General features: G+C 41.6%; 2 protein-coding genes across 2 annotated transcripts; one reads left to right on the top strand and one right to left on the bottom strand.

Annotated features, from left to right (window-relative positions):
* The first annotated feature begins 3,382 nt into the window (after window positions 1–3,382).
* COPB2 (COPI coat complex subunit beta 2) lies at window positions 3,383–21,766 on the top strand. The gene is made up of 22 exons (XM_048505275.1): window positions 3,383–3,483; window positions 5,942–6,079; window positions 7,657–7,743; window positions 8,438–8,564; window positions 9,200–9,348; window positions 9,989–10,135; window positions 10,384–10,483; window positions 11,256–11,398; window positions 11,589–11,788; window positions 11,955–12,065; window positions 12,655–12,743; window positions 12,828–12,934; window positions 13,119–13,262; window positions 14,612–14,742; window positions 16,258–16,465; window positions 16,758–16,868; window positions 17,313–17,527; window positions 18,550–18,642; window positions 18,725–18,905; window positions 19,035–19,103; window positions 20,209–20,304; window positions 21,483–21,766. The coding sequence occupies exons 1-22, from the start codon at window positions 3,481–3,483 to the stop codon at window positions 21,573–21,575; spliced, it is 2,742 nt and encodes a 913-aa protein (XP_048361232.1). The 5' UTR covers window positions 3,383–3,480; the 3' UTR covers window positions 21,576–21,766.
* Window positions 21,767–21,875: 109 nt separating this feature from the next.
* MRPS22 (mitochondrial ribosomal protein S22) lies at window positions 21,876–34,911 on the bottom strand. Its single transcript, XM_048505276.1, has 8 exons — window positions 34,752–34,911; window positions 33,070–33,233; window positions 31,870–32,034; window positions 30,252–30,395; window positions 26,318–26,401; window positions 26,069–26,214; window positions 24,141–24,249; window positions 21,876–22,060 (listed from the first exon to the last, which is right to left on the bottom strand). Exons 1-8 carry the CDS (start codon window positions 34,879–34,881, stop codon window positions 21,968–21,970), a joined length of 1,035 nt encoding a protein of 344 aa, XP_048361233.1. The 5' UTR covers window positions 34,882–34,911; the 3' UTR covers window positions 21,876–21,967.
* Window positions 34,912–56,146: the final 21,235 nt, after the last annotated feature.

Raw genomic sequence — 56,146 nt, 5'->3', positions numbered from 1 at the left:
AAATAAAAAAGTTTGAATTTCCAAAATTAAGAAGTAGCATTGAAACTCATATCATTACAACATGCTAAAAATAGCTAAATTTGCCTATGACGAGCTTGTATCCATTATTTCCCAAGGCAATAAAAGACAGCTAAACTGTTTCAAAATAACTTGTTTTATCTTTTTTTGCTTTCCCCCCTTGACTGAGCAATTGCAGTAAAGTGCCATTTCAGTGACTTTCCAGGTTTATGCAACAATTGTTTAAGAATATAGCAGAGCTTTGCCAGCTGGAGGCATTTAAAACAGCTTTTAACAAGTTCTAAACTAGAATGTGTGGGTTTTTAAAAAAACACACACACAACAGAACTTATAATTTCAATCAAATGTTGTTTAGATTGAAAAGAATATCACAGCTAGCCTTTTAGCATTATCATTTTTTGTAAATGTAGTATAATATTCTGTACTGGATAGAATATCAGCAATGCATACCTTTATAATGATTGCATGAAGGCACGGTAAAAGAGAAGACTGGTTGTCCTTTGTGGGGGGAAAACCTTTTTTTTTCAGGATTATTAGCAACAGTTATATTTTCCCATTTTATTATCCTTTTATTTCCAGTATGTTTTTCTACAGCTCCAACAACAGACAATAAATGTTAGGTGCTGTTGCTGCCAAAGTATTTCCTGCCCTGACCTCATGCATTTTTCAGACCTAGTTTGTGATGATATTTTTTACTTTGAATTGAATGGCTAGACTTTGCTGCTTGGATTGGCAAAAATGCTATTGATGCTCCTGGCAAATGTTGTGAGGATAGTAAAGAGGTTGGTAATGCCTTACCTTTTCTTGGTTGCACTGTCATTTTAAAATGTCTTACACTCAATTTACTTCAAACAGCGTACTATTGAAAAGAGGGACAAGATGAGAATATGATAAAATAGCATTTTAGGCATGAGATAGGTCAGCACGAGTGCTTCTTTTTTTGGAAAGTGATTGCTTGTGATTTTCAGTTGAGGGGGGTGCAATTGAAAAGCCCATTAAATATAATAAAGGGTTCCATGAAGCTGCTTCAAATTAACGAAAATGCCACGGGAGCAAACAGCATGGGGCAAAGCAGTGTGAAACTAACTAGAATCATGACATTTTTGTGCCTGAAAAAAGAAGTAGCATGAGGAGTTTGGGCAGCTTGACCAAGGCTTAACATATGCAAAAACATCAGAAATCTCCCCTATGCTGACATGCATTAGGAAGTGAAGAGGGGCAGGGAGAGGCAGCCAAACAGGCACACTTCCCTGCCTTGTTTTCAGTTAATAAATCTGAGCGGGATCAGTAATGTATCACTACAGTTGGGTGCTGTGTGGTTTCCGGGCTGTATGGCCGTGTTCTAGCAGCATTCTCTCCTGACGTTTTGCCTGCATCTGTGGCTGGCATCTTCAGAGGATCCTCTGAAGATGCCAGCCACAGATGCAGGCAAAACGTCAGGAGAGAATGCTGCTAGAACACGGCCATACAGCCCGGAAACCACACAGCACCCAAGTGATTCCGGCTGTGAAAGCCTTCGACAATACATATCACTACAGTGTTTGTTTTTATTTCGGGGATGACCACTGCAGCATTATAATACAGTGATAAGTGTTGTGTGGAACTAGTTCCAACTCTGCCTCTATCTGGTAACAAAAAAAAGCAGTAGCAGTTGTAAGTCTTGGAAAGCACCTTAGTATCGTCAATATTTTTTCAAGGGTAGTTTTTAAAAACATTCTTAAAATGGTTCTGGTGGTTTTTCCGGGCTGTGTGGCCGTGGTCTGATGGATCTTGTTCCCAACATTTTGCCTGCATCTGTGGTTGGCATCTTCAGAGGTGTATCACAGAGGGAAGTCTGTTACACACTGTGTCCCTATTATGAGAGCAGAACCTTATTGATATATTATATTATGTGAGGGGAAAAATATTTTCCAAACAGATTCAGGATCTTGGGGACCTTTTTCTTCTGCATTTCAAGCTCACAAAAGGAGGCTGACAATCCACAAATGTGAAGTGGAATTGTATTTGTGAATGTTACTACAGACATTATTTTGTATGGTTTTCTAGAGGAACCTTGTTGAGTAGACTAACCCTTCTACATTAAAAAAACTATTAATTAAAAAAAACCAACCAAATGCACAATCGATCCCCCAGAAAAACCTGCGAAGTTGGTAGAACTGCTCCTGCATAGGAAGGTGCAAAACCTGAAGCTAGCCAAACGGATGCCTGGGCTACTTTGCTTTTCCTGTGCAGGCAGAAAAAACATTGTTTTGCCACTCTTGTAAACCATGGGGCTTGTTGGCTTGGCAGAACAGTGAATTTGGGAAGGGGGAAAATGTGTCAGTAAGAGAAACCCTGGCCTGAAGGAAACGTATGTGACATTCCCGAGGAGACTCCTGCCACTGCCAACCAGCACCACACCCCTGGCTATGAAAGTTGAGGGGTGGCACCAGGCAGGGTGCCCCACCCCAGGCCCAGCCCCCTTCAGCTAACATCCACTGATGGGGACACATTCTTTTGGCCACCGTGGGGAAGACACCACCACTGTGCACGTCCAAAAAAATCCAGTTAGCAGGTGGGTAAACGGGAGGGCCACTAAAGAAGGCAGGCAGGGCACGGTGCTCAGGGCCTGTTCCACGAGCCACCAGCAGGCAGAGGGGCTGGGTGCACCAGGAGTGTGCCTGGAGCTTTGGAGCAGAGAGCCTGGCTGGCTAGCTGTGGCTCCAGCCCCTCCTCCCTAGCAGCTGGGCCATGATTGCCAGAGCCTTCAATCCCACAATTTCAATACTTGCCCTGAGCACCATTTTTATGGGTATCCCACTAATCAACATCCACATCAGCCGAAGAGAACAGCCAGTTCCAATGGTGACAAAACAGAGGAATCCTTGAAGGGTAGCTACTGGGCAGCAGCATAAGACAACCGAAAAGAAAAGATACGTTTTGGAAGTCCTTGATGCATAGTCGTCATAGCTAACAGAGACTTGAGGGCACTTATACACACACACACGTATATCTATATCGATATATGTATATATGTGTTTTAATCCGCCTATAAAACTTTAAATAAATAAAATGTCTAAAGCAAAAATCTGCGTGTGCGTTTCCCGTTGAATTAAGACCCGCGTTAGAGCTTGAATTCGGGGAGGGAGACGGACAACATGCAAATGCCCAGTTACAGCAACAAGAAAGGCGGCAGGAAGAATCCGAAAATCCTCCATTGCGCCCAGCACGTAACATTTCATTCCGTTGACGGAAGAAGGGGGATGACGTAACTGGGAACTTTCGCTTCGTCCTTCTCCGGCTGGCGACGTCTATGGTTCCTCCGTGGTCTTGGAGGAGGAAGTAGCTTTGCTCGAGATTCTTGTTTGTCCCTTTGAACTCTCGCGAGAACTGTAGAGCCGGAAGCTCCACGTCGGTGAATTGGTGCTGGGAAGGGAACCTGGGATCCTCCGGTGGCTTCAGCCCTGCGAGGGAGCCAAGACCATGGTGAGATGGGAGGCATCAAAGGCCGGGGAGAGGATGTTTCTCGACGGGAGGAGAAGGACGAGACCCTTTTCCATGGCTAACGGGGATAGAGCAGGCATTGAGGAAAGTCGGAGGCCTGTCATGGGAGGTGGGGGAGTCCTCCACCGTTTCTTCTCTCCCACAATGCAGGGGGGGGGGGTCTCGTTCCTTCTTACTGTCGCTGTTCCAAGTCGTTTTTATTCCTTTTTAAGGAGAGAAGTTGTTTTGAGAGAGATAGAAGCCGTGTTAATCTGATGTCAACAAAATAGAACGATTTGGGGCAAATGCAAACACATGTGCTGTGGCAGATGCTTTCATGAGCTGTAGTCCAGGTTGTCAGATGCACCAAGTGTTACATTTATTCTGCAGGGGGATATAGCTTCTAAATAATCTCTCCTTCCCACCTGCGGCTCTATTGTTTCATGCTTGTATATAAGGGCATTACAATCTTTGCAGTTTTATTATCAATTCCTTTCCTAATTATCCCCAGCATAGAGTTTGCCTTTTTCACAGCTGCCATGCATTGAGTTGACAATCCCATGGAACTATCAACTAAGACGCCCAAATCCCTTTCCTTTGACTGATAGCACTGACCCTTGTAGTGTGTATGTGAAGTTTGGATTTTTTGCCCCTATATGCATCACTTTGCATTTTGCTAGATTGAACTGCATTTGCCAGTTCTTAGCCCACTCCCCTAATTTATAAAGGGCTGCTTGGAGCCCTTCACAATCCTTTGCTGTTAGTGGGAGATAGATCTCTGTTCCCACTAAGAAAGTATTCCTTTCCTTCCAGAAATTTCACAGAGTTTCTGGCACTTCAGACTGTATTATATTGTATAATTAGAAAAGAGATCGGGGTCATGATGAGTAACTCAACGTAACAATGGAAGCGACAAATTCCATTATCTCCAGATCTTATTTCCTGGCCAGTTACTTGCTTTTCTCTGCTACTGGGCATGCACAAATGTTCAAAAGTGGTGCTGCTGTCACATCATGTTCTCTGTGGAGATGGTAATCTGGTATCCATTGGTTTGCACAAAATGAACAAACTGCATGATAATAGTGATGTAACAGAATAATTTATTTGGAGGGGAGATACCACCACTGATGTATATTCCTTAAAATAGGATTGTGCCCCTGGCATACCTGATCTTTATTAAGCCTGGTGTTTTATTATGAGCTGGTTGTTGCACTCTTGTAGTTCTTGTTCTCTGTCTGTGTTCAGAGACTTTGTGTCTCCAGGCTTCTCTCTCTATTAAACTCTTTTGCTGTCCTATGAGCACGTCTGAGGATTGTTGTGTTTGCTGCGACTAAGCGACATTACAGGGGATTCTCCCAACCAGACTTCTTCCATTTTTCCAAGGGCAAATTGAGAAATTTTGTTTGTACAGGAGAACAATCTCCTATGAAGCATTTTGTCTTTTGGAGTGAATGAAATACTTTTTAAGGCAAGGCTTCACTCTCATAAAATAGGTGACATGTCTTTTATGTAATATATTTTATTATAACATTTGATCATAAGTACAATGTGTACTGTAGATGAACACAATATATCTTCAAGGATATGTTTATTGCTTAAAAATGAATAATTTGGCAACAATTATGTACTACAGTTTGCCTGCTAATACATTGTTTTAAGAGCTCACTATTTTCAGTGCTATGAAATTAAATTTGATATCCAGATCCAGAGGTGACATGATAGCCATGTTTAGATATTTGAAGGAATGTCATGTTGGTGAGGGAGCAAGCTGTTTTCTGCTGCTCCAAGGACTAGGACCAGGAATAATAGGTTCAAGGTGAAGGAAAAGAGATTCCACCTAAACATCATGAAAAACATCCTGAGAGTAAGAGGTGTTTGACAGTGGAATGCAATACCTAGGAATGTGATGGAGTCTCCTTCTTTGGAGGTTTTTAGCCATCTGTCAGGAGTGCTTTGATTGTGTGTTCCTGCATTGCAGTACGTTGGACGGTGGCCCTTGTGGTCTCTTCCAACTCTATGATTTTGTTCACTCTATTCTTGCATGCCTGCCATAGCTTTGGTTGAGTACAAGGCATGCCATGGGAGATTAAATTGCTGTTCTCAGGAGAAATTAAAATAAATACCAGTCGGAACCCCTTAAACCATCTGTAGGATATTTTTAAAGCTTCTATATCTAAAAATATGTCACATCCAAGATCTTGCTCTATCCATTGATTATATAGGACCTATAAGAATGCATTTTGTCATGCATAAAAAATAATATTCCATTAGTGATAGATTGGTGCTGTTCTTAGTGTGAGCTGGACTAGATCTGTGAACCATTTTAGACAGTGCCTCTAAGAGTGTAAGCAAATGTGCAGATAGAGACAGATGAGTGTAGTGTATCTGGACATTACATTTCTTAAAGCATAAAGCAAGTCGTGCAATTAAATTACATTCTTCATCTCTTTTGTGATTATAGCCTCTTCGACTTGATATAAAGCGTAAGCTGACAGCTCGATCTGACCGAGTGAAGAGTGTGGACTTGCATCCCACAGAGCCATGGATGTTGGCTAGTCTTTACAATGGAAGTGTCTGTGTCTGGAACCACGAAACACAGGTAAGCGTGTGATATAAAGAATGGGGAGAGACTGTGGGTGGCTCAGTGGAAGAGCCTCTGCTTTACATGCAGAAGGTCCCAGCTTCAATTTGTGGCATTTCCAAAAAGGAAGGACCAGACACTAGGTGATGTGAAAAACCTTTGTCTGAGTCCCTAGAGAGCTGTTGCCAGTTTGAGTAGATGGTACTAATGTTGATGGACCAATTGTCTGATTCAGTGTGAAGCAAATTTGTTTCCTTTTATGTTCAGTTTAAATGTATGGGAGCATGATTGCCGTTAGTCTCTTGTGAAAGAAGTCATTAAAAATTTCCATCCATATGCTGGTAATAATTCTTGATGTACTAACATGGTTTTGCTGCTTTTAAATCTGCTTTTTATAAAGAATGGTTGCTGAATTCCATAGGTTAGTCCAGGCTTCAATACATTTCCCTGCTTCACTAAAACACAAACAAAGCACGAAGGCATAACACGCAGTTGCAGGTATCATAAGAAGTTTACTTAATCTGAATGTCTTGTTTCTAATCCAAATAAGTTTGCATGAACAGAACAATTATGGGAGAGTTGTGGGAGTAATAACCCAATCCAGGCAGCCAGGGATAGCGCGGCCATCATGCTGCCTCCCAAGGATATTCAGGTGGCGTGGGAAGACAGGGAAGAAAGAAAGAACCCATCCACCCCTAGCATTAGATGGGCCTGAAAGACTGCTTAAGTCTGGCTTCTCCAGTGGTGGTGTACCCAGAGAAGGTCTGGTGGAAGCCCACTAAGGTCAGCTCCACCCCTGGGAACACCCTGAAATGCCCCCAGCCATGCTGGAGTATTGTCCTATGCTGGTGGGGCTGGGAAATGGTGGCTGCTTCTGTGGTTGGACGCCACAGAGCTGCACGGCTCCTGGCCTTCATGTCTGCCTACTTTCCTGATGCATTTGCCACTTGCGCTCGCAAGGTGGGCACCTTCGTTGGCTCAAGGCTGTGCTAGCTCTTAGAGTGAGTTTGCCTCCCCCATTTGGATTGGGCTGCCCATTAAGTAAATAAATTAATAGAATGAGTCTGAAGGTTATTTGTGAGCTGCACTTCTGTCGCACCCTCCCTTCTTTCTTATTTGGAAGAAACCATAGTTCCACAATTGGCAACCATGGATTGACCATTTCCAGTTGGTTTCATGGGAAATGACCTCTCCTTCAGTCCTTTTAATTTTTCCTAGGTACGTCTTGAAATAGAAAAGGAATGTCAGTGTATGAAGAAGGAGAGAAAGGAGTGTCTAAGCCCGGCTGAGTCCAGCTTTGGCCCCGGAGGGTGGGATATAAATATAATATAATAAAATAAGGCTAAGACTTGCTCATATCACACTAAAACATTATTTGACATGATGAGTGAGATGAACTTTTATAATGTGTCCCAACATAGAATGGCAACCTTCCGAGGCCATTGATTTCAGTGGACTTAGGAAGGGGTAGCTCTGCCTAGGATTGCAAAGAAATGTACCTTCAGATTCTGGTGAGTGGAAAAATATCTGAAGACATTTAGAAAGCTATTTTGCATGAGTGCAAATTAAAATAGAATCTAAACTCTTATTTTCAGACACTTGTAAAGACATTTGAAGTCTGCGACCTGCCAGTCAGAGCAGCTAAATTTGTGGCAAGGAAGAACTGGGTTGTTACAGGAGCTGTAAGTTGTTAACTTTTTTCACGATGTAGCAGCAGTGGTGTAGTGGTTAAGAGCAGATACATTCTAATCTGGAGGAACCGGGTTTGATTCCTCTGCCGCTTGAGTTGTGGAGGCTTATCTGGGGAATTCAGATTAGCCTGTGCACTCCAGCACATGCCAGCTGGGTGACCTTGGGCTAGTCACAGCTTTTTGGAGCGCTCTCAATCCCACCCACCTCACAGGGTGTTTGTTGTGAGGGGGAAAGGGAAAGAAGATTGTAAGCCCCTTTGAGTCTCCTACAGGAGAGAAAGTGGGGATATAAATCCAAACTTTTCTTCTTTGTAACTGTATTCAAATTTTGAAGCTAATAATTGTTTAACAGTATGTGAATATTTTCCTCTGTGACTAGTCTTTCAGTGCACTGAATTGTCAAACTGCTTAGATAATATAAATTTGGGGCCAGCGGTGGGGGCTAAAACATGATATACAATGCAAAACACACCCTCAATATATTTAAGGAGACAGCATGATGATTAAAAGTTGAAGGTTATAATTTCTTGTCTTAAATTGTCTTTAAATGTAAAAATCTGAAGAGATACTGACTTATTTTGCTTTAAAAGAACAAAGCCCATTTCTGAAGTTGTAAATGCTGTGTGAATGCTTTTTCCATGTATACAGAGAAAGTGATTCTCATTGGGGTTTTGCTCTTCCATAGGATGACATGCAAATCAGAGTTTTCAACTACAACACTTTAGAAAGAGTTCACATGTTTGAAGCACACTCAGATTACATCCGCTGTATTGCTGTACATCCTACACAGTCGTTCATTCTAACCAGCAGTGGTATGAATTTAACTTCTTTGTTGAATTACTGTCTCAGCTTTTTTCCATGTAGCCTTTTGTAAAAACAGAAGCTGAACCTGAATTGCTAGGAGGTGGACACTGGCTTAGATCCTGCTGAGTGCCAGTGGAGCAGCACTTGCAGATGAGAGCTTTCCTACTACAAAGATGCTTCTGCTTTGTGACGTTCATCTTGAAAATATGCCCCTGGCAGTCACTAGACACAAGGATCAGCAGTGAGGGGCAAAGTGGAAGGAGGGAGGCTTTGAGTCTTCTTCAGTGGGAAGAAAGGAAGGAAGTTGTCAGATCTTGTTCAAAAGCAGTTGGCCATGGCATGTCTGGCTCCCACAATCCTAGCTAGAGGATGCAGTGCTAAAGGGTTTCCACAAATTCCTTTTCACTGGAAAGATGAAAAGCCTTTTTAAAAGGTGATGATGCCAATAATACTTTAAGAAACAGAGCAACTGAATAATAATCGGACATCTGGGTCACATAGAACTTTTCAGGCTAGCCACCACCATCCCAGTTATTTTGTTAGTGAATTTATTGTGTGTAAGTAACTGGTATGAGATCTTTATGAAGTAGGTATTGAAAGATGATGCAAATCTTGCATTAACTATGCTGTTTCCCTCTTTTAGATGACATGCTTATTAAGCTCTGGGACTGGGACAAAAAATGGTCCTGTTCTCAAGTGTTTGAAGGACATACTCATTATGTAATGCAGATTGTCATAAACCCTAAGGATAATAACCAGTTTGCTAGTGCCTCTTTGGACAGGACGATCAAGGTACAGTGATCTCTTACTTGGAACTTGGTCATGAAATATAGAGGACGCCTTTTATATTGTAGATTCCTGAGGGTATAGGCAAACTAGCAGCCTCCAGAAGCGGAGGGACGGTGGAGTGGACTGCTGTTTATGCTTCTTAATGCTTTGGACAGTATTTTGGGGGCAGGGATAGCACTAATATGTCCACCATGGAAGGTTCAGGCATATTTTGTGATTGCCAGGGAAGCTCTGAGAAATACGGTGCAATAGTGTGTGGATTGTTTTCATGTTGAGGTAATTTACATTCCTAACAGTGGCAGCCAGTGATGATAGCTAGGATAGGGATGACTTCCTTTTGAGCAAGAACTTGAAGTGGTGAGCAGAATGTGTAGATTGGCCCTGAAAAACAAACTTTTACTTCCACTTGATGGTCCATTTGGGGAATCAGTCTGTTCTGGATTTAATCTAGTAATTGACTTCAGAATCTGGGAGTGTCCTTGTTTTCTGTGTTGATTGTAGGAAGTTACCAGACAGCTGTTTGCGTGCTGTATTTTCCCCCGACTTCTCACTTTATTAAAAAAAGTTTCCTTTTCTTTTTGATGCAAACTCGTAAAGATCTGGTAACAGTTCTCAAGCATAATCAATTTTGTGTTCTTGCAAGGTTTGGCAGCTTGGTTCTTCTTCGCCCAACTTCACTTTGGAAGGCCATGAGAAGGGAGTAAATTGTATTGATTACTATAGTGGAGGAGATAAACCTTACCTCATTTCTGGAGCAGATGACCGCCTTGTTAAGATTTGGGATTATCAGGTATGTTAGGTCTTGCTGTTCCTGAAGTGTTTTTGTGTATAATGAAATAGATGAGTGGGAGCGATTGGAGGAGTGGCTAAATGAAAATTGTGTGCAAACACATTCGGTTAAAGATTGATTGTTCCTTGATCTAGGTAACTTTGCTTTTGTTAATTCTGCTGTTTCATTTTGATGTTTACATGTATTTAGTAAAAAGATGTTAAAGAGGCTGTTGAGTCTTCATTGGCATATTTCTTTTTTTCTTTCAGAATAAAACCTGTGTGCAAACTCTGGAAGGCCATGCACAAAATGTGTCCTGTGTTAGCTTCCATCCTGAACTTCCGATAATCATCACTGGCTCTGAAGATGGTAAAATGAAATTTCATTCATGGTTTACTGTATAAACCATGAGAACTGATTGTCATGTTTGTTTTGTAATCTTTTTTGCTATGGTGATTATGTTTTCAGCAGCTAAAACTTTGTTGAAAGTAGTTTGTGCTTCTTTCAAATGCTTGTAAATTACTACATCTGATAACAAATGTGCACATGCCCTTGGCTTCTCAGTCACAGGTGGCTGCCTTGGTTGCCAAGCAGATTGTCTGCCATTCTACTAGTTCTGGTTCCTCCCTTTCTAATCTTAATCTCAACATTTCTTTTCCTGAACAATTATGTATCTCAAGACTGTTTGTCATCTTTGCCTCTTGAGTCTCTTTCTACCCTACACAGCTCACTTTTTAAAAGTTTTAGGTTTCTGTGTGTTCCTGTGTGAAAGGCTTATGTATTTGCCGTCCAGTCATGGCTGACTTACAGCAACCCTGTGGAGTTTTCAAAGCAAGCGAGGTTTGGAGGTAGTTTGCTATTGCCTGTCTCTATATCATGACCCTGGAATTCCATCCACATACTAGCCAGGGTCAGGGCTGAGTAGGTGTGACTGGCCCAAGATCACTCAGCAAGATCACTCATGCCACTTCCATGGTACGAGTGGGATTTTGAATCTGGTTTTTCATGTCTTTAGTCCAACACCTTAACCACTACACTATGCTGGTTCTCATTCTCAATAATATTACATGTAATATCCCTCGTGAAGCTGAATTTACATTTACATGCCATTTCTAACTGCACTTTCGTAACTTGCCCTTAGGAACTGTTCGGATCTGGCATTCAAGCACATACCGCTTAGAAAGTACACTGAACTATGGCATGGAACGGGTGTGGTGTGTGGCAAGCCTAAGAGGATCCAATAATGTGGCTCTGGGGTATGATGAAGGAAGCATAATTGTTAAGGTAGTTATTCTTGTGTTGCTTGTCCACTGGTTGTGTGTCTATGAGAAACTAGAAAATGTGTTTGTTAGGCTGCATTTGGAGGCTTAAAGGTTAATTGCAAGCATCAGCAAGCTTTATGCCAATCACTGTATCAGATATACAATGGATTGTGTGTTTACTTCAGCTCTCTTCATTGGTCCCCTTTAATTAGCTTGGCCGTGAAGAGCCTGCCATGTCGATGGATGCTAATGGAAAGATTATTTGGGCTAAGCACTCAGAAATTCAGCAGGCTAACCTGAAAGCAATGGGAGAAACTGAAATCAAAGACGGGGACAGACTCCCTCTTGCTGTGAAAGATATGGGCAGCTGTGAAATATACCCTCAGACAATTCAGCACAATCCTAATGGGCGGTAAGAAATTTATTTTTCTGAAGAGAAATGCTTAGGCCTTTTAAAATTATCTTTATCTGTAGAGACATTTTGATTTTGTGTGAATGTGCTTTGTTAATAAGTGCTTGTGTAAAGCTTCTTGCATAAGTAATTTATTGTTGCTTTAAAATATTTATTTTGTTTGTAGGTTTGTAGTAGTGTGTGGAGATGGTGAATACATCATTTACACGGCTATGGCGCTGAGAAACAAGAGTTTTGGCTCTGCTCAGGAGTTTGCATGGGCACATGATTCTTCAGAGTAAGTTGTAGCCATGTGTTCAAATGTTTCTCTTAATTGCGTTGAAAATTAGTATTGAAAGGTGATAAAACAATTTTGTAAGCAAATAAAAAATGAAAGGATGACTTTGTATGGTGCTTTTTTGGCATAACATATGGCTGATCAGTATAGTCAAGTCATCTTTGCATAACAAGTTCCACCCAAACACTTACTGATTGGTTCCCCACCCTGAGACATGGACAGTATATACCCCAAACATTTCCTTCTCTCTGGACACAGTGTGTAACAGACTTCCCTCTGTGATACACCTCTGAAAATGCCAGCCACAGATGCAGGCGAAACGTTAGGAACAAGATCCACCAGACCACGACCACACAGCCTGGAAAACCCACCAGAACCAGTATAGTCAAGGGTTATCTTGGGGCAAGTTGCAGTAACCAGTCCTCCCAGAAGATGGTGATGTTGGGGGAAATTAATGAACTCTACTGTGTCGGCCTTTGCAGTCTGTATATAGCCTGTGTATGTGTGTTCTTGAGTGTGTGTCACGTTTGTTCTTTCTGGATGAGTAAGAAGTTTATTTAAAAATGAATTATTTTGTTTTGTTTTGCAGGTATGCAATCAGGGAAAGCAACAGCAGTGTCAAGATATTTAAAAACTTCAAAGAGAAGAAATCTTTTAAGCCTGACTTTGGAGCAGAAGGCATGTGATAAATTTTATCCCAGTGACAACACTTCCTATCTTGGGCAGCTCATTTGAAAAGTGCTAAATTTATGTTCTTTGCAGGTATCTATGGTGGGTTCTTACTGGGTGTTCGATCTGTCAATGGCTTGGCATTTTATGACTGGGAAAATACAGAACTGATACGCAGAATTGAAATCCAACCCAAACACGTGAGTTTCTTTCTTGATACACCTTGTAGAACATGGATCTCCTTGTACACTTTATATTTCTTTGGAGCAAAATAAAAGTTCTTCAACAATTGTTCCAAAAATCACTGTTCTTTTGGCGCATTCACAGGCTTATTAGACTTCTTGTATCCAGTATCTTTAAAGGCCTTTCCGTGTTTTACTGTAGATTTTCTGGTCTGACTCCGGCGAACTCGTTTGTATTGCCACAGAGGAATCATTCTTCATTCTGAAATACCTTTCTGAGAAAGTTGCAGCAGCTCAGGAGACACATGAAGGAGTCACTGAAGATGGCATTGAAGATGCCTTTGAGGTAATTACTATTGGTCAACAATAAGTAACAAGGATCTGATTCCTTCCCCTAAGGATATTAATAGTAGTGACAAATGTTACAGCCATCTACAGAAAGACACATCTTTTTTCCCTTGTATACAGAGTCGCCCTGCAGCAGAAAAATAGAAGTCACAATGCTTAGCTATTAAGCACATACTGTAGTCCTAAACATACATGCAGTAACATGCTCCATATAAATGTTTATTGCTAGCAGTGTTTCCGAATATGGCATTTGCTTTAGCAGTTCAGCATGGTCTAATGATAATATGGTGAGAGAGAGAGATAATATAGTGAGAGAGAGAAGACTCAAGGTTTAAATCCCCACTCTTTCAGGTGGTTTACTGGGTGACTCCAGGTCAGTTGCGCTTGCCCAGCCTATCCACCTGATGTCCCCATGTCCTGAGGAATAAAATGAGATGGGGGGTGGGGGCGCACATCATTGTGCTTCTTGGAAGAAGGTGGGATAAAAATCAGAAGGTTTGCAGAAGGGAAAAGAGAGAGCTCCTTTCCATTGGGTTGCCTGGCCCATCTGACTCCTGGCATCTTACATCCTGATTACTGGCTAGCCATTCTATAGCTTAGCGTGGGGGAGAGGAAGGTCTTTTACACTGACTTACTTGGCCCAGTTGCCAAGTAGGGATCACCATTTAGGGGGAGACAAAAAAAGGAAAACAAGGCCTCTTCTGCTTGTACATAGTGTGTGTGTGAATGAGAAATTAAGTTGGGATATAAGGGGTGGGGACCTGCAAGGCTTGCAGAAGAAGGAAACCCACCCATACCCCTAACGCCCCTACTTTCTCTGCTCCTTCCATTGTTGTTCTTCCTTTCCCTCCTGATTGGTGCTTTTTCCAGTCCCACCTTACAGGCACCCTCCCCCTTCCCAGCCTCCCTTCTGCCTCAGTTTCTAGGGAGCCCTATAATGCTGACCATGATCTCATGAGATTTTTGCAAGTTCTTGAGTGTCATCGTCCATTTTGGGTGATCTTCCTGCAAACTTTGGGGTTCCCTAAGGGGACAAAAACATACCTCTTTTTTCTTTTTGGTAGATTCATTATCTGCCCTAAAAGAGAAGTATTTAAAGTCGACAGATCTTTCTATGGCAGACCAAACTTCCATGATATAGAAGTCTTTGTTGCTAACAGTGCCATCCTAAGCAGAGTAACACCCCTTCTAAGCCTATGAACTGGAAGGATGCAACCCTGTGTCAGATGGCTCTGTAAATCTGTTAAGTGACCCACTGTGCTCATGCTTGTTTCTTTGTTTTTGATGGACCCAGTCCACTTGCCTACTTAAGATTATGATGGACAGTTTTGTTTAAATTGCTCCCAGGTCCTTGGTGAAATTCAGGAGATTGTGAAAACAGGACTATGGGTGGGTGACTGTTTCATTTACACCAGTTCGGTGAACAGGCTGAACTACTATGTTGGAGGAGAAATTGTCACTATTGCACATTTGGACAGGTGAGTACCTGATTGGGCGACTGGAAATAAAATGTACTTGATGTGGAAAGATTCTGTTATTAAGTATGTTGCTGCATATCATATCGTGAGCAGTGATAGTCAGTGGCTCTGGTTCCGCATGTGACTTCCAATTTACCACCTGCCCCATGTTCCAGAACAGTGGGTGAGGACACTTCCCAATGGGGATTGTGGTCGGCAGATGGTGTCTGCCTCAAAACTGCTGATCCGGAAGCAACGGAGGTTGGATAAGCTGCAAGCTACCCTGAGCTGTGAGTGCCATGCTTAGAATGAAAGAGCCCACCTCTCCAGATTCCCCTCCCTCACACACATACTAATACTCTTTTCTGCTGTTGCTGGGAGGAGAGCAAGCTGACTACAGAGGAGAGAGGAAGCACCACCACAGCAGACACCCAGGAAAGGAGCAAGCTAGACATGGAGGGGGAGGGGCTACTCCCCCTTCTCCATGACCGGTTTTCTCTGCTGAGGTCCTTGAGGGAATCTCATTCTTTTTGTTCATCTGCTGTACCTCATGCAGAAGACAGAGAAGTGGAGGTCACATATTTATTTAAAACGCTCAGTAGCCATTGGCTGTTATAGGTTTTCTGAAATATCTGGCCGTGATGTGGTAATTTTTGCTCCTAATGTTTTGCCCACATCTATGGCTGGCATCTTGCAAGGCATATCATGATGAGATGTGTTTCTCTGAAAAAACACTCTTGTCAGTTGACACCTGGGCCCTGTGGGACCTTACCCAGTTCCAGAGGGCCTGCAAGATGGAGATGTTCCACCGAACCTTTGGTTGAGGCCTCCCATGAGTCCGTTTGATCCATCTACAAGCTGGCCTCCTTACCTGGCACACTGCCATCTTGTGCACTCTCCCCTTTGCCCTTCTGATAATTAGAAATCAACTAATGACGTTTGTATGTGTGGAATGATTCTCTAGACTGGGATTGTACTGTATCGTGCACATCATAAATGTCGAGTGTTAGAGTTGTTTTTATGTTGCATGTTATTGAGAAGGTTTTAATCCTATAGTAAGCCACCCTGAGCCTGGCCTTGTAATAAAATAAACATGTTGAGCAGTAACATTCATGCAGCTATGAGCAGTTGTTATGCAAGAGATGGTTAGCACCATTTACCTTTCCCTCTAGGATACTGTTTAGAGTGCAGGGTGGCTTTAACAGCACACATATAGTCATGCAATTCATCTCCATTTCTTCTCACATACAAGACTCCAAGCCCTCTGCTTTCTTTCCCTTGACTTGTTTCTCCAGTGTACTGCTGCTTAGGGAAGTGGATCACTTTAGGATTTCTGTTCTCACTAATTTCTCTATTAGCTGTTGTAGTATGAGCTTGGCAGAGAAACATGAAGCTTCATGTCATACAATATATTCTTCCCTCAAAGTAAACAGTATCACACCAGTCAGGTGATTTCCTGAGCCTGACTTTCTTAAATCATTTTCTCAGTTTTTAGCTGCATGAAATTAATATCTGTTTTTCTTCCTTTATTTAAAGGACTATGTATTTACTAGGGTACATTCCCAAAGACAACAGACTTTACCTGGGTGACAAAGAATTAAACATAGTGAGTTACTCCTTGCTAGTCTCAGTGCTAGAGTATCAGACTGCTGTGATGAGGAGAGATTTCAGTATGGCTGACAAAGTTCTTCCCACAATTCCAAAGGAACAGAGGACCAGAGTTGCACACTTCCTTGAGAAGCAGGTAAAATCACTTGCTGTGATTTTTTTTACAAATTTTACCAAATTTGAAGTGATCTACCAAACAAAACCTTGATTGTGAAAACTAAAGTTTGAGAGTAGTAGCATAAATTGCTTTAGCAAGGTTAAACGTATCTGTAAATTAAACATGTCACTCGGAACATTTATAGTTTTTCAGAACGGCAGATAATATGAGTGTGGGACTAGGTAATGGGAAACATCCCAATGCTTCATAGCTATAGCTTTTGGATTGCTAAGAAAACACTGGTCTGACTTCCTGTTATTGAAAAACCCAGGGTTTCAAACAGCAAGCTCTTGCCGTATCTACAGATCCTGAACATCGCTTTGAGCTTGCTCTTCAGCTTGGAGAACTGAAGATTGCGTATCAGCTTGCTGTGGAAGCTGAGGTAAGATAGCATGTTATAAACAGAGGAGGAATTATCTTAAGATGCAGAAGAGTAGATTTGTATGACAGACGCTGAATTTTGGATGCAAAGTAACAGAATGACCTCCTGGGCAACTTTATGACAGGCTTGAGCCGACGTCAAAGGAGAGGCTCTCAAAGGATTCATTAAAGTATTGGTCATCCCTGAAATTAGTTTTCAGTAAGTAGCCATAACTGAGTATGACTTTTTTTCGAGGAGGCATGCTTATTGTTCTTATATAAGAGTAATGGACGAAGTTCTCTCTCAGCATTTAGTAGGCTGATCTTGTATTAAGTAGCATGTCTTCGAAGGAGGGAAACTACAGGAGAGAAAGCTAAGATCTTAACTGTGTCTAAATTAGTTTAAAGGTATATGCCCCCCCCCTCCCCCCGATGATACACACTTAAATTTCTCTTGTCTACCCAGTCGGAGCAGAAGTGGAAGCAGCTTGCTGAGCTTGCAATCAGTAAATGCCAGTTTGGCCTTGCCCAGGAATGCCTGCACAATGCACAAGACTATGGTGGCTTATTGCTTCTGGCCACAGCTTCAGGAAATACCAGCATGGTGAACAAGCTAGCTGAAGGAGCAGAAAAAGATGGGAAGAACAATGTAGCATTTATGAGCTACTTCCTGCAAGAAAGGTCAGTAGCAGAAAGTCTGGTATCCACAGTGTGTTAAGAAAGAAAAACATTCCAGTTTCAAACCTTAATCCTAACTTCAAACAGTCTTCTTTGGGTGAAGCGATGGGAGAGCTCAAATATGTCATTTTCATTCTTGGGGTTATTTATTGATTAACTAAAATTCTTGGTGGCTTCAGCCCGTTTTCGTTGTGTTTTAGCTGATACTTAAATGAAAACTCAGGTATAGTATCTTTGAATGGCTGTAAAGATACTGAATTGGATCCAGACTGCTGTTTGGGGTTTTTTTTGGCTATGGAAAGGAGGAAGAATAGGTTCCCTCTGGTCACCAAAAAGGTAATGCTTCAGAACTGAAGTCCTTCGACACATGATATGATGGAAGAATAAGGAAGGGAATTGCATGATAGTTTGGGCGGGGGGCGGGGGAGCAGTCTGGATCCCACCCATGTTCTATTCCTTTGATCTTTTATGCCACCCCTATGTTTGAGCTTTTCTTTTTGCTTCAGAATCATAGCATTACTTTAACTGTGTGTGTGTCAAGCACCATCTAGGTGCTTTCAACTTTTGGCGACCTTGTGAATGAATGACTTCCAAAATGCCCTGTCATTATTAGCCTTGCTCTGGTCTTACAAACTGAAGGCCACAGTTTTTGGAGTCAGTCCATTTCATGTTGTTTTTCCTTTTTCCTGCTGCCTTCAACTTATTTTAGCCCTATTGTTTTTTCCAGTGAATCTTGTCTTCTCATTCTGTGACCAAGGTATGATAGACTCAGATTGGTAATTTAGCTTCTAGGGAGCATTCAAGCTTGGTATGATCTAGACCCAGTCTGTGGAGCTTTCTTCCAACACCACATTTTGAATGAATCGATTTTCTTCCTGTCAGCTCTCTAAACTCAGCGTATTCAATAATAATTGTGCCAGTATGGCTGTTAAATTATATCACATTCACTATGTCTATTAGTATTCATTATATAGCTAAAAATAACTCTAAAAAATTAAGATGAGCCTTCTAATTTATCTTTGCAGGATTGACAGTTGTCTTGATCTGTTGATTAAAACTGGGCGCTTACCAGAAGCTGCTTTCTTAGCGCGAACATACTTGCCAAGCCAGGTCTCAAGGTAACTCTCTAAAGTGTGTTTAGAAGTAGTAGTTTGAAGTAATAACTAGCTTGCTTATAGCAGATGTGTGTTCCATCAATAGGGTTGTGAAACTGTGGAGAGAAAATCTCTCTAAAGTCAACCAGAAAGCTGCTGAATCCCTGGCTGATCCCACAGAATATGAAAACTTGTTCCCTGGATTAAAGGAGGCTTTTGTTGCTGAAGAATACATGAAGCAAACAAATACTGACTTGCGGCCTGCCAGTGAATATCCACTTGTCACTGTAAGTGGTTGCAATTTCTGAACAAACGCATATGAAATCAGGTAGATGAGAAATGTTGAGAATTGAGTTGAATTAGTTTTACAGCAAGAGTGTCTGCCTATATAGTTTCATCTTTTCTTTCTTTGTTAGCCAAATGAAGAGAGAAACATATTGGAAGAAGCCAAAGGTTTTACACCACGAATACAGGCAGCATTTCAGGTCAGTGTTAATGAAATTCTGGGATAACAAGCACCTCTGCTGCAGAATTAAACCAGATAGACCATGGCTTTTTATATAGTTGTAAAAAAAATTCACCCAATAGGTTACTTGTCATGTTGCATTTAATATGCCCTTTGATTGCTTTTCTACACTTTACCTTTGAAAGTGTGTTGAATGACAGTGTAAAGCATTGTGTCGATGAATATGTAATAGTACCTTTTTGTTTTGGATGTAAATCACTTTGGTTGCAGCAAGCTTGCTTGACTTCTGTAGTCTCAATAAATCACCTGCCAGCTCGAACATTGCTTTATTTGTCTCTTTCAAGTCGCTGCAGGCACTCCAAAATAGCAGAGCAGTGGCTCTAAAAACTTCAATTTAATACGTTTTTGTGCAAAATCAAATTAACCAGCATTGTAAATGTCAGATCTGCTGTAAGTAATGAAAGTGGCAGCACTGTATCCCTAAATTAAATAGCTGGCTGAATAGTGGTACAAACTGCAATTCCACGTGGAATTTGTAGGTTGAAAGGGAAGAGCTTAAACAATACAGGCATAGTAAAATACATCATATTACAATGTGCCGAGAAACATAAAGTTGTCATGCTGAGTATGGTAGAGAGGCTAGGTAGGGAGTGTGACTATGGTCATACTTTCTCAAAGGTTAATATGGTTTGTAGGGTCATTCAAGAAGTGGCTGAATCCATACATGCTATTGTTCAGATGGTTTAGCACACAGTGCCATATGCTTTTGATAGTACACAATGTAAACAAAAATGAGTTGCTGTATTAATTGATGGTAATCGAAATCCTTTTCTGATAGGGAGCAGTACTCCGTGCATAAAAGGCAGAGTCGCTCAATAAAGCAGATGACCCAAGATGTTAAACAAAGCTACAGAAGCAAGTGACAGGCAGGAATATACTAGGGAAATTAGGAAAATCTATCGATTCTGAGCCTTTTGCTAAAGACTTAGCATTATTGCGTAGCTGCACAACTGTGTCATTCAAAATATGTATTTTGTGAGTGTATACCAAACGTAGAATGGTGTTCCACCTTTCTTAGGTAGGAACCATCAACCATTTTAAAGCCTTTTATTTTTCATCATAAGGAGTCTGAAGATGAAGAACTAGTTCCCACTTCTAAGCCTGTGCTAGTGCCTCCGGTTGCAGGGATGGACCCAATTGCAACAGTAAAAGATGAAAAGGTAAAAACTCAAGTGCACCAAACAGAAAAGCATCGTCCTGTGGGGAGACTCCTATTCTGCCAAACATCCATCTTTCCATTCTTTCATGTGCTGTTTGGCAGTTTCAAAACTGTGCAAAGGGATGGGGTAAAGTGAAAAATGGCTTTGATATTTCACATGAGGGGAATCACATAATCCCATGCTCCTGCTTTCTCTTCAATATGAGGTGCTGTGGTAAAATGTATACCTCACCACATTCTGAACAGTACGTGGGATAAAAACATAGCGAACAATTTTCAAAAGGGTGTAATTTAATTTAAATGACTACATGCATTTATAAGAAATTGTGTGTAATGAGCAAATTTTGTGCATCTTTGTATGCTTTCGGCTAACAGATGGGCAGGTGTGTAACTTGGATATGTAATATTGCATGAATATGCTAACATCAGACAGTTATTCAACGGTTTTTACTCCTAGCTGTAGCTACCCAAAATCTCACAATTCTAAAAACTCACCGATGACTGTACACTTGAAGTTTCAAAACAGCACCACAGGCAAACTTATTTCCCACTCCTGTTTTCAGATTCTTGTTATTTTAATGCAGTCCTAAAAGAGTTCAGCATAATGTTTATCTAGAGTGCAACTCTTAATTCTCAACATAGCACGTTTTCTCTTGAAGAGCTATCATTGATAAAGGTCACTGCCATTGTTGATAACAATGAAATACATACACTGACTCCCCATATGTCCCTTGCTTATATGCAACAATGATCATAACCTGTAAATTATTGATATTTTACTTAGCTCCTTAAAATGCTGCTGTCACACCATATTAACATTCTTTGCACCATGCTTAGTTTTGCTGCAGAGTCACTGTATGATACTAGTCTATCTTGTCCAGTTATTTAATTTCTATATAACCACAGTATAAATACCTTCTGGCTTTATTATGGAATGTTAATTATACTTACTTGTACAGTCTATAAAGCTGCTTTAATTACCACTGTAAACTGTGTGTTAATGTCATCTGCTAAAGATAGCGGTAGCAAACAAGTTTCAGTTTTTCCACTCTGCACAGAATAAGGCTGAATGAAGACGGCTTCTTTCTAGTTACAAGTTAGCAGGACTAGAGCTCTACAGCTATGATACAAAATGCATTGCTAAATACCAGACATCTAACTCTGCACTTCCTGCTTTAGGCTCTATTGGAACTGGATGAAGATTTGGATAACTTAGACCTGGAGGATATTGATACTACAGATATTAATTTGGATGAAGAGATGTCCGACTGAGTCTTCTTAAAAATGACCAAATTGGTTATAAAATTGCCTCTCCCTGCACTCATTTTTTTATATACTTAAGTTGGGGAAACTAGGTAGGAACAGATCTGTAAAATGCATCAAATAATCCTTTTTCTGTTGTTATAGATTATCTTAGATTCTGTTGCAAACACTTGTTCCCTAATAAATGTCTTTACAGTTTAGACTCCTTTTCAATGACTTGACTACTAAGTATTGTACCTGCAAAATTGTGATTTTAATGGAAAGGTAGAATACTTACTTGATCAAACAGGCCAATTGTCTTTTATCCAATACGGTATACAGTGACAATGTTTTATTTAAGTTCTATGTAATTTTACAGACTTCATATATCACACAAAATGAAATGGACCAAGTGAACTGCTTTATGAAACTTCAGACTGGGGAAAATTTTCTTCATAAGCTTGAAGTGCCAGTTCAATATATCCAGCTCTCTGTACTTCTGTCTTCACAAAAGCCTACAATGAATTAAAATAGAAATGACGATCGTTGGAAAAGTTCAACAGCTTAAGCATTAGTTTAACAAGTCATCTTGAAATACTGAAACCAAGCCACTGCTGTAACAAGTCTTGATGTCCTTACTTTATGAGCAGCTCTGACATTTAACATGGCAAAGCTATACAAGTATAAGAACTCAGCTTTTAGATAGGTTGTTTCCTGTGCGACCCAAGAGGAAAATTCCTGCACCTGAACCAAGCTTCTTAGGAGGCAAATCTGAGGAACTAGCAAACATAGTGGTAGACAAGGAATAAGTTCTGGCAGCCATTGAAAAATTGAGTGCTACCAAATCCCTTGGCCCAGATTGCATTCACCCAAGAGTTCTTAAGGAGCTCAAACATGAAATTGCTGATCTTCTCACTTTAATATACAACTTATCCCTGAAATCAGCCACCATCCCTGAAGACTGGAAGATGGCCAATGTCACACCAATCTTTCAGAAAGGATCTAGGGGGGACCCAGGAAATTACAGGCCAGTCAGTTTGACATCTGTTCCTGGTAAATTAGTAGAATCCATCATTACAGATAAAATTATAAAACATGTAGAAAAGCAAGACCCGCTGAGAAAGAGTCAGCATGGCTTTTACAGAGGCAAGTCCTGCCTTACAAACTTTAACTAGAGTTCTTTGAGGGTGTAAACAAGCATGTGGATAAGGGGGAACCAGTGGACATTGTCTACTTGGATTTCCAAAAGGCTTTTGACAAGCTTTCTCACCAGAAACTATTGAGAAAACTCAGAAATCCAGGAATAAGAGGGGAAGTCTTCCTATGGATTAAAAACTGATTGAGAAACAGGAAGCAAAGGGTAGGTGTAAATGGGAAGTTCTCACAATGGAGAGATGTAGGGAGTGGTGTCCCCCAAGGATCCGTTTTGAGACCAGTGCTCTTTAACTTATTATAAATGACCTGGAAGTAGGGGTGGGTAGCGTGGTGGCCAAGTTTGCGGATGATACCAAATTATGTAGGATGGTGAGAACCACAAAGGATTGCGAAGAGCTCCAAGCGGACCTTGATAAATTAGGTGAGTGGGCTAAGAAATGGCAGATGCAGTTCAATGTAGCAAAATGTAGAGTGATGCACATAGGGGCAAAAAATCCAAACTTCATGTACACACTACAGGGTCAGTGCTATCAGTCACAGACCAGGAAAGGGATTTGGGCATCTTAGTTGATAGTTCCATGGGAATGTCAACTCAATGCATGGCAGCTGTGAAAAAGGCAAACTCTATGCTGGGGATAATTAGGAAAGGAATTGATAATAAAACTGTAAAGATTGCCATGCCCTTATATAAAGCAATGGTGCGATCGCACTTGGGAGTACTGTGTTCAGTTCTGGTCGCCACATCTCAGAAAGGATATCGAAGAGATAGAAAAAGTGCAGAGAAGGGCAACAAGGATGATTGAGGGATTAGAGCACCTTTCTTATGAGGAGAGGCTGCAGTGTTTGGGACTCTAGTTTGGAGAAAACGTCTGAGGGGAATATGATTGAAGTCTGTAAAATTATGCATGGGGTAGAAAATGTGGAGAGAAATTTTTCTCTTTCACAATACTAGAATCAGGGGGCATACATTGAAAATGCTGGGGGGAAGAATTGGGATTAATAAAAGGAAGCATTTATTCACGCAACACATGATTGGTGTTTGGAACATGCTGCCGCAAGAGGTGGTGACGGCCACTAACCAGGACAGCTTTAAAAGGGGCTTGGACAGATTTATGGAGGAGAAGTCAATCTATGGCTACCAATCTTGATCCTCCTTGATTTGAGATTGCAAATGCCTTATCAGACCAGGTGCTTGGGAGCAACAGAAGGCCACTGCTTTCACATCCTGCATGTGAGCTCCCAAAGGCATCTGGTGGGCCACTATGAGTAGCAGAGTGCTGGACTAGGTGGACTCTGGTCTGACCCAGCAGGCTCTTTCTTATGTTCTTATGCTGTAATAAGATACTTCCCTTTTGTCCTGAAGCTAACTAACTAAAAACAATCAGCTATGTCACCCTACAGTATTAATGGATATATTCTCTAGCAGGAAACTATATATACCTTAATTAAATCTAGCCCTTTGAGATCTTGTTCTTGTGCATCTCTTGCAGATTGACAATCAGGGTGGAGCATGTGATACAGGGTGACCAGACTTGTGGCATCATCCAACCTGAAAAAAAGTTCATTTACAATCAGTAGCTCAACATTTACATGATCTGTATTTCCTGGAAACATAATAGTACCTGAGGTAGTTAGATTTCATTGACATCTAGAGTCACATCCATTATTAATTACTGTATATACTTGTGTATAAGCCGACCCATGTATAAGCCGAGGCACCTAATTTTACCACCAAAAACTGGGAAAACTTATTGACTCGTGTAACTCCAAAGCAGGTGGGGGCAGGGAAGAGCCAGGGCGCCCACTCCCCACCACCGCCTCGATCCCCACAGCAGCCTTGGCTGCTCTGGTGTTTCCTTGCTTGCAAGCAAGGACACGCCAGACAGAGCATTCACCTGCTTTTTGCAGAGCAGGCGGGGGCAGGGAAGAGCCAGGGCCACCCAGGACGCTGGCCGCAAACCTGTGGGGGGTGGGTACAGCAAGCTCCTGCCCACCGCTGCCCATCCTTCCCCTAAGTCACTCACCTTTTCCTTTCCCCTTCCAGCTCTGAAGGCTTGGCTCCAGGGAAGCTGCCGCTCGGGCAGGGTGTCTCTATCTTTGGAGCATTGCCCTTTTAAGAGAAAGATAGAGACAACCTGCCCGAGCGGCAGTTTCTCTGGAGCCAAGCCTTCAGAGCCGGAAGGGGAAAGGAAAAGACAAGTGGGTGAGTGAGGGGAATGACGGGCGGCGGCGGCGGGTGGGTGGCTCGCGTATAAGCCAAGGAGGGCTTTTTCGGCACAAAAACTGTGCTGAAAAAGTCGGCTTATACACAAGTATCTATGGTAATTGTCCTCTGTTCTGTTTTCAATAATGTAGATCAGCTAAGGTAAAAGAAATTGTTCAATGTCAACATCTTTAAATCCAAATCATGGGATTTATGTTGAACTGTACGGTTTTATAACATTTCTAGTTCAGTTTTTAGTTTCAGATATTTCCCATTTACATTCTTTTTAAGCATCCAACCAAACTAATATAAATCAACTGGTTTGTATTTCACTGCATTAGTTGTTCAGTTAAAGAAAGCTAGTCCACTGACAAGCTGTTGGCCAACAGTACACTCCTATGCAGAGTTACTGCAGTCTAAGCTTACTGAACTGAAGCAACATTTTATGGGATTGGACTGTGAGTTTTGCAGAATTCCCTAGTTACACATGTCCCTTAACTCAGTAAAGAGGCCTGCCATGTGGATGAACTCCTTTTGATTACAAGTAAAACACTTTATCAAGAGGTTTAATATCATTAAGAAACAGCTGCTGTTCTTCACTTTTAAAAAACCATATGGGGTTGCCATTACAATTAGAATGGACAGTTACTTGAAAGTTGTCCCACTTGATTTAATGGGGTGTACACCCAATAACTGTATTCATTCATCTATTTCAAAAGCTATATGTTAAGAAAAATCTAGTTGGTTGATAGCCTGCAGGAGAATGATAATCCAGGAGCACTCATGGTCATATACTGCCACAGTATTCTTGAACAAACACATCATAAAGGTGCAGGTAGGGCTACGGGCTTTCAGCTATCCCTGTACACAAATGATAAGGAGAACAATGGGATCTGGACACAGGCAAAAGCAAAAGTAGCTAATGGCTAGGAAATGAGAAACAAAACAGTTGAGTCACATCAAGGCATTAATCACAAGACAACAGTCCAAAGTTTAAGTGAAAGCTGAGTACAGCACTGTTCATAATCACATTTTAAAGGCAATACAATCTAGATCTTAATGGATCAGATGGCTCAACATGAACAAATTAATATATTGGAATGGGAAACAAGCAACATGACTGCTCTTCTGCACGTACACACTTAACTCATCAAGAATCACTTACAGATCCCTTTGAATCATGTCAATCAACAACCCATCTGTCCTCTTCCCATTTACAAGGTACCACACCATTCCTCCAAAGTGTCTAGTTGAACGCAGAAGGTCATACTTTGCATGCTTGTCAATATCATCGTATGTATGATGATGAACCTGTCCAAGGAAAAGTTGAAACATTAATGTTAGCCTTCTGGATTTAAATATGTATTTAAATCTGTAATGTCCAAAATACCTTTCTCCAGTGCTAGGTACTCACCCTGATATAGTCAGGTGAATCTGGCTCAAATTGCAAAAGGCAGATATTAAGGAGCTCTTCATGTCGGTCCTGAAGAAACACATTCTAAAACAACAATGGTTACTACATTTCAGACTTGTGCATTTCTCAATAAAAAACCCAAGTAAGTAAAATCAAGATCCCAGTTTAGACAACTGCAATATCAGTGTACTTTCCAGGTACAAACAAGGAAAACATGTAAACCATGCCCTGGCAGGATTCTAGGAAGAACAATTCAAGTAAAAATATTCCACTGCTGTTCAATTTGAGACTTCCAGCTAGTGTTTAGGGTTATAACAACCACATTTCAGTACATTTACGGACAGAATATATGGACTTTCATCCTGGAGGCAAGTAATTGTCTTTTAAAATTACATTATTTTCCTTATGGAAAAGAAACACGCATACTTATTTTCTTAATTAGTATTTTCACTTTTGGGAACAGTCTAGTGACAAACTGATTTCAAAATAAATATCAGTTCAATGTCATCATTGTGAAAGATTCAGGTTAACATCAAGTTAAGTGAGCATTTGCCTGAAGATCCTCCTTTTAAAGGAAAGTTAAACTATTTGCCTTTAGGGAACAACTACTACATGCTATATCTGGCACATATTGTTTTATACCAATGCATCTAAGTAGCTTTTATGACACAAAGCACTCTTAATGGGCCAGGTATTTTAAAAAAGTTACACCATTTGTTACAACAAACCTAAATGTAGGACTTGCCAAATGACTGATCATCACTAACACCCCCATCCCAGGTAAAAGGTTTTATCTGGCAAAGTTGAAATGCATATCCATTTTACTGCCCCCTACAGCAGCCACTCAAAATGCCCCCAGTCTTTCTCCAGGTGGGTCCCCCTCTCCCTATGAAATAGAATTTCCTTGAAGAATTTGAGGCTGCTGCAGGAGGTGGGGGTGGGGGGGAGAACCTGGAAGTTATGTCCCACAAGTGGAAATCTGGAAATATTTCTCTAGATCCAATCCAATAATACATGAACACCATACCAAGAGTAAGTTATATGTCACATGCTGAGTCAAATTTAATTGTGATTGGGTCAATGGTAGTGAGAACATAGCAGAGAAACATGGGAACACAGAGGCTGAACAGAAACTGAACAGACCACGGACTTGCTGCTACCTACAAGAAGTAAATAATAATAATAATAATAATAAGCCTTTATTTGGCATAACAATAATCATAACACAATAAAAAAACCTGAGATAAAAGGTATACAAATACAAAGGTTTAAGATAAAAGGTATACAAATACAAAGGTTTAAGATAAAATATAAATTATTGATTGTGCATCACCTCCAGTAAAAATTGTGCAACCAATTCACAAGTTTCATTGTCAGAATTGTCCAGAAGGAAAGGAAGTCTACCTGATTCTTCCATTTCACTAGGTATCCTAGAAAGAATGTTGGAATATTTTGATCTGATATTAGCAGATTTAGGGCAGCAAAGCAGTTGATGTGCCAATGTTTCAATTTGTTGTTCACCACAAGAGCATACCCTTTCGCTAATTTCCAAGTTGTTAAATCTACCACGCAATAAAGCGGAGGGGAAAACATTGAAGTGAGCAAGTGTGAGGGCTCTTCTCTGCATTGAATTAGTCAAAAAATACAAATAGGGAGCCATCCTGTTTTGATATAGGGGTATTGAAAGATGTAAGGGTGAACAAGTTTTCATAGCAGCCCTAAATAAATTAATCCATTCGCTTTCCAACAATTTTTGTTTTAACAAGTTGTAGGATTCTGAACTAGATAGCGGGAAAAGCGAGTCGAGAGATATACCAAGTGATTCAATCTTTCTTTCGATCAGAGAGAACCATGGATTAGCCTATCAGACAAAAGTAGGTGAGTCAGCGAGTGCTCATGTGAGAAATGCAGGCGAAGCCAAAATTTAAAAGCTCTCAACCAAGCCCTATAAACTAATGAATTTTGGCCCAGTTCTAAACAGAGGGCCGCATACGGTACACAATTTGGCAGCCCGATAATTTTACGGAAAAATTTGGATTGGACAGTATTCAAGGAGTCGTCAACTGCTTGGAGCCAGATAGGTACTCCATAAAGTAACTGCGCTTCTATCTTAGAGTTAAAGATTTTTAGTGCTGCTGGGACAAGGGAGTGGCCCTTTCCATAAAAGAAGCGTGCAATGGCAGAATAACTGATGGTAGCAGCTGCAATAGCAGCTTTTTTGTGGGGTAACCAGGAGAGGTTATAAGAAAATGTAATTCCAAGATATTTGTATTGGTTAACCTGCTCCACTGGCACTTTATTAATCGCCCAGTTATGTTTTTTGTATTGTTTGGCAAAGATCAAAATCTTGGTCTTTTGATAATTGATGACTAGTCAGTTATCTGTACAGTACTGCCCACATCTATTCAGCAGTCGACTAAGTCCAACTTTTGAGCGAGATAGAAGGATGGTATCATCAGCATATAGAAGTATTGGAATATGCCTTGAGCCTAATTTAGGGGCATGGTTATTAATTTCCAATAAGGCTGATGGAAGGTCACTCAAAAATAAATTGAAAAGGGTTGGTGCTAACACACAGCCTTGCCTCACACCTTTAAAGGTAGAAATAGAATCAGTCATGAGACCTTCACTGCGGAGCACTTAACTCTGCAGTTTGTGTTGGTATAAAGTTGCCTGATTAGAAAAAGAAGTTTATTGTCTATTCCTTGTATAGCCAATATATTCCAAAGACGCTCTTCTAGAGACTGTGTCAAAAGCTGCCTTCAAATCAATGAAGGCAGCATAAAGTTTGCTTCTTGGACTTTTGGAGTATTTATTAACCAGATGTGTAAGAAGCATAGCATGGTCTAACGTGGATTGAAGCCTATTTGCTCTCGGGCAAGGATGTTCTGATGACTGTCCCAGGCCTGTAGTTTGGGTAGAAGTGTCTTAGCATATATTTTCCCAATGTCTGATGTCAAACTAATTGGGCGGAAGTTGGCAGGATCCGGTTGTTCAGATTTTATAAGAATAGGTACAATGACTGCAGATAGCCAAGGCTTAGGAATGAGGCCTGAGTCATTGATTTGGGTGAATAGATTGGCCAAAAGGGGTGCCCACCACTCTATATGCGACTTCAGTATCTCTGGGGAAATTATATCTGGGCCAGAGGCTTTACGGGGTTTCAATTCAGTTACTAGATCCATGATTTCCTGAGTTGTAACAGGAGGCCATTTGGAATCATCTAATGATGGAGATGGATGATAAATGTTACTGGTCTCTTCCTTTTGGAACAGCTTCGCAAAATGATCTATCCAAACCTCAAGGAGAATAGAAGAAAACGCCCTCATTTTATTGGAGTCAAGTCTGTTTGTCAAGGCCCAAAACTGTCTTGAGTCATTGGAGATTACAGCTTGATATAAGCGATCCCACTGATTCTGCGCATACAGGACCTGTTTCTCTTTCATTAAAGAATGAAGAGTAGTTTTATATTGAACTAGCTGATTGCGCGACACAGGATTTCTAAATCTCTTGAACTGTTGGTAAGATGCACGAATTAGTTTGTTTAATTCATGGCACTCTTTGTCAAACCAGGGGGCACCTCTAGTGCTGTATGGAGGTTTCTGCTTAACGGACTTTACAAGATAGTCTGTGATATACTTGATTAATGTTTCAAAATTGCCAATTGCCACACAAGGCGAACCTGCCTTATAAAAAGCACTTAAGAGATTACCTAGATGCTGAGAATTAATTAGCTCATTGGCGGTAAGGGCCAAATGGGATGTCCAGAAAAGCGTAGGTAAATACTCTTTAGATGTATCCATAGGAACGTCCACCCCCTCTTCCTGATGGAGAACAAGGTTAAGTGAGAGGTGATCTCCTAGTAGGAGACCTTCTACTAGGAGATCACAAGAAGTAAATTAAAATACTTTCTCAAGGGATTCCAACATTTTACCATAAGGTTTTCATTCTTGAATAGAGGTGGAGGGTTAATTTCACGGCCTTCTCTTGGGAAGAAGATTTGTATCATCCTGTCCCGTTCCTCCCAGGTGGCCTTGCGTAAGACTCCATTCGTTTCTCGAACTACGATGAAACGTTCCTGAAATGAGGAAAAACAATTAGTAGACTGGAATTCTTCATCATAGTTCTATTAATTGTCTTTAATTTAAGTACTGCTATAGAGTACTGATTTTAAGTCAGCACTCTGATCCACCAAGACATTTTTAAAAAATTCAGCCTAGAGGCATATTCAAAACTAGGGCAGCTATGTTACTCAGACAATGGCTCATATAAGGCTGTATATCTTGATCATTACAAAGGGACCCTGAAGTTGCTATGCCCCACAAACTCCTACTGAAACTCTGAAGGCAAGGAAAGATTCTCTTGCCTTGCTGAAGGAAGGAGATTCCCAGACTTGGAGGCCCAAAAACAGTGCCCTAAGGATGGTAAAAACACTGCCATGCCAACCCCCCCCCCCTCCCCCGGTTTGAAAACGGCGCTTTTGAGACTCACTCCCTGAGCGAGTTTTTTAAAAAGCGGCATCTTCCCATCAGCGCGGTGCAAAGCGCACTGGCGTGAGGCTGCTGCTTTTGGCCCCTCAGGTGTTCTGTTCACCTACCTCTCCCCCGTGCACAGCTCTGGACGGCTGGAGAAACACGCCCTGCTGCCCTCCGACCCCCAGAGGTCTGAGGGCAGCATGGGCATGTCCCTCCAGCCGTCCAGAGTTGCACAGGGAGGAGAGGTAAGTGAACGGGACAAACTGTGGGCAGCTCCATGCGGAGCCGCCTCTGCAGTTCACAGCAGCTTTGGGGCTGCCGGTACAGTACCGTGCGAGCGGTCCCGAAGCTCCACCGGCATTAATTAATTATGCCGGTGGACAGCCATTTCTGCTGCTGTACAGAAACAGCCAGAGTCTCACTTACAAAACAAAACTAAAATTAAAATATTAATGAGAGTCTAAAATGAAAAACCCACTATTTTGTAATAACACATCCACTGGATCTCCTGGTTGCTCTAAAAATAGCCCTTTCCACAAACACAAGGACCTTTATGCCAGTGACAGTCTCTTGCATCAGCAATAGGGTACTTGTGCAGGAGAAAATTGTCACAATTAGAAGAGATCTACAGGACTCAATTTAGTATGGTTTTTCTTCAAAAATCTTATGTTTATGCAGAAGCTGTTATTTGGTAGCTACATCTCAGGTGACTGAACTGAGATTTTAAGCAAACAATAGCCCTATTTCAAAACAACTTCTTGAAGCAATTGTATCATTACCCAATGTAAACCTACTACATAAAAGCCAAAACATTTTTAAAAATATGAAATATAAATATCTATTTTGCAACTGACTTGAAATATTTAGTTCCATTATTCCAATTTACCACTGGGAATATATTCCAACTTGCCACTGGTCCCTTTACCTTTATGGTTTTGTATGTATAATAAGAAAAATTGGATATTTCCTTTTCAATTGGAGGATTTATTAGTGAAATAAAAAATCAGTTTGAGGATATTGAGGAGGTCACGCCATGCCAAAAATCAGTACTGTTCCAGAGCAACTAAGAAGACTCACACGGTGTGGGGTATCATATTCTAAGTCTGTAAATACATATTTGTAAGGCTCAATTCCATCCAGGATCTTGTCTTCCGCTAATACATCATGAATTGGTTCCCGCTCGCTTAATACAGGAGGCATTTCCAGCATCTCTCTGGCTTTCTCAACAGCTTGCCTCCTAGCCTAAAAAAGAAAAGAGGTGGGTAATTGCAGCAGCAAAAAGGTTTGCACAAGCAATTTCAGAGAAGCTCACCCACTGCAGTAAGAAGGCAGAAATGAGAAAAAGACATCATCAAATTACAACAAAGTCATTTCAAAGGAAGATGTGGAATCAATTATGTGACATTAAACAACATTAAAATGTCAAGGGTGTTTTTGTTGCTTGTTTTCTATGCTTGTTTTCTATTTGAAGATATTGGTTTTATAATGTGGTAACATCTAAACACTTGACAGCTGTTCAAACAGTAATGAAAAATACAAAATATATACATTTTATAGATTTCCATTTCATGTAATAGTAAACTGGCTGGCCCCGATCTACATGGCAGCCTTCAGGGAAGGCAGAGGTCTCTAATCATTGAGCAGAATCCCAAGACATGTGGAAATCCACCCCCAAACAAGGCCTGATGACTGAAAAATGTCAGATAAAGGAAAAAATGAGAGTGAACAAAAATGAGTCTGCTCAAGACCCCAAAGAAAAAGAATTCTGTAGGATTCCTGGGGTTTCAGGGAGACTTAAAAACTGTTGACCCTTTCCATGATTCCTTGCAAGTCTCAGCTTATATGCTGTCTATTACTCATTTACATTCATGGAAATACTTGTTTCAAATCCTTCAGGTCTGTAAATTCAGAGAATAAAATTCCTTTCTGTTTTCTGAATGAATTATGAATATAGTAGATCACTTTTGCATTTTCACTGGTTCAGATGACACTGGATTTTAGTCAACAGTAGTTAAGGTTTTGAACTAGTATACGGAAAACCTAGGTTCAAATCCCCACTTAACACCATGGAAGCTTGCTACGTGACTTTGGGAAACTCATACACTCTTGGATAGGAGACCCCCAATGGAGGCAGAGACAGGCAATGGCAAATCACCAAATCACAACCCTTCCTATGAAAGTTTGGAATGCAACCTCTCAACAGTCACAGTTTTTTTAAAAGTGTGATCTAATTGCACGGTAAAATGAAATATTTCAAGAAAATAGATGATTCTATACCTCCTCCAGTTGTAATTCTGTCATGAGCTTGTACTTTGGAGGTTCAAGTTCCTGCTTTATGGGCTTAAACACCTTCTGCAGATCCAGTCCTGTCATCTTGTACAGCAGGATTTGAACACTTTCATCCGTAAAGCTGGGCTTTGTAATATTAGATCTGTTTTCATCTGAAAAACAAAGAGTTAATCTAAACAGCAGGAAAGGCGGAAACAAATATTTATAAAAATGAAAGATTAAGTTGAAACAAATACTATTTTATTGAACTCACAGCATGCGGTAGTGGCTAACAGTGACAAACTGTAATCTGGAGAAGAGGGTCCAATCCCACACTCCTCCTGCTGGGTGACCTTGAACCAGCCCCCGTTCTCTCAGAACTCTGTCAGCCTACACATAGGCAGGCAGTAGCAAAACACTTCCAAACATCTGTTGCCTTGAAAATCTGACTGGGTCGCCATAAGTGAGCTGTGACATGCACACACACATTGAACTCACATAACTGCCTAGGACAGTGGTTCTCAACCTGTGGGTCACGACCCCTTTGGGGGTCGAACGACCCTTTCACGGGGGTCGTCTAAGACTCTCTGCTCTCAGTGTTCTCCATCTGTAAAATGGATAAATGTTAGGGTTGGGGGTCACCACAACATGAGGAACTGTATTAAAGGGTCGCGGCATTAGGAAGGTTGAGAACCACTGGCCTAGGATGAGGGATTTGCAGATTAAAAGCATTGTGGATCCTACTAAAAGGGCCAACAATGTATCAAATAATGTTATACTGAAGAAAGAGGAGACCAGAGAAAACCTCCAAAGTAATTCTGGACATACAGGAACATGTAAACCAGGATAATTTTATACTAGTTTAGTCAAACTACAACAGTTGCATCCTAAACACAATAGGCAGAGTTATTACAGGTGCTAACCAAGTGTCCCTAATATTCCCTTCCTCTGACATGCCTGCCATAACTCTGCTCCTGAAGAGGATCCTCAAAAATAGTATGTGGGGTCTAGTGGCAGAGGGGGGAAAGCTGATCTAATCCCAAATGTGGAAGTACTGCTAGCCCAAGTGAAACAATGCATAGGATCCAACCTATTATCTTTACAAAGCAATACTACTACTGCATAGCCAATTAAATTAATAGCCAATTTTAATCCATATGCCAAACCAGATCATTAGAAGAATAGAGGCTCAAATGATGTTCTGAACTGGATCAGGCAATATTTCAATTTTATTGCCAGATAATTCTTACATACACACCCTTCCTATTACATCCTCCAAAAAGGCAGACTATAAATAAATTAACAAAATTAAATATCTGTTATAATTTAACCCTGGCTACCATCGCCTGATTTTTCTGTCATTTATTAGCTGTCTTAAAGATGCTATTTTGATTATACTATAATTAAATCCTATATTGATTTAATCTCTCGTCTTTGTATTATTGATTGCAAATTTGTTTCATACGAGCGACTACTTTGCATTAACGGGTGGTGCACAACAACTTAAAATAATCTTCAACCTATCCGCAGTCTGAGTGTTTTTTAAAAAAAAATGCAGGTAGTTCACACGTGCAGCGGAGGTGAGCCGCCCTGATCCAACAGGGAAGCTGCACGTTAATCAATTGTCTCTTCGCCTTCCTCCCGCTCTTTTCTGGGCCGCTTGCAAAAGTAATGCAAAATAAAAGACTCACCCCCATCCGAGCCCTGGCAGAGTTCCCGCCATCCCCATGCAGCTGGGCTCCGGCGCGACCATCTCAGAAAGAGAGAACCTAGGAGAGGCCGCCCGCCCTTTAAGCACCTAGTTGCTCCAAGAGCAGCCATCGCGGATTGACCCAGAAAGGCATCCTTTGTTTCCGGATCTCCGCGCAATGTATCTTGGGTAATGTAGTATAGGAGGTAATTGCCCTGTTCGCCTATACCGGCGTGGTAGTGTTCTTTCTTGTGCCCTTTCGAGGCAGTGGTCTGCTTGTACAGGTGAAGCTTTGGCCCTTCTGCACGTGCAGAATAATGCACTTTCAGTCCACTTTCAATGTGCTTTGCAGCTGGATTTTACTTTCACAAACAGTTGTGAAAGCGGATTGAAAGTGTATTATTCTTCTTGCATGAAACGGGCCTTGGGGCTTGATGCCCCTTCAGTGCATTTACAAAGACCCAACATTTGTATATCCCATACCACAGGCATTTCACATAAACTGTTAAAACAAGGAAATTCAAGAAAAATATCAAGACAGCAAACAAAAATGTTTAAAACGCAACAAAACAAAGGACGAGCAGCAAAAAAAGACCATTTCCCCCTCCCATGGACTACTCTTTTTTTGAGAGCCAAGATCCACAGGCAAATAAAAACTGAACAGAAAAAAAACACAATCTAAAAGTGCTAAAGTAAGGATATGCCTTGCCAATATGTTTGTCACATTCATGCTTTTACATCATAGTTTTCATATACAGCAGGAAAAACATCGTGCAAATATTGTCGAAGGCTTTCACGGCCGGATTCAACTGGTTCTGGTGGGTTTTCTGGGCTGTGTGGCCGTGGTCTCGTGGATTTTAGTTCCTAACGTTTCACCTACATCTGTGGCATCACAGATGCCAGCCACAGATGCAGGCGAAACGTTAGGAACAACATCCACCAGACCACGGCCACACAGCCCGGAAAACCCACCAGAACTATCATGCAAATACCTTGCTCTGGTAAATTTCGAACGACTACTGGGGAGGCCTCTCCTGCTATTTTTTTTTGGTTCACAAATGATACAGCTATAGACTTTCACTTTAACAACAAAGCCTATTGATGCTTACATGTCTACTAGAAAATCTCTCCCTTCTAGGATATGTCAGGAATAAGCTGGGCCTTTCATTTATTTCTACATCTGGGATTCAAATAAACAAGCTTCCTTTACAAATAGTTTATTCATTCAAAAACAGCTAACTAACAGCAGCCTCACCCTTTTTCCTCTCTGCCTATTGGAGCATCCTACTGAAAGTCTGTAGCAGTTGCTATAGTACGGTGATGGCGAACCTTTTTGAGGCCGAGTACCCAACTGCAACCCAAAACCCACTTATTTATCGCAAAGTGCCAACATGGCAATTTAACCTGACTACTGAGGTTTTAGTTTAGAAAAAATGGTTGACTCCGAGGCGCGCATTACTCAGGAGTAAGCTTGGTGGTAGTCGGTGGCTTTGCTTTGAAGCAACTATGTAACTCTTCCAACAGGTGAATCATGACCCTAGGAGGGTTTACTCTGAAGCAAGCCCCATTGCCAGCAACCGAGCTAACTCCCAGGTAAAGGATCGTGTTTAGTTCTTCGCATGAAAATCAGTGGGGTTTAACAGCGCTTTACAGGGTTACCTGCACTGCTTTCCCAAAACTAGGTCTTAGGTTTAATGCTAATAATCGATCCCAGCAGCCCAGGCCAGTCTAGATGTGGGAGGGGGGGCACTCTGTTTGCGCGTGCCCACAGAGAGGGCTCTGAGTGCTACCTCTAGCACCCATGCCATAGGTTCGTCATCACTGCTATAGTACAGTTGAGGTGCACAACTTGTATTTATATGATGTTGATGTACACCGCCCCGAGCCCTCTGGGGGAGGGTGGTTTAAAAATGGAATGAAATAAATAAATAAATAAACTATAGTTGTTGTGGGGGACTGGGGGGCTCAAGTTCCAGGTGCAACTGTAACCCCCATGCCCAGAATGGGTTGGCCCAGAATGGGTTGACCCAGTAAGGGGTGGAGACTCGGAGCAGCAGAGAGGCTGAAAGAGCTCTTTTGCAGAAGAACAAGGCTACCAGACTCGGACCTTGATTTCTATAAGCCCTTAACACCTTGTTAAGGGTTTTCTTTTGTGGTTGTAATGGGTGAGAGTTCTCCTGGAGACCTTCATCATGTTGCAACCTGTTCATCAAGCCCTTGGAGTCTTCAGGAGCCAGCCAACTTGCAAAGAAGAATTTGGACTTGGCAATATCAGTAGACTGTAAATAGAAGGACTTGAAATACAACCTGAACAGGACCTTGAATTGTAACGTTAAATGTTGATGTTTTAAAAGGGTTAATTGTAAAGAAAAGTAAACCATTTTGTTGTTTAAAAATTGTTGTTGCAACTCATTCCAAGTACTGCCCCACAGAACCCACAAGCTGAGGTTACACAACTTCTCTGCATCGTGGGGGGGGAGTGCACTTGACACCAATCTCCCTTTCTCCTCACCTCAGGAGCGAGGAGCTAGAGCATTGTGCTCCCTGCCTTCTCCTCCTACATTCCCCACCAGTTTCTGCTTCCCAGCCGGAAGGCTACCCTCGGTGCCGTAGGTAGGTCGGGCCAGGCAGGTGGGGCACTGCCCATCTTGCTCAACTCTGGTCACCCAACCTCCTGGTTGGGCATGGTAGGACACCAGAGTTCCTGGGGGGGGGGGGGTGCTAGCTGCTGCTGTGCTGCTGTCACTACTGCTGCTCATTGGCTTTTTCTTTTGCAGCAGCAGGAATGTGGGCCACTTCTACCCCCTGGTTTAGCTTGTTTCCAACTTACTTTCTGTTAAGAGCAGATAATTCTGTCATATCTCTGCACTGGGTGAGCCTGGGCCTGATGCCACATGAAAACTCACCCTGAACACAGTGCCTGATGTAGGCTCAGTTGTTAGAAGTCTGAGAAACTTGTTTTTCCAGGAGTTCCCTTCCAGCATTCTTAGGACTGATGACAATAATGGGGCCAGCTCCAGATTGAGAAATCCCTGGAGATTTGGGGTTGGAGCCTGGGGAATGCAGGGTTTGGGATGGAGAGGGACTTCAGTGGGGTATAATGTCATAGAGGCCACACTGCAAAGCCGCCATTTTCTCCAGGACAGCTGATTTCTGTTGCCTGGAAGTCAGTCATAATTCCATGAGATCTCCAGGCCCCACCTGGAAATTGACAACTGTTGAGACCTTGTGACAATGCTAAGATTTTTCTTTTTAAAAAAATGGCATGGAAATAGAGAATAACGTTTTTTTAGCCGTAGCTGTGAGCGTCTTCTAGAGTGAGATTTATACCCTATTAGGGAATTGGGAAGCTATTTGGCTACATGCCTAAAAGCCACTCCAGCCTCGTTCATGCATTTGGATGGCAACCCAGAGTTCACTTCAATTCACAGAAGTGCTTAGAAAAACAACTGAATTTATTAGGCTAGATCCAGGCACGGTTAAATTCATATTCATTTTGTACTTGAGTGGTAACAGCTGCTGGAAGGATTACTTTTGCTGGCATGTGAAGGAAAGGTATAACTATGTATATATTTATAACATAGATCCCAGTATATAGAGCACATATCACTTAAGAAGAGACATGCTTTTAAATCCTGTAAGTGGATTCAACATTCTATAGATGCTTGTAGTGACAGGAAATTGATTTCAAACACAAATGGATCTGGCGTATTATTCATGAGCATGCCTGCATGCCCACAAATAGGACCCACATTGAAACTGGGATACTATAGAGACAAGCTTTATAGGCCAGATTTACTGTTAAGACATTTGGGGAGGATAGAATACTGAATGGCTTTTAATCTCTGTTCGAATCTAATCAAAAATTGGTTTTACACAGCTTAAAATCAACACAAAGAAAGATATTTTGTGGCTAACCATTGAGGGCTGATTTTCTGGTGCTTGGATACACTTCCTTCAACATAAACAATGGGCAGCCATCCACACATGGATCCTGGATTTCTGTTTTGTTTTAAACAAGCTAAAAAAAAATCTGCACAAATGGAGATAGTTGTAACTCCATGAGAAACACTAGTCATTGTGTGCCCTGTCCACAATCAAGAGTCAAGATCTTTTGTAATGTCACTAAATTAAGGTTGTCAGTTCCCGCTCAGGCATGGGATGGGGGCAGGGTTGCTAGCTCCAGGTTGGGAAATTCCTGGGGATTTGGGAATGGAGCCTGTGAAAATTGGGAACCTCAAGGGACTGCAATACTATAAAGTCCACCCTCCAAAGCACCCATTTTCTCAGTCTGGAGATGAGGTGTAATTCAGGGCCATCCTCAGGTATCACCTGGAGGTTGACATCCCTACACTGAATTGGTTTGGAATATCTCCATATAAAGTTATGTACAGGTAAGCTGTAACATTACTGCCCTCTCATGGCATGCCTTTTAACTTTTGGATAAAATGCAAAATAAAGGAACTGCAATGTAGCATTGTAATGCTAGTTATTGCCATATTCATAAGATGCATTGATTTGCAGTTAGTGGGTTGAAAAAATTCTGAAGGCTCATAGCTGAACTGCCAGCAGTAGGTCTGAGAAAAGGACCAAGAGGCCCTGGATTCTGCATCAGGGTTCTAATCAGAATGATTATGTTTACATTGTGATGGAGCTGTGATGTTGGTGTCAGCATTAGAATGTCAGTGGTTAGAATGCTGGACTAAGATCTTGGAAACCCAAATTCAAATTTCTCCTCTGCCATGGAAACCCACCGTGTGCCCTTGGGCCAGTCACTATCTCTCGGCTTAACCTACCTACCTCACAAAGTACTTTTTGTGAGAATCAAGCGGAGGAGATGAGAATGATGCAAGCTGGTTTAAGTCTTCGTATTGGGAAGGAAAGAGGTATACAGATATCTAAGTGCATAAATTAACTAAAGGAACTGCAGCAAAAGGAGAGGCCTGGCCCTGCCCTGCAGTATTTTTCTCTATTAGTTCAATATGGGATTTACCAGCACAATTTGGAACCATTTGGGATGAGGCTTCTTAGAATGGACATTTTATCATTGCAGGTGACTGCATTTAGGCTCCTTCCGCACATGTAGAATAATGCACTTTCAATCCACTTTCACAATTGTTTGAAAGTGAATTTTGAACAATTAATTATGCACGGAAAAATCCTACTTCATTAAATAGGTCTTTAAGCATATATGTAAGTATCTCACAGAAACAACAGGACATAAAAGTGTTGGAGTTTAGTGGAATCATGCATAAAATTTACAGCTATGAGAAAAAATGTTGGTCCATGTAAACTGACTATATATCCACATTTCATGGCACAGACTGTGGTAAAAGCAATAGTGTTTTGCTGCTTTGTTTCAGAAAATGAAGTCGTGTGCTGGCAGTTTTATGGGTTTTTCTTTTTCCTGAGGGATAATCCTGCTTGAGTTCCACCCACCCAGAATCCTTAGTCTTATGGCAACTCTCTTCTCTCTGTATACCAATGACTGCATCTCAAATGATCCATCTGTTAAAATACTGAAATTTGCAGATGATACAACAGTGATTGGTCTCATTCGAGACAACGATGAAACCGCATACAGACGGGAGGTTGAACAACTAGCCTCGTGGTGCCACTGGAACAATCTAGAACTGAACACACTTAAAACCGTAGAAATGGTGGTAGATTTCAGGAGAAACCCTCCCATCCTACCTCCTCTCACAATACTAGACAACACAGTATCAACAGTAGAGACCTTTAAATTTCTAGGCTCCATCATATCTCATGACCTAAAATGGACACCTAATATCAAAAATGTCATTAAAAAAGCACAACAAAGAATGTTCTTTCTGCGCCAACTCAGGAAGCTCAAACTGCCTAAGGAGCTGCTGGATACAGTTCTACAGAGGAATCCCTATTGAGTTCGTCATCTGCAACTCTATAACTGTGTGGTTTGGTTCTGCAACCCAACAAGATCGCATTGACAGACTTCAAGGAGAATAATCAGAACTGCAGAAAAAAAACAATTGCTGCTAACCTGGCGTCCGTGGAGGACCTGTATACTGCACGGGTCAAAAAAAGGGCTGTGAAAATATTTACTGACCCCTCGCATCCTGGACATAAACTGTTTCAACTCTTACCCTCTCAACGTCGCTACAGAGCACTGCACACCAAGACAACTAGACCTAAGACCAGTTTTTTTCCTAATGCCATCACTCTTGTTAAACAAATAATTCCCTCGATAATGTCAAACTATTTATTATATATTTATTATATAATTACTGCACTACTTTTTTCATCATTCCTATTACCCATCTCCTCCCAATTATGACTGTATGACTATAGCCTGTGCTGACATTTCATTTTATTTTATGATTTTACATTTTATGTTTTTATTACTATTGATTGTTTCCTGATTGCTTACTAGACCTATATGACAATCATTAAGTGCTGTACCTTATGATTCTTGACAAATGTATTTTCTTTTATGTACACTGAGAGCATATGCACCGGAGACAAATTCCTTGTGTGTCCAATCACACTTGGCCAATAAAGATTCTATTCTATTCTTAGAAAGAAGACACAGTGTGCTCAATAGGGATGAAATATTCCAAGGTCATTGAAAAGCCTCAGTTCTTTCTACTTGGCTGTGAAATACCTCACAGAATTGTTGCAATTTCTATATTACTGGCATGAAAATCATTGCAGATCTAGCTTTCGCGTGCACTGTTTAAGTAATAGGTAACCATCCATAGTTGGTAGGGTTCAGGTGACCAAGCTTCCAAAGATTCTTTGTTGAGGAAGCTCAAATTCTTCACATAAAATCAGGATTGCCAACCTACAGGTGAAACCTAGGCCTTTTCAGCACAAGTTGCTTATAACATTTGCAGCCCACTAATGCCTCAGTTTTGCAGTTGACTTCTGCACATCTCCCCCCATTTTGTTCTGAAATTTTTCCTAATAAGCTTTTCCTTTATTGTTTTTGAAAACACTTTTGCAGTGATGTTTTCCTCTGAAACATTCCTGGGCTAGCTTCCCTTACAGTGTGATCATACTGATATGATCTTTTGTTTCCAGCTCTGGAGGGTGGCGTATATGGCATTACACCCAGATGAGGTAGCCTCCTTCCCCAGACTCCACCCCCCATCTCCAGGTATTTCCCAACTGGGGGGAGGTAACTCAAGCTAAAATAGTAGCTTTAATCAATGAATCAACCTTCATCTGAATCCAGACTCTGTCTTTACAGTTTGTACATAAAAAGCAGTCAAAACAGCCATCACAGCACTTTGAATAATGACATGATGGAACTGATGGTTTATAACTTATAAACCAGTTTGGTGATAGGAATTGTGTTCCTTCTTTACAAACTGTCAAGTCCTCCTGAAGTCTTGGGCAAAAATGCAGTCACAGTTCAAGGAATCTTATTGGATTGCATCCCACTAGCTTCTCAGTTGGTGTGGAAGAAACTCTATCATGGACAAAAGCTACTTTTGTAGGACTGACAATGCAGAATGGAGGAAAATCAGACATGATCTCTCCTTTTCTACCTGCAGAAAAGCTGATTGAACCAAAGGTAACAGTATGTTATTATTTGCAACATGAAATGCTAATTTCTGTAGAGTTCAACAATTTCTACAGTCCTTCAGAAACAGGCAGAAGAATCTATTTTGTAGAAATTAGTTACTGAGAAATCAACTTTTTAAATTTTTTGAAATTTATCTGTGTATTTATTTCCCATTCATCACCAAAGTCCCTGGGCAGGGTACAATTATAAAACCATAAAACAATCTTAAAAACAGATGTTTGTTATTTTCATCTGTATGTCTTTCTCACTTGAGATCTGAGGCAGATTACAAGTATGATAAAACTTTCAGTCAGTTAGTAAGCAGATTACAAAATACAATAATATCAATTAATCAGTGAGTGGATTATAAAATATGACAACATTTGCAGGAAGATTTGTATTAAGGCAAAATAATGTAGTTCTGAGACTGTAGAGGGGCAGGGTAATAGGGCAACAGCCACAACAAAACACATAAATCTATCTGGTTAAGGCAAAATTTGTGCCATCTGATCAGCATGGACATAGACTGGACTGCCTTCCTTCCCTGGAGGCATTCAGTGTAATATTTTATTTATTATCCAGAGGCTGGATTCTACCCCTTAGGAACTCTCTAAGTGGTAGAATCCAGCCTCAGGATAATAAATAAAATCTACCACACATTGGCCCCTTCCGCACGTGCAAAATAATGCACTTTCAATCTACTTTCAGTGCACTTTGAAGCTGGATTTTACTGTGCAGAATAGCAAAATCCACTTTCAAACAATTTGTGAAAGTGGACTGAACGTGCAATATTCTGCATGTGCGGAAGGGGCCATTGTTAAAAAGAAAGGCCATCTTTACAATTTCTTTTTCATTCTCTTTTGTTATAAGAGAGTGGCATTGCTATAATACACTGGAACACAGTCTCAAAAATAAACTACCACACTTCAGACTCAGCCCTACTGATTGAAACCAACCCCTTCCTCAAGTTCATAGAGCAGGTTAAATCTTACCAAAACCTTGGGAGCTTTGCTTTCTGGCAGCTGGAACCATTTGTATCAAGCTCAGCTAATCCACACTGTCACTTTGGGGTATGTTTTTTTTCATGCACACACAGGTAGCTCTTGAGGGAAAAAACCTGAAAAGATGTGCTGTCTTCTACTTGTGCATCTGTAGGGCCCAACCCAAAATTACACTCTCAAATGTTATATGTATCTGAAGTCTAGAAATGTATGAAGAAAAAATATTTCAAAATAGGTTCTTTTTAGGTTCTAATGTGATAGACTAAAATTTAAGATGGGTATGAGAGTTAGTTGTAAAATGTCTGTATATTATTAATGACGGATTTATACCAACACTTGGGTTAGAATGATTCAATTTTCATTATTTATTTTTATTTTACAAAAAATATATATTGTCCCATCTTTCTGTCCTCACAGGGGCCACTGTTACAATTAACTGACCTGGGTACTTGTGCACCAATGAAAACTGTTCAGCTTTTAGGAAATACATTTTGTAGCATTGTAATCATGTGTCAGATAAGACATTTTAGGGCAAAAAGGTACTGGTAGTATATTTTCTGCAGGATATCCATGTTGTGCTGCAGTAGAAAAGCAAGATTCAAGACCAACAAGATTTTCAGGGTATAAACTTCTGATAGTCAAAGCTCCTTTAATCAAAAAGCTTTCTCAAAAACTTTTACCCTTGAAATCTTATTGGTCTTCAAGGTGGTACTGGACTCCACAGTCTTGTAATGTTTTGTGTCATTCTAATGTAGATTAACCCTTAGACTACTTCCATGTCATGTGGACTTTCTAACCATGTAAACATAACATAGGATGTCTATGAGATGCTAACATGCGCAAGTGGTTGCTCTGCAGTTAACTGACAAGGGTTGGATTCAGAGGTGGGATCCAACCAGTTCTCACCACTTCTCTAGAAGTGGATACTAATTTTTTCTGAGTGCCGAGAAGGGGTTACTAAAGCAACCTCCCTGACCAATAGGGACTGGAGGTGCGTGTGTGCGGCAGCACCACTGTTTGAATCCCACCACCATCAGAACCTGTTATTAAAATTTTTGGATCCCACCACTGGTTGGATTGTTTCAAAAGGAAACCCAAGAGAAGTATAGTAGAGTTACAGGCCACCATGGGTACAAAGATGGCTATTTCCAAAAAGGAACACCAGGGGGCACTGTTTTACTTCATCTGATGGCCTAAAACCACAGTAGCGCAGCTTCCATTCACCACAGTCTTCCTAAAATACATGCTTTTGTAAGCTTGTTTATAGTATTTTATTGTTTTATTGTCCTTGTGAGCCATGCCTGTTTGTAGCCTACTTCTCCTAGGAAGATTGCTAATACTCTATGGGTGACATTTGTATTGCAGCGTGAATAAAAGCAGCATTTCTGAGAGGACTCAGAGAATAGCCAGCTCAACATGTTGCCTCCCTTTTTGTCTAAGGAATTCTAGATTGTTAGAGGGTTGGAGGAGAGAGAGGGTAGGAATTTCCAGTTCCTGATATCATCAGAACATTCCTTATTATGGAACAGGAAGGAATGGAAGAGCTAGTGCTCTCGTGTCTTCTTCTAATGGTCCTTTCCCACAATTTTAGTGCTTTGGCTGAAAGAAAGCATGACAGATTTTAAAACTTGAGGTTAAAGAGAGAGAGAAAACAGAGATAAATATTATTTGCAGATAAACCCTTAGCAGAAGGGGGAGGGACCATTCTTTTGGAGAACTGGCTGCAGTTAATCACACTTAATAGTGCGATCCTAAGTACCTTGCTGTTGAAGCAAATCACCCCAAAATCTATGAAATTTAGCCAGTTTCCTGCCTTCCACATGGGACTGCCCTTGAAAAGTGTTCAGAAACTTCAATTGGTACTGTATGTTGCAGCCAGGATACTGACTGGAGTGGGTCGCAGGGACTGTAATACTCCAGTCTTGGAACATTTACACTGACTGTAGACCTGTTTCCAGATGCAAACTGGAGACAATGTTATTGACCTTGAAAGACCTATGTGGCTTATCCCAGCACATTTGAAGAAACTCCCCCTACTTCTTTACAAGCTTATTCAATCCCTTTAGTCATCTTATAAGGTCAGACTTCAGGTGCTCCTGCCTACTGATATTGGGCAGGAGACAACAGTCCTGCATTCTGCAGGCTGGCCAGCTAGGTCTTCTCTGGAGCAGCGCTCTCAGATCTAGAGAACGAGGCTTGGTATCATCAATAGGCTCTGGCAACCAAGAACTGGAGGCAAGGGACTGGAGCTGGCACACCTGCTTACACCCAGTGGACTGGTTGATCCAGAAAGACAACCTTCCCAAGCCTGAGCTTAAATTGGCCAGGATGTAATCAGGCTCAGCTCCCCTGCTGAGCTCTTGAGGACGCACTATGCTTTGGCCAGGATCCTGTGAAGAATTATTGTTTTCACTGCCTGGTTCTGGGACGGGATTGCGTGCAGCCAGTAGAGAACTCCACCTCCTTTGGGTCACCTCAACTTGGGCCTGCTGCTGCAGCCATTTTTTCTGCTGCTGAGAATGTGGACCCAAGTTCACATTCTGCCTGGAGAATGCCTGGGGAGTAGCAAGGTCTCCCTTGCAGGCTGTGAACTAGGGATATGCATTCAGCAAAAGCTGACCTGAAAAATTGAGGTCCATTAGATCTGAATCCAAATTTTACCATTTTTTACTTGTACAACCCTAGCTGAAACATTGTCATCAGGTGCCTCTGCAGTGTTGGGCAGTCCCTGATTCCTCTGGTTCTCCTCAGTCACTTCTCCTAAGGACTCAAATTCGAATGGTTTAATTATGTGTGTTTTTAGTTTGTTAGCCACCCTGGTGGCCCTGATGTGGGACAAAAGGCAGGGTATAAATTGTGTTTAAAAAAAAGAGTGGCAAGCCACATTCTGGCAAGCCACAGGCAGCCCACTTCATTGGGGTTTCTGGACTTACACCACCCAAAGGGTGGTATAAGTCCAAGCTCTGGGTGCTGACATCTGGTAGGCAAAGGCTGGGTAGAAGCCTACTGACATTGGTTCCACCCCCAGCTATGCCTCTGGTTTATCAAATTCAATGCCCCTGCTATGCTGGTGAAAGTGCCACAGGGAGGGCAAATCCACTATTGTGGCCCCATGCCGTCTCTATGGGTGGATTCACCCCCCTCTTTTGATTAGGCCATTACTTTAGGAGAAATTGGAAATTCTATGCTTTACCAACAAATGCTCCTCTGAAAGCAGGGAGTGAAATTTTGAAATTCTGTATGTATTTATGTGCATAATCACTATAAAGCTTCCAGATAAGTTCACACTGGCATCTCAATCTTATACATGTTAATGCAGAAATAGATGACATTTTGCTCAATAAGGCTTGCTCCTATGTATGTGTCCAAGGGATTATGGCAGCTGTAGTGTTCTGTAAATTGGGTCCCTGGCTCAGTAAAGTCCATATGGCTTTATTTTTTGGGGAAAATGATGAATGCATATGTTAATTTATTTTATGTCAGCGTGGGGAAGAGTCCCAGTTGATGTGGGAAATACAGTCAGGATGTGTGTGGTCATAACTAAAGGTCTTACCAGTGAGCATTCATTTAAAATATCCTTGGAATGGAAAATGAAATCAAATGAATGTGTAAACAAAACCAATGTATATGTCAGTGGTTGCTTTATAAAAGGAACTCTGGTGATGAATGAATCACCGTCGAAAGATAAGGAATGAATCTCATAAGTAAGGCAAAGTGCAACCAAACAAACAAGACAATGATTTTTATCTGAAGTCTTGCTGTCTAATGCTGCACATGTTTACTTGGCTATAAGTTCTACTAAAATCAACAGGATTTCTTTCATCATTTTTTATCTCCCATCCTTCATCTAAGGAATTTAGACTGGTGTTCATTTTATTCTCCTATATGCTGCGTGGAAGATAAGTCTGAAAGATTGACTGGTCCAAAGAACCCACAGAGTGTCATGGCTGAGTGAGGATTTGAACCCAAATCTTCCTGGGCCTTGGTGAGGCTTGAACAATTCCACTATATTGATTCCTTTAAATCGTCCTGGGTAAGATAGCAACTAAAGATAATGCTCATTCTCTCTCACGTGCAGATGCATCACTCTTGTACAACAATGAGGAAAAAGTAGATTAACTACACAATTCTGGGAGTGCTGACTTACCTTTAGGTCAGTGGTTCTCAACCTTCCTAATGCCGCTACCCTTTAATATAGTTCCTCATGTTGTGCTGACTCCCACCATAAAATTGGTACATATAAAATATAAAAAGACCGTTTTCCGATCGTCTTAGGCGACCCCTGTGAAAGGGTCGTTCGACCCCCAAAGGGGTCGCGACCCACAGGTTGAGAAGCGCTGCTTTAGGTTGACATATCTCTGAGATATATTGGCATAAGGGCAGTTATGCCAGTGCAAGCTGCTTGGCCACTCTTGGCCCTGCAGTGACCACTCAATTCAACCGAGGCATAGGCCGCTATACTGACATGGTTTGGGGCAGTTCTGAGGGGAGCGTGTGCCAGGAGTTAGCTGCATGACCTCTTTCAAACTGGGAATGCCCCCCTGTCAGAGGGGGAAAGTTACGCCAACAAAAAACACAGTGTACCCCACAGACACCAATTGAATTAAAAAAATTAAGTCCTGTTCCCACTGCCACAACCATGCTCTTTAGGTCCAGAGGAGCTTGGGAAGCTGACTAAAAGCACACGCGATTATCTCTCTCCCCTGTGGTGGCCAAGCTCCCTCCCAGCATCCAATCATGGCTCCCCCACCCTCAAAAATCTCAGTAATATGCCGAACAATTCAATAGGCAGCACAAGTAGCATGGCTTTCTGTCCCAGAATTCCCTGCCATACAAACTTACAACAAAGGATGAGGCACTTTGGTGGCAGAGAAGGCAAATGGGAGAGGATCACAAACTTGCTCTCCCACTTCTCTTGCTTGAGGCTGGATGCCACCCCCGCAAGGACACTGCCCACGCTCAAGCCCAGCATTGTGTTCATGGGGGAGGGGGGGTTGCATGCGCCACCTCTCCCTCGTTCCATGGCCCCTATTATGCAACAGGAGAACATTTCTTCCTTTATTAAATTATACCTTATTATAGTCACACCTTTTTTTAAAAAAAGAAAGAAAGAGTAAAACATCTTAAAGGAGTTAATGGGGGGGAGGAGAGTTATCTTTTAAGTTAAGCACAAGACAGATGTTTGGCAAAATGAAGGCTACAAAGTCTTTGTTAAAAGCCAAGGGAATTGAAAAGCATTCCAAAGATTTGATTGGTGTGACTACAGGTTCTTCTCCAGGTAGTCTGACTATGTCATTTAGATGTCACACTGCAGGTCACATCTCTTCAGGAGAGACATTTGAGGTCAACACCCAGGCCTTGGCTTTACTGTGAACTTCTGAAGGAGTCTCTGGGGCACAGGAATGGTTAGCTTTTTCATAGCTTGTCATTTTCTTATGCATTTCATTGCCCCCCAAAAGTCAACTTTGATTAGGGGGAGTTTCATCTAACCTTGAAAACAGTCCTGGAGATCTGGTGGAGATTAATGCAGAGTATATTTTTATAGTTGTCAGGACATAGCAACACAAAACAAAACAAGCAAAAAATCTTAAAGCACCACCAAGTCACCTGCCAGTATTATGCCTACTAGAAAGCATAAGGTACTGTTGTGAAAACTAGTCTAATACCAGGGCAGTATAATACTTCAGATCAACATTTCCTTCCCCTTGTAAATGAAGGAAACCATTGCTTGAAACTGATTGGTTTAATGCAATTCAAGGGTGTGATTATATGGATACAGTATATGCACAAACACTTCTCTCACAGGGAATATCCAATGAAATGCAATATCCAATGAAATGTGACAACCCTGAGCCGTTCCCCTCTATGCCGCGCGCTGCTCTCAGCCCGCAGCATCCCAGGCACGTGCCCGGCCGTCCCCACGACCCCGCGCTCTGCGCAGGGCCATCAAAAGGCGTCGTTAAGAAGAGCGCCTGGGATGCTGCACGCTGAGGGGCGCGACAGCAGCAGCTTCGGGGCGGCTGCGCTGTCGCCGCCCCTCTCAGTGGGGACTGCCGAGGGACCCTGCGCTACTCTCCTGGAGTAGCGCGGGGCTTAAGGTAAGTGGGGAAAGGCCCCCTGTCATGATCAAGATGTATACTGGAGCTTTCTTCTGTTTTGTGTATCATTTTATTTTCAGGTGATACATGAAAGATGAAAAGGCATTTGTAGCCTAATTCACAAGAACTGTTTATGCCTGCCTTGTTATTACTGAAGGAGTTTTGTTGACACCCCCCCCCCCCACACACACACACACATTTCCCTTCCCCTCTGAACCAGGTGCGGTGATTTGATAAACCTGAATCACCCCAAACCCAATAAAGCTGAATAGGTTTTGGCATTTTCAGATTTTTGTTGTAGAGAATGGAACTCTTCGCAAGCAACTCCACCTCCCCAATTGCAAAGCCAATTGCTGGCTTTGCCAGCCTTGCAATTAGGATGGAAGGGAGGTGGGGACTTGAGTCAGGTTGCTTGCAGAAAGCAAAACTCTCTGATACCTGCAAATAATTATAACCCCCTACTCCCCAATCACAGCTCTGTCTCTCAGCCCCACTGTCACTTCCCATGTTCTATGTGCAAGTTCCCAAGTGCAAGAGTCCAAGTTCCCAAGACTTGTGCAAGTTTCCAAGACTTGAGAAGCAGTGTGCTCGGTCCTAATATGAACTCAACTGCAAGGCACTCAAATAACAGGCACCACCTGAAAATTTGCAATAAAAAATCTTGGAAATGTGATTATAAGGAAGGGACATTTTATCATTTATAATGGTGTTATAGCAAAGCTAAAAAAAGGTACATTAATACATTCAGAAGATCTGAAAAACCAATATACAGATGAAACCAGAGGCCTTTCTTTTCCGACTTTGGGACAGACAGATTGAAAAAAAATGGAACTTTTATTTTTATATCAGCAACAAAAATATTATAAGCACAACAATAGAAAACTCCACATATAACCACAACAGAATAATGGCTTGTGAGGTTATTGGAACCGGCAAAGATGGCTAAACCTACTTCTTTGATTGGAAAAAAGCACTTTTTAAAATTCATTGATAACTGCAAACTCATTAGACTTTTTGCATAAAATTGAAAAAAAATGGACTGAGGTTTAGAAGAGTAATAAAGAAAAGCGTAATAATAATTAAGAATTGATTTACAATTGTTTCTATAAAGCAAGTAGTAAACTTTTAAGTGTGTTTATATTTGGTGCAGATGAAATTGAGAAATTTCCCCCTTTTGTGTGTATTTTTGTGGGTTTCCCCCTTTTTGTTTGTTTGTTCTTTGTATGTTTTTAAAGTCTTAACAATAAAAAGTTTATGAAGGAGAAACTAATTGGTTTTTGGCAAAGCATAACTTCCCTATCTTGCCATGGCTCAAAAGTTCCTCAAACACCCAAACGTTGAAGGATCCTTCTATACAAAATATACCACACCGGGGTGGAAGCTTCACTGAGGAGAGAAATGAAGCCAAATTGTCTAGTTCTGATAGCAGAGAGCTAAGTCCACTTCTGTACTGCGATGCATTTAATTGAGGATATCCTGCCCTCAACAGAAGTTTTTGAGTATGTGCAGGACAGAGATGGAGGTTGCTCTTTCAGCCAGCGGAGTCGAAGGGTGCCTGGTGGCTGCCCAGCCAGGCTGCTCCTTCGGCCAATAGAGGCTCTGCCAACTGAAAGAGCAACCTGGTGGGGCCGGGCCAAGGGGCGGCCCATGGCAGGCTCCCGCTGGCTAAGGTAAGTGGGGTGCAGGGGGGGCATGGGGGAGGGGTGGCCAGAACAGGTGTTGCCCCAGGCGCCATTTACCCCCCCCCCCCTACAATTCTGGTGCAGGGGATTGCTGGGAGAAAGGCAAGATGGAAAAGCTCTTCTGTGTAAATTCCTTCCAGTTCTAACTCCTGTAGGATCCCACACATTATTTATAAAGTTTGTTTTTTGGTACAGTGTTAACACTGTTCAAAGGCTTTTTGTTCAGTTATTTGACTAATATGTATCCAGTCTCACATACATAATAATTATAATCCATCTGTTACTTATAGCAAGTGGAACTAGAATCCAATGGGTATTTTTTCATACCTGATTTAATTCAGATAATAGAAGGAACAAGAGTCCACATTTAAAGACATTTTCTTTTTTAAAGAGACAATTATAATTACTCACATGGAGACTTGTTTAAAACACAGTATCCAGTTATGGTATTTATTTAGCATTAATTGTACGTTCCCAGAAGACTTGTTCAGCAGAATCTTTTCCTGCTAGTTGTAGAATCCCTGTACCTCTGGCTAAGTTTGTTATTTAGATTAAGCGTGAATTGTGACATGGTTGGCTGGAAGTAGGGCCGGGGATCCTACCATTACTCCAGCATTTCATACAGTGGGTTAAGCCAGTCTTTGCCCAACACTGATTGGAGTTGAAATCTCCTTCATGGCTACTTGAGGACTGTAAACACAGTGTTTCCTTGAGGAACAGGCAAAAAAGGTTCACAATACAGAGGATATGGAGGACCCATACTGTCATATCAGGGGCATGTATTAAACTGTGCTGTTCTGCAGACTTAATGACAGAAGGAGGGGCAGAAATTCACTCCAATTTGCCTTCCATTTCAGGCTCCCGTTTTTGCCCCCAAAGTGACTTCTGCAATTAGTTTCTGGGGGCGGGGGGAGTTAGTAGATTGCAGAAGGGGAAAAAGGGAAATCTTGATTTACAAAAGCAATGGATGGTTGAATACACCCCAAAGGTTGTAGAAGTAGTAGTTGATCCAGTTGTGAAAAATATTAGGAGGGAGCAGTGATTCTTTTCAATTTCCTCCTCCTATTGGAGGGTCCCATTTTGTCCCCAAAGGTTGCCTCATCAGGCACCCTCCTGCCCCACAGGACCACTCCACTAACTATGGTGTGAGGTTAGTTTATTGAGCACATAATTGACTTTGAACAGTGTACAAATTCTTCCATTCTGGATTAATCCTGGTTTGTTCCTTAGCATGGCCATCACTACCATAAAGCCCAGGATACCACTTGGCTTTCTTTAGGATGGGAAGGAGAAAGTGAGCAAAGGCAATGAAGTCTGTCTTGGTTGAAGCAGATCAGGACTTCAGTAATAGGCTGTAGTTTTTGACTAAACATAGTTAAAATAATGTTGGCTTCACATTATATCTGAGCAAAGTCTAAAAAGTGATTAGTCTAAGTAATAGCAGATCATGGATTTTGCAGGGTGAAAAGGTGTAACAGGACTGTGTGCTTCAAGCATTTGAACCTATATGAATGATGGATGTAACGAAAGCCACTTATATATAAGTTCTACTTTCTGCGCTGCCACCAATAATATTTTTCCCTCTATATAGCCCACTCAATACTGATTTTCCACAAGGTCACCACCCTGACTGGGGAACACAGACGCACAGACAAAAATACTAATGACTGGAAAGGTTTTAAAAGGTGAACAAAACTGAAACGTTTATTTGCTGGCTTTCACAAAGGCTTCTCAGGTAAACTGGAGAGGTTTAACGCTTGTTGGTTTTAGAGAGAGAGTTTGTTCTAGCTTAACGGTTACAGAGAAATATTGTTTTTAAACTGAACGGTTTCAGGCACTTCACTTAAGATGTTACTTCACAGACCCTAGATGGTCTCTGTTCCACACACCCCTTTCTCGTTCATATACCCCCAAGTCTAAGTCTGGTAGGACTGGCACACACTAGCCACCTACCCTCTCAGTCCCCTACTCAGGCCTAAAATGCCCCCTTTCGGACTGGACTTCTGATGACTGGGTTTAGAACAGGGGATGAACAGACTATGTCTGGGCAGGCTAGCTGCCAGGCACCTGAGCGGTGGTTCACACTCCACCAAGACTCAGGGCCTTCCACACACTCCCTCAAGCTTCCTCAGCTTGAGTCAGAATCCTTCTCTTGTCAGAGCTGACAGACTGCCCAACTCTGCTCTGCTCTCTGACAGACTCCTATCAGCACTCAACTCTCCTCTCAGTGCTGTAAGCCCACTGGCTCCCCCTAGCTCTTGCCAAACGTTACTGGACCTTTTTCAGCCAATCAGGTCGGTTCTCTCCTTGTGGAGCCTTTTTTTCTTTTTCTGGCTGTTGCTAAGGCCTTCTCCCTTTGGCCTGCTGTACACCAGCCCTTCAGGGTGGGGCAAGTTCGTTACAATGGACAATAAAATTTTCCTTCTAAATTAAGTCCACATTGAAATATAGTTGTATGGTCCAAAACAATGTTCATATCCATATTACAAACAGCCCTAGTCACAAACTGTGCTGTTTGAAAGCAGAATGAATTTTTTTTTTCTATCTGGATGTGCACAGTGGCAGGATTCAAATAATTTAACAACCGGTTCTGGTGGTGGGATTTAAATAATTTAACAAAAGGTTGTTTACAAGCACCATTTTAACAACCGGTTCTACCGAAGTGGTGTGAACCTGCTGAATCCCACCACTGGATATGCATCTCAACTGGATGTGATCTGCATCAAGTCTGAAAACATTATTCTTTATCTTGAAAGTCAATGCGCACAGAGAGGCTTACTTCAATTACTGGCAGCAGTGACATAAAATCAGTATTTTAACAGGAAATTATTTATTTGTTTATTTACTTATTTATATTTTTTCACAACATGTATACCCCCCTATCTTTATCAGAGGCACTAAGGCAGCTAGCAAGTTAACATATTGGGGAGGTTGGGGTGGTATTTTTAGAACTTGGATTTTATCAGATTTTTTTATTGGTAACCCTCTGGGTAGGGCTTGAATTGTAATAAAAAGCTAAAGTACTAGCAGCTGTGCTATTAAATGAAATAATAATAAATAATAAACACACATATTAAGAACATTAAAACCAATGCAAAACGTGTCATTAAAACAATTAAAACTGGAGCTATAATACATACAAAAGCATAAAAACTACAATTAAACAAGAAGGAAGGACTATTTCACTTTCACTATTTGAAAGTGAGTTCTAATCCCTTCACAATTAGCTGTCTATCAGGTTGAGCCCTACAAACTGCATTTGTAGAGGCTGAATTTCCCTTCTTCCCTCCCTTCTTCCCTCTGATCTCTAAAAAGCCAGTGCTGAGGGTTTGAGATCCAATGCCATGTAGAACAGAGAGGCTGCAGTGACACGAAGAAATTGATGAAATTGCTTCCTCTCTCTGTTGTACTATTAGATGAAACTTGGAACAAGTCCTAAACAGCATAAGAGGAAAGGATTCTACCCAATTTTCCATTCTTACTGCAGCTGCTCACACTGTATACCTCAATGAAAGTTCCCCACCCCCTGCTAGGGTAGTGAGCTACTATGGCCCCTTCTGCACATGCAGAATAATGCATTTTCAATCCACTTCCACAATTGTTTGCAAGTGGATTTTGCTATTCCACACAGTAAAATCCAGCTGCAAAGTGCATTGAAAGTGGATTGAAAGTGCATTATTTTGCATGTGCAGAAGGGCCTAAGGAGAAGGCATTCCAGAGGTGAAGTGCCAGCATTAAAAAATACTTATTTCTAGTTGTTTGTAATTTGTCAGATCCAACCTGCTATGCTTTGTTAGGTTTTGTCTCTATGTTATAGTAGTAGTACACAGCACATCAGTTTGATCATGTGAATGTCTGTAACGAAAAACCTTTGACAAATACAACATTTGATAACAAGTCAACATCTGGAAAGTGACATGTCAGAGAGTGAGGTTATGCATAACTCTAATAGTAACTCTTCAACATTTCAGGCAGAAGTTCTGCTTAACAGGATACATTTTCAAATGAACATAGTCTTTAAAAATATGGTCTTGCTTACCTGCAGTTTACCTTTAGTCATGCAGTGAAGATACTTGTGTTGTGGAGGCAGCTGCTTCCAAAGCAAATTTTTACATTGCAGCCAATCAGGTCCCAGCAGTCGATCAGAACCCCTGCTGGGCAAAAGCCCCAACTTTCTAAAACACTGAGCACCAGGAAAAGTGTTGTCAGTTTCAGATCCCATGGCTGCCACACTGAGATTTTATGAACAGCCCCACCCAAACTCAGAGGTGATGGGATGTGGCACCAGTATGGTTCTGCCCTGTCACCGCCAATACAACTTTCCAGTGGTGCAGGGAACTTGGAAAAGCCCTGAATCTCCCCCACCACAGAAAAGCCGCATAAGCTTTAAAGACATACGCCACCAAAAGGGTGGTGTAAGTCCGAGGGCTAGTGCATCACACAACCAACCCTAAACTGCAGGAGCAAGCTGATTCATGGCAGTTCTGCCCCGAGGAACATCCCAGTCTGTCCCTCCATGCCAGCATCCGAGTAGGAGTCCCTCCACAGCCCCACAGCAGCCCGGACTTCCAGGTTAGGGGCAGTGGATCTGCAGGATACGCGGCTGCCAGTACATCTGTCCCCTTTGCCAGGGTAAGATGTCTCCATCGATCAGAGCCTTATGCCATACCTTGCAGTAATGTAAGCACTTCTCCTTTGACTCTGTAGCTATAGCTTCTGTCTTTGCCTTCATAGAGCAATTGGCTTGTTACTTGGCTCTTCTGAGATTCCTTAAGGCTCTCCCAGCTGCACAGCATCAGGCTCTGCCTGAGCTTGCAAGGAAGGGCTTGGAACTGGCTCTGCTGCCTGCCTTTCCTCACGAGCCCTTACTGTCCAGGTCAGTTACCAGAGGCTGGCTCATGACCCCATGCATATTGAATCCATAGATAACTGTTGCTTTTTGTGCCAGTATCTCAGTTCCTGCTATTAGTTCTCTAAATCAAATGACATACTGTGGAGAAATTTGGTATGAATCAGTTCATAATCAGCTCTGCTAAAATAATAGCATCCACAATGCCCCTTTAGTTTCA

Source organism: Sphaerodactylus townsendi, linkage group LG08 (genome assembly GCF_021028975.2).
Source record: "Sphaerodactylus townsendi isolate TG3544 linkage group LG08, MPM_Stown_v2.3, whole genome shotgun sequence".
NCBI classification, from domain to species: Eukaryota; Metazoa; Chordata; class Lepidosauria; order Squamata; family Sphaerodactylidae; genus Sphaerodactylus; species Sphaerodactylus townsendi.
The sequence above is the reverse complement of the archived record's forward strand: the minus strand, read 5'-3'. Positions and strand labels throughout refer to the sequence as shown.

Excerpts from the sequence above, each read along its gene's own strand:
- COPB2 (XM_048505275.1), top strand. Across the intron at positions 6,080-7,656 it reads TCTGGAACCACGAAACACAG|ACACTTGTAAAGACATTTGA; the intron begins GTAAGCGTGTGA and ends TCTTATTTTCAG. Across the intron at positions 7,744-8,437 it reads ACTGGGTTGTTACAGGAGCT|GATGACATGCAAATCAGAGT; the intron begins GTAAGTTGTTAA and ends GCTCTTCCATAG.
- MRPS22 (XM_048505276.1), bottom strand. The coding sequence starts at position 34,881 with ATGGCTGCTCTTGGAGCAACTAGGTGCTTAAAGGGCGGGCGGCCTCTC. Across the intron at positions 32,035-33,069 it reads CAGAATTACAACTGGAGGAG|GCTAGGAGGCAAGCTGTTGA; the intron begins GTATAGAATCAT and ends TTTCTTTTTTAG. Across the intron at positions 26,215-26,317 it reads ATTCACCTGACTATATCAGG|GTTCATCATCATACATACGA; the intron begins GTGAGTACCTAG and ends TTCCTTGGACAG.